This window comes from Zingiber officinale, chromosome 2A, assembly GCF_018446385.1.
Source record: "Zingiber officinale cultivar Zhangliang chromosome 2A, Zo_v1.1, whole genome shotgun sequence".
Lineage (NCBI taxonomy): Eukaryota > Viridiplantae > Streptophyta > Magnoliopsida > Zingiberales > Zingiberaceae > Zingiber > Zingiber officinale.
Genome location: NC_055988.1, coordinates 119,957,401 through 120,028,985, shown reverse-complemented (window position 1 = coordinate 120,028,985; position 71,585 = coordinate 119,957,401). Strand labels below are relative to the sequence as shown.

Below are 71,585 nucleotides of genomic sequence, written 5' to 3'. Positions count from 1 at the left end.
ATTTAAATTAACTAATAATTTACTATTATTCTAGTACAGTAACATGCAATAATATTTATATTTTCATATCATAAAATAAAATATTATAAAATTTCTACTAAAATAATAATAATAATCACATTCAAGTTCAAAAATATTCCCTTCATTCACAAGATGACCAAGGACAACAAAATAATTAAAAATGTAGTGATATATGAGTTTCATACTAACTAGATTAGTGTTTAATTTTACCGATATGATCACTAATTTGTTTATTAGGCTGGAAGAAATAGTGAAAATAAAAGAAAAAATGAATAAATTTATCTTGATTACGTAGATAGTTGGAAGGAATTTAATTTCAACCAATTCCTCTGTTCTAATTCCCTGCGAATTGCACGAGAACAAATGGAAATGAGGTATAAGCGTACAAGGAAAGGAATCAAGTTTCTAAGGTAAACATAAGGTTTTACCCTGGTTCAGGTCGTCCGGGACGAACGCAATGTCGAGGAGGACGACGCCAGGGTCGATTGGGAGGTAGACGCGCTCCCACTCGGCGAGGGGGAATTCTTTGAACCTGGAAATAATATTGGAAATAAAGAACATTTTTAATTGTTATAACAACATTGAAAGTAAAGATATTCTTGCTGGAGCACCCGCCCATTTGCTGATTTTTATAAAAGGGTAGTTCATTTAATGATTTGTTAAAAGTGGGTGTCATTTTCTTTTATTATCTGTAGCATATTTTATGACTGTTTATTTGTTGTCATAGTACTCGAAGAATTGTTGTTACCAAGTCTGTTTTTGTATATTGTTGTCACTGTGAATAGCATTTTTTTATATATAATTTAGATATCTCACTTCTCGAATTGAATAATCCGGAGGCGACCAGTCCTAACAAAAAATTCCCATCAGCTATAAGGTAAATTGTAAAGTGCTAATATTGTGACTAGGTCTACTTCACACGGAAGGAAATGTCCAGCATTTTGTTACCGTAAATAGTTGATATTTATTGTAGTTGCTGTTTCCCCCTGACCCCTAGTTTTACTGGAATATATGAGCAGGAAGCATTAAAGTTTTGACTGCCAACGGCGACCAAATGACAGCAGTATTCATGAGGATCTATGCAGAGTCTGCTAGTGTCCTCAGCCCTCCCAACATAAACATTAACTTCCACTTTATAGCTGACAGAGGTAACTGGAGACTATAAAACAATCTCAACTTGTTTAGATACCTTAATTAGTAAGTTCACTTCTTGAGTAGCTAATACTGATTCATGGTTGAGACTTGAGATGATGAACCTCTTGTTTGTTTCTGGGAAGGACAAGTGGCAGACAAGCCTGAAGAATCATTGAGGGAAGCAAAGGTCCATCTTCTTGAAAGAGAGGAAGCCAGTTCATATAAGGATCCTACTGTTCAATGTACGCATATAAATTGAAAGAAATTGATCATGAATGGAGTTTGAATCATTCTGGGAAAAAGATGGACTTTGTTAAGGAGATGCGTGATTTAGACGTGCTAAATATGTCTGAGATTATTAAGCATTTAAAGCCCAAAATTTAAGTTTATTGGTCCCAACTTCCAACATTCACATGCTACTCTGTAACTTCATTACAACGCCAACTACAATTGCTGGTGCCACCGAGTGAAGATCACCGACCACCTGTCGCCGTTGGATTCCAATTTTATTCCACAGTTGATCGAATTTATGGACGATGCGAGAATCGAGGGCTCAAATTGAACGAGTATCGAGATGGATTAGGCGATCTTTGAGGCATTTACAGCGGGGAAAACTTGGCGGTTAATAAGGCTTCTCGCCGATGTAGTTGCCCGGCGGGTCGTATTCGCACACCGCGAAGACCCCTCGCCGGGCGGAGCAGTCGACCATGGCGCAGCCCAGGCGGCGGGTGCTCCGCCACACGATCTGCGTGTAGTGGCCGCACTCGCGGCCGGAGCAGGAGTTGGAGCCGTAGTGGTACCAGCGCCGCTCGCGTACCCAGGCGGCCGCCGCCTGCGCCGGGCGCCACCGCGCTCCGCTCCCCCAGAAGATGTTCTCCCCGTACGGCCCGCTCGAGTGCACCAGCGCGCAGTCCCGCCGCCGCGCCCCCGCGTACGCCGCCGCGTACCGCGCCAGCCGCGCGTCCCACGACAGCGGCGGCAGCCCAACCGCCGCCCTCGCCGCGTTCTGCGAACGCAGGAACTGCGTCGCTGCCGCCGGTCGCGGACGCCGCCTGGCACCGACCTGGACCTGGCCGCAACAGAGCAGGAACCCCACGACGAGGAGCAGGGAAAAGGGAACCTTGGAGTTCACCATGACCGAGGTGAGTGAGCTAACGCCCCGTACCTATTTGTTAAAATGCCTCACTATGTAGTGGGAGTAGATATAGATTGAGTGGTGGTTTGGTGGCACCCATGTTCAGTGATGGAAGCCTTAGATCCTAAAATCCAACTAGGATTGACAAAAAAAAAAATAAAAACACCATCTTTTCTAAAAAATAATCTCTTGGAATACCATTTAATCATGTCATGTTCTGGGGGAGGTTTGATGGATAGTAGAAGATTGATGAAATCAAAGTTAGGAGGATGGTGAGAGAGATAATTTGATGCAATCTTTCACTAGGTATAACATGGCAGAAGGAATATTTATTGGCTATTTGGGACCAATGCGAGGTCATGATCACATGTAGTTTATAAGCAATTTAGAGATGTTACACCAGGACTATGTTGGTGGGCCACAAGCAAGCTTTGACAGAGTCTGAGCTTCATGAAAATCACAAACTTTGAAGAGTGAAGGTCATTTGTGCATGCGGCTTTAGCAATAATGAACCCACTGAGTAGCCAAACTGGGCTTCTACGTTCTCAAAAGCTTTCATGCCACTTCACCACTATCTCATTCTCTCCTTGTAATTATTTGAAACAGTTGAAGTCCAACTGGGTTTATTACCACAATAGAACTGCAATGCTATACAATGACTTGGAGTATTGGCTCTGTTTCTGTGGTACTTGAGCTAAAGTGCAGGATTATAATGGTTGTAGTGCCTCGTGCACTAGGTGGGTTTCTGAGCTGCTACCCTGCAGTTGTTCTTGTTTGACTGGAACATGCAAGTAGGTAATGAGATACATGGCCGATGTTTGTTTCAACTCTATTGTACACAACCAAAAACATGGGCAGGTTCTCGCATACGAATTTCAGACACGAACAATAACTCTGATTTCAGTACTTAAATATAACCTAGTCTCCCATCCACATGATTGGTGTGTAATTTTCATGTAAATGATTGCCAGTTCGTTTTTCTTTGGAGATGCAACAATGTGTTGTATTTGCATGGTTTACCAGAAATGGAATGTGCCGTAATGATGGGATTACTGGATGTAAGATAATCATTTTCTAGTGCAGTGTGGTACACTACAAAAAAAAATGTTAAATCAAATAGATGATTACTCGGTACATTTCATAGAAAGACCAATCCTTGACACACTTCCAGGTTGAAGTTAATAGACAAAGGGGAGAGGAGCTGAACATGTTCAATGAGCAAGATATCAGAACAGTAAGCTTTCATACGTTGTTATCTAAATCCTTTTAACTTTCAAACCTAATTTATGAATTTTACACTGGATGTTGATCTGTGGTTTTTTCAGAGATAATCCATCTAAAAGTGAGCAACACCCAAAAAAGGAGGTACATCAAATAATATGATCTCGGGTGAGTTCCATAAAAAAAGAAATGCCTAGATGTCTGAATCCAAAGTGCTTAGATAAACAACACCAAAGTGTACCTGTCTCAGTCACGGACTGTTCAAGACAGGAAATGAATATTGTGTTTGTGCATGCAATGATTCATATAATTCCCTATGTACATTGTTTGTATTCAACTATTCATCAATGAACTCCTTTTCTAGATCTGTCAGTAGAGTGGCATGTAGAAGTAAAAGGTCCCTCTAATGAATGTGGGATGATCATGTAGGCCATTAGCCAACTGGTTTTAGTCCTCGTGGTGCACATTCATTGCTTCTATATGTATATATACGAGTGAGTAGGCTCAACATCGCACCAACCATAAATTCAATGAAAGTTAATCTTACCCGAAAAGAACTTGACCTATCAGCAAGTTTGAACTGTCTTTCAAGTGCTACAGGTTGAGACATCAATGAAGAAACTTTATTTGGGAAAGATAGAACTCTCTGTAGGTTCAGAATTTGAGTGCTTCCATTTCAGCATATTTCTCTTAATTACCTTATTAATTTTTAAAGATACTTCTACTCATCTATAATTTGAAGCAAGACAATCCAAACCAGAACACTTTCATGCACTTGGAGTTGGTTTCACATTGAACCACCACCTACCTTTTTATAATTGCCCTACCCACTATGATCCATAAATGGGTTTCACAACAGAGGTGTCATTAAATCTCCTCTACAAATCTTAAACCATCTTACTGAAACTCCTTCAAATCTAAAACCATCTTACTGAAAAACAAACCTATGTTAGCAACTGTCATACCATGGATGAGGGTAATGAGCTGAAGAGAAAGTTGAAGATAGTGGCGGGGGAAAGCGAGGATGGTTTGGATTTTGTGCAGCTACAGAGGAGAAGAGGAAGGCCTAAGAAGATAATTAAGGAAGATTTAGATGGGAAGAATGAAATGATGGAGAAGGTAGAGAGACCTGAGTTTGAAGGGGTTCCTTCAGGCGAAATGGAGGTAACTCACGTGCAAGAAGGCAACCATGCTAAGGAAAAGCGGCACCGGCGCAAGAGCATTCCACGGAGGTCACCGAGTTGAACATATGTGGAACTTCAAATACATTCCGGTTTCAGTTTCAGACTTGTCCTTTGCTTTTGTGTTATGTTCTTAAAGCAATTTTGTTTCTTCGTACCTGTTACAAGAATTAATGCTACAGTGAGGAATTAATGCTATGGTTGTTAATTTTACTCATAACTTTGGTTTTTTGCACACTTATTGTCCTGCTGATAACATCTAGATTCATATCATTTGTACTCTCTATCATCCCCACGAGATGACCAGTTGATTAGAAATGACAGATTTACTATAATAGGATAAAGATCATTTTTCGATAGACGGTCGATTATAAATTAACTTCATAATTAACTTCATAATTTACCTCCTTTTAAATCACCTGAGAATGAGCTATGAGAGTCTGGATTTACTTTTGTTATAATTTATACCCTCTATAGCCCTGAGATTGTAGACTAGGAAATGGTTTTGCTAATTCAGCGGATTGATCTCACAGTTATTCATATAATCATATCTGCCCGGTGAACAAAAATTAATATCTCAAATTCATGATTTCCTAGTTCATTTCCTCAGACTGAATGACAAATTGATAATTGTTGAATGAATTGTACATGTTTTTAAGCATAAACAACTTCAGATTATTAGCTAAGTGGGTGCTGATGCATTGCTATTGGCCAATTCTATCAGGATCAAAATTTAGCCTGATTTTTTTCTGGTCGGACAGGCCAACCCAATCTGGCATTCTACGATATGATGCTAAGCATAATTATAAAACTCAAACTGGACCACCAGTGGGATCGAGAAAAAGCAAAACCAAAATGCCTTTATGACTTCACTTAATTCAGTGTGTAGACAAAAAAAGGTTAAAAACCCCAGTCCAGCCTTCCATGCGGCTAATCTTTGCATGTAGAGGAAATAAGAATTAGAAAGAAAATAATAGCGGTCAGTTGATGCAGAGCACAGTACAGGGCCGCGCTGATGTTAATTATTATGTTATAGTTTGAACCATCATAAATACTACAGAATATAACATAAAGACTAAAATCTATCAAACAGAACCACACAAATATGAATTACGTTCTTAACATGTAATGCAAATTTTGCTCCATTCAAGTTTTCCTCATTCCTAAGTGAAAAATAAGCAACTAGAAAGGCTCTCTCTACTACCTTAATATGGCACATTCTTGGGGAGATTTCTAATGACGTTACTCTTCATTCCAATCTTTGAGCGCATGGATTCTATCCCACGCCGGTTTATCTCCCGCATAACTTTCATCCTAACAACTGGCTCCTTTGATTGTACAGTTGCCAAGCCCATGCTTCGATACCTGCAACGATGCCTCTTGTTAGGTTGTTTCTTATAGAAACACCTCTTTCCATCAATAAGGAAACAGAATAAAACTTTGAAAATAAAGAATGCCAAGATAACAAATTGCCTTAGTGGATATGGTGAATTGAAAGACTATTCATTTCAAGAATTCAATTCCAGATAGGAATAATCAATTGTCAGCTAGATATACTAAAGAAACAAAGTAAAAAAAACAAAGAGGAATTAATAAGACAGGAATCCTTTAAAATAAACAGAATAGACAGCAGTATACTTGAATATAATTGAAATTTGAAAATAGAAAATAATTATCAGATCCCCAATTTAAAAAGTATGGACCTAGATACGGAGTAGTGGTCAAATGTCCAACTGAGAAGAAATAATAAGAATGAGAGTAGAAATATGAATGATAGTATATAACAGTCAATGCCTTGAAGAACTAAAATCAGCACAAATGCAAGAAGCTAAGCATATACCAATCCAATTGCTCAGGAGATTAAGACTTGAAATATGGGACGATATTTCCCAAATGAGAAAAAAATAATATAATAATTCAAATCTTATTTTTATTAGTGGAATAAAAATGTTGGATATAGTGATAGACTTCATAAAGTATAATGGCAAGATAAGATTCAAAAGGCATGTGAATTCAAAATGTCCAAATGTCTGCTCACTCGCCAATCAGTCATAACTAATGGATCTTTATGTTAGAGTGTATACTAAAAGCCTAGCTTTTGGTATAAATATTTATCTAGAAATAAGAATCACATTGGTCAAATGTCTACATTTATGATAAATGTAGTTGTTCAATTAATTTATATTGCAGATAACATGGTGTGTGGTGTCACACGCAGAAGATCATGTTATCGGTTTCCTTATAAATTATAAACAGTAGCTCACGACTAAAATGGAAAGGAACAAATCATTGAAAGGTCGTAGTGTAATTATGTATTAGTTTATCTTAACTATATAATTACACTAGTACACTTGGAGTGTATTGAGTAGGACCATTAGAGGTCGTTTCTTTTATACTGACTTTATAAAGAAACAAAGACCTCAGTTATTATGGAAGTGTGCGCTCTTAATCCTAATATAATAACAAGCACATATATTTGATATTTATTTCTTTAATTTATCAATGGGTGAGATTTAGTTCGATGAATCAATAAGCCCGATAAGTTGGGAAATGATATCACTTATAGTGTGTGTTGTTGATTATAGAAGGAAGCGTGTCCTAGTGATCTAGGTTGAGAATGTCCCCAAGAGATAAGGATTGTCATGTAAACCCTGCAGGTGGACGTAGTCTAACATGACGATGAAGTTGAGTGGTACTACTCTTGGAGCTAGATATTAATTAAGTGAGTTGTCAGTAACTTACTTAATTAGTGGACATTTGTTATCTTAAACACAGGGAGACTAACACACTCATAATAAGAAGGAGCCCAAAATGTAATTTGGGATTGGTGCGGTAGTTCAATAATAGTTCTTTAGTGGAATTAATTATTATTGATGAAATTAAATTGTGTGTTCGGGGCGAACACGGGATGCTTAATTTCATCGGGAGACCAAAACCAATTCCTCCTCTCGGTCCCTATCGTAGCCTCTAGTATATAGAGATTTATACCCACCGCATACCCACCTTCTTACCCATCCAATGGGGCCGGCCAAGCTAGCTTGGAACCCAAGCTAGGGCCGGCCAAGTCCAAGTGGATGAGCCATGTAGGTGGCCGGCCAAAGCTTGGGTCCCAAGCTTAGGTGGCCGGCCACTAGAATATTAAAAAGGATTTTTATTAAAATTATTTCTTATGTGGATATTATGATTTTAAAAGAGAGTTTAAAAAATTAAAAATTTCCTTTTATAACTTTCTACAAAAGATTAAGAAAAGAGATTATAAGAAAAGAGATTAATCTCTTTCCTTATTTGTAGATTAAAAGGATGGTTTTAATTTTTGGTAAAAACTCTCCTTATTTGTAAATCATCTACATGTTTAAAAGAGAGTTTAAAATTTGAAATCTTTCCTTATTTGTTGATTAAAGGAGGATTTTAAATTTTAAGAAAACTTTCAATTTTAATCGTGTTCATGTTTTAAAAGAGAATTTAAAATTAAATATTCTCTTTTATAAGTTTCTACAAAAGATCAAGAAAAGATTTGATATCTTTCCTTATTTGTAGATTAAAAGAGATTTTAATTTTTAGAGATAACTTTCTTTTTATCCACATGTTTAAAAGAAATATTTTAATTTATAAAAATTCCTTTTTATTAACCACCATGAAGGGAAAAATTATTTGAGAAATTTTTATGAATTTCCGAAAGCAAATTAGGAAGTTTTAATTCTTGTGTGAATTAAAATTTCCTTGATTTGTGGAATGGTGTGGCCGGCTATTGTGTTTGTAAAAAGGAAATTATTTTTAATTAAATAAAATTTTCTTTTTCATGACAAAATAATTAAGGAAGTTTTTAATTAAATTTCCTTATTTGCCAAGACCAAGGATTATAAAAGAGGGGGTAGAGGTGCCTTCATGGGTGATCAACTCTATTATTCTTCTCCTCTCTTTTCCTCCTTGGTGGCCGGCCCTAGCTTCTTCCTCTTCTCTTCTTCTTATGGCCGGCGGCAACCTCTCTTGGAGCTCTTGATGGTGGCCGGTTCTAGCTAGGAGAAGAAGGAGAGAAAGGTGATTTTGTTTCTTGCATCCCTTGGAGCTTGGTGGTGGTGGCCGGACCTCTACTTCTCTTGGAGAATTGTGGTGGCCAAAACTTGTAAGGAAGAAGAAGGTGCTTGGTGGTTCTCATCTCGGAAGATCGTTGTCCACACAACGTCCGAGGTTAGAAGAGGAATACGGTAGAAGATCAAGAGGTCTTTTAGAAGGTATAACTAGTAATTTTTCCTTTCCGCATCATGCTAGTTATTTATGGAAATAATACCAAATACAAGAGGCTTACGATTCTAAAATTTCGAATATGTTTTTCGATGTTGTGTTCTTTTGTTTTTTCTTTTCCTTGTGATTTGATTGTTCTTTTCGATTAACCTAAAGTTATTTTAGGAAATTAAATATTACCTTTCTATAAAAGGTTTTGTCTAGTCGGTGGTGGTTGCTCCCATATCCAAGAAGGCCATGTGCCTCGCCACGTCACTACTGGGAACCAATTATGGAAATTAATATTTAATGGAATTAATAACTTAAGGTGATTTGGGTCGAACGTGTTAAGTTCCGCAGGAGACCCAAGTCAAAACCTAAAAGAACGAATAGATTAAGTTTTGGATCAAACGTGTTAAGTTCCGGAGGCGATCCAAAATTTAATTTAAAAGAACACATGGTAGCTAGGAAAAGGTTCAGACCTTTGTACAAAATTTTTGTACAGTGGAACCTCTAGGTTTTCCGAGTAGCAACCAACAATTGGTATCAGAGCTAGGGATTTGCCTCGTGTATTTGGTATTAGTTTAATTACGCACCATACATAATTTAGGCGGGATAATAGTAGGATGTCTAACTTTGTGGACGCAGGATCCAACTATTATGGCTTATAGTTATTATGTGTGATTGGACCCTTGGATACGTCAAAGGCATTTTATCTGTGTGCGTGATTGTATTATAAAATACAGCAGAGGCGTATTTAGTTTTATTAAATTTTATTTTTGATCTAGATACATATACATTCCTTTTATGGAATATAGGATCAAAATTGTAAAATTTATTTATGTCATGGATCGAATCTTGCAAAGCGTGGAACACCAGAGACGCAGCTGAACAAGGAGCAAGATGGATCGACAGCAAGACCCGGTGGCAAATATGGCAGCAACTTGGGATGACAACACACGGAGGATAACTATAGATAAAAGCCATAATAGTTGAAAATTAGATTTTCTATTTATTGCTTTTATATTGTCCTGTGCGTGTTAGTTTACAAGTTTAGTAGGCTAGCGTAGTTAAAATTCCTCATTAATAAATAACTAAGTGGGAGAGGATTTTAAGTAAATCCACGGTCTCCATTCTTGGTTTGTAAGTGATGCAAACAAGCTTGCGTTGGCTCGAGTGCCTTCCTCCATAACGGATGAGCTTGTTTGCGGATCACTGTAATGGACTTCCATTTTGGATGACTATAGGAAGTTAATAAGAGCGTCTTCCCCAACGGAAGGGCATAATCTTATTAATGGACTTAGTGTCAGTAATGGTATACACTTAGACACATCTAATAGTATCCTCCCATCGAGTCACCGCTATTATTTGTGTGACCAAATGAAACCAACTATTAACTTGTCGTAAAACTAGGTTGACAAGATAATAAAATTAAAGGGTTAAAACCCCTCTTACAAATGATTGATTTTGTATACGTCCACACTAACGTGGCATACAAAATTAACGGTGTTTGAGATAATTTTATTTGTCATAAAGTTACGTTGACAAGATAGTTAATGGGTAAAACCCTCCTCTTACAAATGTTGATTTTGTATACGTCCACACTAACGTGGCATACAAAATTCATGGGATTTTTAAGGAGTTGGTAAATTTAAATAGTATTGTAAGAGGAATCAATATTATTTTAAATTTAGACGTCTTGACCAACTATTTGATTAAAGATAGACCAACTATTATTTTTATTCGTCATAAAGTAAGGTTGACGAGATAATAAAATTAAATGATAAAATTTCCTCTTTGAATTTGTATATGTCCACACTAACGTGACATACAAAATTCATGGGTTTTAAGGAGTTGGTCTTAACCAAATATTTTTGTGATTCTTAGGAAGAGTCAATCCCTAGGTGATATACTTTAGGATAGACTTAGTGGTCCCAATTATAATTGATTGGAAATAGATTTGGACATTAAGGTAGACTGTCCTCTTAGAACTAAGAACAATATAGGTGTATTTTATTCATTAGTTGATACACGTTTAGTGGAGTTATCTACCGGTACCTGGTGTGTAGATATGAGAGCCACCGATCATGTCTGCAATTCATTGCAGGGGTTCCAGGAAACCCGACAACTAAATGAAAATAAAAACACCGTCTACATGGGCACTACTGCAAAAGTAGCAGTTATTGCAGTGGGAGAGGTTTATTCTTCAATAGGGATAAAATTTGGATATTGAGAAATTTGATTTTAGTTTCTAAACTATTATAGATATATTATGTCTATTTTGATAACAAAGTTGTTATCAAGAAAAATAGGGAAGTTATCTATTCTGGTATGTTGGTTGACAATTTATAATCCAATAACTCCCATGATGCAACAAATGGAAATTAATAACACATCTTCTAACTTAAGAGAAAGCAACCTTCGAAAATAAACCAATTATATTTTTGACATCTAAGGCTAGGTTATATTAACTTAAGTAGGATTCATTGGTAGCTGATGAACTTTTGGGTTCATTAGTAGTGGAAATCTTTCCAACCTACGAGTCTTACTTGGAAGGAAAATAACCAAGAAGCTTTTAAGTCCAAGGGGTATGGAGTCAAAGATATGTTGAAATCGGTTCATTCTGATTTGTGTGATCCTATGACTATACAGACAAGAGATAGTATTGAATATTTTGTCTATAGACAACTATTCAAGATACAAATAAATTTACTTAATGTACCGCAAGACTAAGTACTTTGATTAGTTCAAAGAGTACAAGGTTGATGCGGAGAAATGTTAAAGTAAAAAGTCACTATGGAAGATCGTAGTGGCAAGTACCTCTTGAGAGATTTTAGGAGTCACTTATCAGAAGTTGGATTTCAATCCCAACTAACTGCATCTGGTACACCCCAACAGAATGGTGTAGTAGAAAGAAGGTAAAGGACTCTTATGGAATAATTAGATAGATGATGAGTTATTCAGAAAATTACCAAATTTGTTTTAAGGATAAACTCGAAAACGAAAGTGAACATAGTACCTTCCAAGTTAGAACTCTCTACTCATATAGAATTCTTGAATAGGTGAAAACCTATTTTGAAGCATATTCGGATTCGTGTAAACACATATGTTAAAGAGAGACAATAATAAGTTGGATAGAGTTCACTTGTTTGTAAGTTATCCTAGATAAACAAAAGAAGGTTTATAGTCTTAAAATCGAAGGTCATTATTAGCATCAATGACCGATTTTAGAAAAGGACTATATAAGGAACCACGTGCTCATAAGTAAATTTGTTCTTAAGGAAATAATAAAAGATATGTCTAATCTAGTACCAACAGTATAAGATGAGATACCACAAGGAAATCGCAACACGTATCACAAATGATACACAATTACGAAAGTGTCTTGTCATAGTGGGAGGGTTGTTAAACAACTAAAAATTCATGTTTTGGGAGAGTTTTGGACTCGATCCCTGAAGGACATGAACCCGATCTCCCGTACATATGATGAAGCACTCAAGATAAAGATACAGATTCTTGGCAAAGAGTAATGAATAATGAATTAGAATATATGTATTCTAATAAAATCTGAAGCTTGTAGAACCACCAAATGGTGTAAAAGCCTTTGGGTGTAAAAGGTCATAATAGGAAAGAAGGATGAGCTGAAGGTAGAAACCTTCGAGAGGCTTGATGAAAAGGAAACTTTTTCACCGGTAGTCACGCTAAAATCTATCCGATTCTTTTATCTATTCGCAAGTGGATGTCAAGACAACATTCCTTAATGGAAGTCTCAAGAAAGCATCCATATAAAGCAACCGGAAGGGTTCATTGTGTGTAAAGCTCAATCAGTCTATGGACTGAGGCAAAGCTTCAAGGTCTTGGAACATCCGGTTTATCAAAGTAATCCAGACCTATGGATTTATTTAGTAACCGGATAAGTCTTGTGTATACAAAAGGCGTGATGGAAACGTGGTGGTATTTCTTGTACTATACGTAGATAACATTTTTGGTAGTTGGAAACAATATCAAAGTGTTGTCAGAAGTAAGGGTATGGTTGTCCAAACAATTCGATATGAAGGACTTGAGAGAATGTATATATTCTTGAGATCAAAGTAATAAGGGATCGCAAGAAAAGAATATTTTACTTATCCCAAGTTTCATACATCGAAAAAAAACCTTACTCGTTTTAAGCATACAAAACTCCAAGAAAGGTTTCTTACCTTTTCAGGATAGAGTAACTTTATCTAAAGATATGTCTCTGTAGACATCAAAGGAGATAAAGGAAATAAAGGCAGTCCTTTATGCTTCGGCTGACAGAAGCCTAATGTATGCTATGCACGAGATCGAAAGGCATAGTTAGCAGATAACAAAGTAACTCTAGACAAGGACAGTGGACTGCAGTAAAGCATATATTTAAGTACCTTAGAGGTACTGGAGATTATATGTTAGCTTACAAGGCAGTTAATTTGGTCCTTGTGAGTTGTATGGATTTTGACTTCCAATCGGATAGGGACAATAATAAGTCAACCTCGGGGTTTTGTGTTTACTTTAGGAGGTAAAGTCATAACTATGGAAGAGTGATAAGCATAGGTGTTTTTCTGGACTCCACCATAGAAGCTTAGTATATGGCAAGCCTCTGAGGTAGTCATAAAAGCTGAATGACTCAATAACCTCAAGATAGACTTAGAAATGATTTCTGGTTTGTCCAAAGATTATTACAATTTATTGTAATAATGTTGGTGCAGTAGCAAACTCGAAAAAACCATAAGTCTATAAGGCAAGTAAACACAATAGAGCGCAAGTACCACCCAATACGAGAAATCGTATAAACGAGGAGAAGTTGTTGCCGCCTAGATTGCATCAGGTGATGACCTATAGATCCTTTCACTAAGGTCCTTAAGGCAAGAGCTTTTGATGGGCATGTTGAAGGGTTGGGAATCAGATGTATGGCAGCACAGTCTTTTAGTATAAGTGGGAGATTGTTAGAGTGTATACTAAAAGCCTAGCTTTTGGTATAAACATTTATCTAGAAATAAGAATCACATTGGTCAAATGTCTACATTTATGATAAATGTAGTTGTTCAATTAATTTATATTGTAGATAACATGGTGTGTGGTGTCACACACAGAAGATCATGTTATCGGTTTCCTTATAAATTATAAACAGTAGCTCACGACTAAAATGGAAAGGAACAAACCATTGGAAGGTCGTAGTGTAATTATGTATTAGTTTATCTTAACTATATAATTACACTAGTACACTTAGAGTGTATTGAGTAGGACCATTAGAGGTCGTTTCTTTTATACTGACTTTATAAAGAAACAAAGACCTCAGTTATTATGGAAGTGTGCGCTCTTAATCCTAATATAATAACAAGCACATATATTTGATATTTATTTCTTTAATTTATCAATGGGTGAGATTTAGTTCGATGAATCAATAAGCCCGATAAGTTGGGAAATGATATCACTTATAGTGTGTGTTGTTGATTATAGAAGGAAACTGTGTCATAGTCATCTAGGTTGAGAATGTCCTCACGAGGAGCTCATAAGGATTGTCTTGTTAAACCTGTTGGACATAGTCCGACGTTACGATGAAGTTGAGTGGTACTACTTGGAGCTAGATATTAATTAAGTGAGTTGTCAGAACTTACTTAATTAGTGGACATTGTTATCTTAAACACGGGAGACTAACACTCATAATAAGAAGGAGCCCAAATGTAATTTGGGATTGGTGGGATTGATAATAGTTCTTTAGTGGAATTAATTATTGATGAAATTAAGTTGTGTGTCCGGGGTGAACACGATCTGGAGACCAAAACCAATTCCTCCTCTCGGTCCCTATCGTAGCCTCTAGATATAGAGATTTATACCCACCGCATACCCACCTTCTTACCCATCCAATGGGGCCGGCCAAGCTAGCTTGAAACCAAGCTAGGCCAAGTCCAATGGATGAGATGGTGGCCAAAGTGGGTCCCAAGCTTGGGTGGCCTACCACTAGAATATTAAAAAGGATTTTATTAAAATTATTTCTTATGTGGATATTATGATTTTAAAAGAGAGTTTAAAATTAAAAATTTCCTTTTATAACTTTCTACAAAAGATTAAGAAAAGAGATTAATCTCTTTCCTTATTTGTAGATTAAAAGGATGGTTTTAATTTTGGTAAAAACTTTTGTAAATCATCTACATGTTTAAAGAGAGTTTAAAATTTGAAATCTTTCCTTATTTGTTGATTAAAGGAGGATTTTAAATTTTAAGAAAACTTTCAATTTTAATCATGTTCATGATTTAAAAGAGAGTTTAAAATTAAATATTCTCTTTTATAAGTTTCTACAAAAGATTAAGAAAAGATTTGATATCTTTCCTTATTTGTAGATTAAAAGAGATTTTAATTTTTAGAGATAACTTTCTTTTTATCCACATGTTTAAAAGAAATATTTTAATTTATAAAAATTCCTTTTTATTAACCACCATGAAGGGAAAAATTATTTGAGAAATTTTTATAAATTTCCGAAAGCAAATTAGGAAGTTTTAATTCTTGTGTGAATTAAAATTTCCTTGATTTGTGGAATGGTGTGGCCGGCCATTGTATTTGTAAAAAGGAAATTATTTTTAATTAAATAAAATTTTCTTTTTCATGACAAAATAATTAAGGAAGTTTTTAATTAAATTTCCTTATTTGCCAAGACCAAGGATTATAAAAGAGGGGGTAGAGGTGCCTTCATGGGTGATCAACTCTATTATTCTTCTCCTCTCTTTTCCTCCTTGGTGGCCGGCCCTAGCTTCTTCCTCTTCTCTTCTTCTTATGGCCGGCGGCAACCTCTCTTGGAGCTCTTGATGGTGGTCGGTTCTAGCTAGGAGAAGAAGGAGAGAAAGGTGATTTTGTTTCTTGCATCCCTTGGAGCTTGGTGGTGGTGGCGGACCTCTACTTCTCTTGGAGAATTGTGGTGGCCGAAACTTAGAAGGAAGAAGAAGGTGCTTGGTGGTTCTCATCTCGGAAGATCGTTGTCCACACAACGTCCGAGGTTAGAAGAGGAATACGGTAGAAGATCAAGAGGTCTTTTAGAAGGTATAACTAGTAATTTTTCCTTTCCGCATCATGCTAGTTATTTATGGAAATAATACCAAATACAAGAGGCTTACGATTCTAGAATTTCGAATATGTTTTTCGATGTTGTGTTCTTTTGTTTTTTCTTTTCCTTGTGATTTGATTGTTCTTTTCGGTTAACCTAAAGTTATTTTAGGAAATTAAATATTACCTTTCTATAAAAGGTTTTGTCTAGTCAGTGGTGGTTGCTCCCATATCCAAGAAGGCCATGTGCCTCGCCACGTCAGTACTGGGAACCAATTATGGAAATTAATATTTAATGGAATTAATAACTTAAGGTGATTTGGGTCGAACGTGTTAAGTTCCGCAGGAGACCCAAGTCAAAACCTAAAAGAACGAATAGATTAAGTTTTGGATCAAACGTGTTAAGTTCCGCAGGCGATCCAAAATTTAATTTAAAAGAACACATGGTAGCTAGGAAAAGGTTCAGACCTTTGTACAAAATTTTTGTACAGTGGAACCTCTAGGTTTTCCGAGTAGCAACCAACACTTTATAGTTCCAATAAACAATTGATTCTAGCATGATATGTATTCACATCCAGAGACGAAAGGGGGAGAGACACTATACATTAGTCACCATCTAGTCTATGTTCAGTAAAAAAAAAAATGTTTCTCCTTGTATAGCTCCTTGGCTTTTAAAAAAAAAATGTACTAGAATTAATTCAACAAAAAATGATCCAAATAAACCATAAAGTCTAAGCCATTGAATGACTAACAACCAGGCAAAAAAAAAGGGAAAAAAAAAACATTTTGAGTCAAACTAAAAAGGTTAAAAGGCATCAATTGGTTAAAGCTTCTGCTTTTAGTATGTTTACAATTATACAAAAAAAAACTCAGAACCGTCAAACGGCAACTTGAATAAGATCAGATTTAATTATTCAATAACCATTCAGCAGGTTTCCAAAGCTTCGTCACTTGACAAAGCCTTAACTAACAGATCTTTCATTCTTTTTTAAAGCATTGTCAGATGCAGAGATAAGCACCATGATGTCTTTTTATATTAGATCTCATAGATTGTTGGCATACCAACACAATGAACAACAAAAGAATCCAAGTATGTTGCACATAGCAAAGGTATCCAATCATCTTAAAGCATGTCAGAGTCAAAGATGAGTGCCATGATACCTTATTAGACATCATGCTGTTAACATATCAAATATCCAAGGGACCACAAAAATCCAAGCATGTACATAGCATGAAATCCTAAGATAATAATATCCATCAAATAACTTCAAAACATCAAGAGAAACAATGCCATCAAGAAGGAGATCAAGAAACTTGGCAGAGAAAACTTTTTTGTAGAGGAATGTCAATCCAAGCAACCAAAATTTTTCCAAATGCATCCAAAATTGAAGGTGTCAGTACCTTGTTGCTAAAGAAAGAGCCAATGCAATTTCACGTGTAGGAGATGGCTGTGGTTTTTGGCGATAGTAACGAAGAAATTCTCGAGATCCCAAAGTTCGAATAAGCACGCCAGTCTCTGTTTTTTGTTTTATGATGAGCTCAACGCCTCCACTTCCTAGTTCAACACTATTATCCATGTCTTCAACTGACATCAATTGCTTACCATCCGCATCCGCATAACTAGGAAAAAGGATACAACATTCAAATGTCGAAAATAAATCTCAGTCGGAGCAAATTCAGATTGATAGAATGTAAAACAACATTAATATACAAATGAATTATAATTTGTCTAAAAAAACAAACGGTGTAGTGGAGACAAGAATACTAAATGGATGTGCATGGTTAATAGAAAAGCAAAGCAAAAACGTTGTTATGCAAAAGAAATTAAATGTAGCAAGATGATAAAGTCAGAGAAAATAGATTAAATATAGTACAAGCATATTCAAAGAGTATCAACAGATTATTATACTATTTGAATGGAACAGTGAATTCATAAGAGATAGAGGAAGACCCATGAAAACTTTAGTTGATGTAAAAATTATTTATTAGACATGTGTATTGCTGTCAAACATTCACCTATACAGAGTTCAATTGAAGGATAAAATTCATGCAACTGAACAAATTAAAGCTAACCCGGCTCATTGTTGTCAGTTTAATTTAAGACCAAAGTGAACAAACATAGAGAAGATTTTTTTTCACAATAATCAAAATGTTCAAGTGATAAAGGAAATACTCAAATAGTCACTTATCTCATAACGCTACTATGTTCAAAATATTTTTTCTAGGTAATCATCCTTCATGTTTTGCCTTTTCTGGTAGCAAGCTCAACAATGAGCTCAACATAATTTCTATATCAGTCCTTGCTTTAGCTTCTGATAAATTTGATTTCAGAATACAACAAAAGAGTGGGTTACAACTCCCTAATAGTCCAGTTGATGCATCAATTTATTCATTTAGCAGATTCAGGGAGTCACTTATAGAAGGCGCAGATGAATGTCAAAGGAAACAACCTAAAATGTAAAAAAGATTGCATGGTCTTGTGTAAATATAATTTGAAATCAGGACTCATGGGCTCTAGATTGATTTGTAAATGGGGTCAAAAATTAAATTAGAGACATAGAAAATAATTTTAGAGCATATGGATTTGCAATCATTTTAAAATATAGCTGACCACAAATAGTTGGGACAAATTATGGTTTGATGATGTTGTTGATGATTAAAAAACAAGCCAAAATCATTAAGACAGCCCAGGAGATAAACCTGCTGCTATAATCATAGAAATCTTCCAAATCCACATCCTCATCATCACCACCATCTCCATAACGCAATTTGCAATGACCTTTAGAAATTATATGCTTCCTTACAGCTTCCAAGCTTTGGAAGGGAAGACATCTGTCACTGCAGTACAAGCATGTAAAATCCCTCTTTACCTGCCAGAAGAGAGAATGATTTTCCAGTGGAAGAAATTTTGGAAGTAGGATATTGAACATACGAAAAGCAAATGAAATTTCCACCTTGAGACCAACATATGTAAGAAGGCCCTCGGGATCCTTCAAATATTCAATATCAGGAATGAAAAAACCATGCTTCTTGTGCATATGAACCATACAGTTTTCTATGCTGTCATACTTTTGATCACAAATAAAGCAACAAGAAGCATCCAATTCTTCATCAATGACATCAACTTGCTCATCATCAGAAGCACCATTGCCTTCCCCAACATGCAAATATGACAAAGATTCAGAAGCAACGTCCATGTCATTAGGATTGGCTTCCTCCCATTCATCCTCACTCTCATCTGTTTCAACATCCTCATTTTCTCCAATAACTTGAGCCTTACTAGTTATCTTATTTGATGTTCGCAGGGTATATGGTTTTATTGTAGTGATGCCTGCAACTGAAGAGCCTGCCTCCTCTGATGTTTTCATAGTATGAGCTCGTGATTTAAGATGCTGAGCTCGTGCCTTTGAACTTCTATACTCCTTGCCACAAAGAGCACATCCATAGAGCATTGGTGTTGCACTCAACTTGCTATTCTCTTCAGCAAGAGCTGACTGTCTAGCTTGGAATAACTCTTCTGTTACTCCTGGGACTCCTGCAACCTGAGACATATGGCACCAAATTTATTTTAACATTTTTTCACGTGTAAGGACGTTTTAATAAAACTTTATTAAAAAAAAATACTATGGTTAATACGACTGTCAAAGAATAGAGCTGAAACTCTATTAGCAAGGACACTTTCTGCTGATTTAGAGTTTATCCTTTAGTTATACCACTCGAATCTTTGTACACAAATCATATGATTAAATTTGAAAGCCCAAAACCAAAGATATCAAATATTATTATAATAATACTTCAAGCTACCATATTCTCTGACGACTTTAACAAAAACCTGGAAGGTCATGCGAAAGATAAGCACATTAGGATTTTTTTTTTACATGTTCTACACTTCGACCATGGGACAAGTAAAGAAAAGCAAAAGCTCAAGGTATTCATTCAAAGTGAAGATTAGCAAATAGCCAATTTATGGGATCACAGCTAACATAATCCAAGCATCCGTTAACGTGCCAGTGACTTATGCCACTGAGATAATTCACTGGTCATGTTTGGAATGTCGTATCCCCAAAAAATATTCATGGTAGACACTCCACAAGAAAGTCACCTACGAGACTTATCTTTCAAAACGACAACAAACATGAGAGCTTTGTTTCCACGATGAGGGGAAGACAAAAGAATATCAAATTTGAGGCATCGCACAACACAGAATAAGGAAAGTACCACAAAACCGTTTTGTTCTGGACCACACGCCCTATTCATGTGAAAGAATTCGATAAAACTGAGAACGCCAAAGATCAAGGATCGGAATCTTAACGAAGCCCCATAACATTCCGGAAGACTACTAATCCACAACCCCAATCATTCAAAAAAAAAAAAAAAACCCCAATCATTCAAACCAATAAACATAAACAAGAAAGGAAAACTCCGTCCGATATATGTAAGTAAGAAAAAAAAAATCGATCAACTCGAGGATCCGGATCGTCGGAAGCCGAACCCTAGGAGTAAGTAAAATCCATCACCTTTCTCTTCAAATTGTAGCGGTGCCATTCGGACCGGTAGTGATCCTTCTGCTGCGCCTCGTCGTCGAACTCTTTGTTGCAAGAGTTGCAAGTAAGCGTCAGCATCCCTCCCTCTCTCTCCACCTCCGCTGAGCTCTGTCGAATCGTAGTCGGCGGCGAAGCAACGCGTTTCATTAAATAATCTGTTTGGATAAAAGGCCCATTATGGGGCCCAATATCGAGTGGCCTAGACCATAATAAAACTGTTGTACAAAATTGGTTGAATTACAGATCAATTTGAATAACGTGCCAATAATTCAAGATCTATAATCGAAAGTGCGATTCACTGATACTTGGAGATCAATCGCTTTAGCTTTCGGGAATTGAAAGATCGAGCAAAAGAATTCAATGATCACTAATAGCTCGCAATAAGATACGAATTACGATCGCATGCACGTATGTAGATTAGATAGATATCGAATGGCGTCTACATAATCGACGAGCACTCAATTGTGCAAGCGGTCGACGAGGGCCTGAACGACGGCACACAGATTCTTGACCACTTCGTTCATCTCCGCCACCTTGGTTTTTTCCGGGAACAGCGCGTGCTTGCAGCCTTCCTCGCAGGTCTCCACGTCGGCCACGGCCGCGGCCACGAAGCGCTTTACGTCCGGGTACTTGTTCGACTCCATGGCGCCCGTCGAGTCGTCCAGCTGCTCCACCGCGTCGATGTAACTCTCCGCGCAGTCGTTGAGGCACTGCTGCCACGTCGAGTCGTTGACGGCGGCCTCCAGGGTATTGTCGATGTAGGTCGAGGTGCTGGAGGCCGTCGAGGCGGCGGCGCGGATCGCGAGCTCGGCGATGTGGTGGGCGTCGGCGCTGTGGCTCTCGGGCATCAAGGAGAGGTGATCCACGCACAACTTGGGGAAGAGCGTGTGCGCGCAGGTCTCCTGAAGGGTGCTCGGAGACGGAGGATCTTCCGCCAAGGCGAGGGACGCCACGGCGACGTGGAGGAGGAGCAGGACAAGGTTGGTGAGGACGGCCATGGCTTATTCTTGTTCGTTGCAACCTTCTTCTTGTTCTTGAGATTAAAGAGAGAGAGAGAGAAGAGAGAACAATTCAACAAATGTTCTTTTATCGGTGTGAGATTTTGAGTTTCTGATTATTTTCGGAGATCAATGGGAGATTGTGGTGCATTGGGGAACGAAATTGTTGGGAGACCACAAAAGACTAGTTCTATAAGATTATTTTGGAAGTTTTTTTTAAAAAAAAAAACTATTTTGGAGAACAAGCTTAAATCATTGAAACCGGTGTATTTAATTACTCATCTAATTAATGGCGCATTTCCAAAATAATTGTAGCTGATGGTGTCACCTCCCGATGACTCGGGCTCCTCTCCCTTCCTATCTCTCGAGTCACAGTTGTGTCTGTGGTCCAGCCGGCTGAGACCGAGGTCCTACGAGTCAACATGCGTTTGTGGGCGCTGGCATGGCCGTTGTGATCTCTCCGACGGTTAAGTTAGGTTTAAGCTGAACTTAAAGCCTCACAGGTGGGCGCAAGGGAGAAGAGGGATGAGCCAAATGCTCTACGTAGGAGAAGAAAATCATACTTTTAACTTACCATCTACGCAGAGGATAGGGAGGCCTATATGCATAGGTGATGGTCAAATCCAACTCCTCCCAGTCAGTCCATCTAACACATTCTACTTGGTTCACTTGACTCTTTGGATCGGCCCACCTGATTCCTCCGACTCGGTCCATCCGACGTCTTACGATCGGCCACAAAACTCCTCTGACTTGGTTCACCAGATGCCTTAAGATCGACTCACCAAACTTCGCTGACTCGATTAACTCGACTCCTCGGACTTACACCCTCTGACTCCTCGGGATCGGCCCACTAGACTCCTCTGACTTGATCCACCTCAAGATCAACCCATTGGACTCCTTCAACTCAATACAACTCGACTCCTCGGACTTAGACCCTCCGGCTCCTCAAGATTGGTCCACCAAACTCCTCCAACTCAATCAACCCGACTCATTGGACTCAGACACTACAACTCCTTTGGATCGACTCCCCCAAACTTCATCTTCAACTCGGCCTCGTCTTCTTATCCATCCTGGGTGCAGGCTCACAACCTAAATGGTTTCATTCATAGAACCTTTTCTCTCGTGGATGTGGAGAACGGGTCAGGTATCGAGAGAACATGTGTAATAGAAGCATACATTTCAGAACATGTGGTGAACAACCGTGCATGTCCTGGAGAGACTTGCATATTCACAACCTTCTAAAGAGCTGCTCACACCCGCAAGGACAAGTACGCGTGCACATACATTGAAACTCTACTACTGCTCCATTGTTTTGCATCTACCTCTAACCTTCCATGCTAATTTGAACGTCATAGTAGTCATGTCGAGTCCAACCTTGACACTCATTCTAATCTCTTGTTAAGTGTTTGTAACAACTTTATGACCCCTTTTGTCATCGTGTCATCTATAACCTTCTTGATGATAGTTACTTTTCGCTGACTCACCCGAGAGCGATCTCAAACAAGAATACCATCGTTGAGCCTTATATAGCCGATTGATGGTAATATTCACGTGGCCTGACACGCTAGCCACGCAAATTGCCATACACGCTGCATAATCCACTACACGAACGGAGAGCCAGGAGTCGGCTGGTCGAGTGGAAAGAGGTTGGGCACTAGAGGGGACAACGACGAAGTCAGCATGGTCGGGCTATTGGCCAGGTGTTACACTTGAGTTTAACCATCTCTAAAGGGCTAGTTTTGCACAACATTGTACGGTGACTGCAATTGTAAAGAATTGTCTAAGGTTAAGGTCGAAGAGAACCAGTTCGGTAAGGGAGTCTCCCCTAGAGGGAGCTCTTGTACACGAGCATTGATGGGGCAAGACCCCAAGGAGGTGACGAATCTTTGGCTCGGTGTTCATCCAACACACATCACAATGGAAGTGGCAAATGCTTGAACATGAATGAGAAGGAAATAACTACTTTTTTCATTCAACAAGCAATCGATACAATAGAAGCAAAGTCTACAGATCGAATTCCAGAGTCAAAAATTTTCAACAGCCTCTTACAATATGATGTTATCAGTACTCTTTTGTTTCTCAATCTGCAGCAGGTGAAATTGTGAGAAAAAAAAAGGCATCACCCTCCACAGAGTAGCCACGATGGAATTGCAATAAGCAGCGATCGATGGCAAGAATCTTTTTTGCAAATTTAAATGTGAGGTCGGTCGGCCAGCAGAATTTCCTTCCATGCTTCATAGAACATCCAAGTGATCCCTGATGCAGGCATCACCTTCAAGCAGCTGGCGCCCCAACCTCTGTACAAGCCCAGCAAGCCCTCCTCGTGAACAACCTCAGACAATGCAGCCGCCATGTGAGGTGGGCATTTTCCTCTCAGGGATCCGACCATTAGCCGCTTTCTTGCAACTTCTAGTGGAAAGCTGATTGTGCTTGCCACAAAACCTGACAATAAAAATTGGTTGCGGTCAGCTAAATGATTCGAGCAATGCAAACTAATAGATGCGGCTATAATCTCATTAAGTTACTTATGTGGCTGCACTTGAATACATACCAGAAAGAGCGCCTACCATCAGCAGCTCTGCACGGTTCAATGACTTCTTCTGCTTGGCTTTGCAGTAATGAGTTTTCATGGTATCATACATGAAGTAGTAGCATGTACTGTATGGAAGCATGCCGATTAATGTTGGCGATAAACCAGCATACAGACCGCCAATCCCATCATTCTTATATATCTTAGTAAGAGCGAGAGTGATGCTGGGGTAAACTTCTCGATTCACAGTCAAACGATCCTGTAATTGTTGGACAGAAAGTAAGATAAGCAAATGTATCCATGTTAAAAAGAGTACATCAAAGCAACAGATTAAAAGCATTAACTGAAACAGAACGCTGTAAAACCATCAAAAGAAGTCTTTTTTTTTTTATGAGAAAGGAATCGTGCACGATAAGTATTAGGGATTGAGAACAGAAACACAGCAGCTGACAACTTTCCTTAGAGCCATATCTTGTCCTTTTTTGCACAAGGTAAGTATAAAGCCATATCTTGTTGAAGAAACAAACTGATTGAACAATATAATTCGTAACCTAGACATTGATTCAGAAACTATAATTCTGCAATTAATGTAAACCCAAACAAGCGGATTTCTCGTCTATCTGAAACTCAGCTATCAGGCACAGCAAGTTATCATCATCACAAGGAAGATAATCAGTATATAAGTAGGTTTAATAGCAGGGTTGGAATCACTTTCTCAACATCAAAAAAGCCATCAATCCATACAAATTTTCAGAGCCATAAAAAGTTATATCTACAAAATTGTGTATAATTAAATGAAAACATTCACTCTTTAGTGTGTACAAAAACACAAAGACATCTGGGCATGGTAATAATCCAACATGGAGTTCTTAAAGAACTGCAAATCTAAGTGAATAACATAAGAGTAGGAAAAGAAGTCGTCGTCAATGGCTTAACTGGGCTTCTGACACAGGAAAACTTTTCTAATATTTTTAAAACAGCAAATGATGGATCAGCATTGGTTTTTGCATCATGATCTAATATACCTTTAGAACCTCAAGAGGATGACAGATGATTGTGCTCACAATACCAGCAGCAGCTCCACCAACAGCAATTGGAGACATACACAGAAAGGACAAATCTAGATTCATTGGACCAATCTCTAACTTTGGGCTTCCATCCTCCTTCCATTTCTCTTGTACAGATGTCACAGAACGTTTTACACATTCAAATGTACCAAGCTCAATTGCTTGCGTAGGTATTATGCGAAGCATGTTAACAGTGTTTCCTGCCCAAAGCCCCCTCCAACCATTCTCTTCCATAATTTCTAGAAAGCTACCAGCAATATGTTTGGATCCAACTCCGACTACCATCCTCGTCCTGCAACAGTGCCATTGTTGTCCAATCCACTTCAGATGAAATTCATAACAAAATCAAGTAACCAGCATACTGAAACATGCACAAAAAAATCATGAAAAACAAAATCAACTTTCACCGACATAGCTTCCCATTTTGAAACTGCATATGCTCGCTATTCAATTAAATCAGATAGCAACAAAAAGAAGATACAAGACAGCAGCTTCTTGAGAAGTTACAATAAAAATAAATCATTAGACACAATGAAAACAATTTAGCTCATAATACATGAGGATCTAGACCAACTTTTAATAGTTTTGCAAAAAAACAAAAAAAAAAAAAAAGAGTGATACGGTGAAACGCGTAGAACAAGTAACCCCTGGGATGTATCTTACAGTAATATAGACACAATTCGAGAAGCATCAAGATTCAAAGGCAAAATATACAAATGATGAACAAAATGCCGCACAGAGTAGTTTTAGACATTTATACTCCTCCATCTTATACTACCATGCTGACTAAAATGTATAACATAATAGTAACTGATTCTACTAACAGTGGCAGTAACATATTGAAACTAGTCAACCTTATCAAGGGCCACAGTTAAATCTTTATGGAACTATACTTATCAGTTAATTACAAAATTTTACTTAGTATGATGTAATTACCCACATAGATAGATGGCACAATAAGTTTCATCAAAATGTGCAAATCTATATCCCATATTCCCATGCAAGAACCAACTTCCCCAAAATAACACGTAAATATGAAATGAGATCTATCACAGCTAAGTAAATGCGACTATTTGTTTATGATAAAAGTGCTAAAATAGAGTCAAACAAGAAGAACCAGACCTGATAGTCTCTAGAGGAGCAAGAACAGCTTTAGTCATAGCACCAGCTAATGCTCCGCTAACAAATTCGCCAACTTCTCTACGCCTAAAGAAGTTCTGGGACAAAACAAACGACCGAAATTACATCCGTTAAACCACAGCCTAAAGTGGAAAACGATTACGTGTATATTCAATTTTTCCAACAACAGAGAGTGTCGAAATAATAAAATATTTTTTCGAGAGTTCGACCAAAAATAAGGAGTGCCAATATAAGCATATGAACAGACAGCATCTATCTCTGGTTAGAGATCGTGTCAAAATAGATGTTAGAAAATAAGAACAAAAGTATATTATAACTTGAAAGAAGGTTTTTTTAACTGTGAGATGCATAAAAAGGTAATACTAAAACCCAAGCAAAAGGGGATTTGATCACTTTACCATGAAGAACAGTCATAATAAATGAAAAAGAACAAGGACAGTACGTTCTGAACGCAGAGCCAAATGGCAACAAAAAGTGCGATTTTCATGACTAATTGGAAATAAAAGGATATGAACTCGAAAAAAGTGCAACCTGGAGTGACAAAGAAAAGAGAAATATCAAAAAGACAAAACCTTGCGCTTAGGATCTGAAAACAGAACGAGATCCTTCATTACACCAGCCGATTGAGAATAAAAAAAGATCTTTAAATCGAAAGCAAGGCGACTTTGACCAGAAGAACAAGAGTAATCAAAGGGCAAGAACCAAAAACCATCGGATCAAAAAGGAAGAAAACAAAAACAAAAATAATCGGAGAAAAAAACAAACCTTGAACGCGACACCAATATCGGGGCCCTGGAAACCGAGCTCGACGGCCGCGGGGGCGACCTTGTCAACCCCTACCTCCTTCGGAACCGGCATCACATCGCCGCATGCATCGGCTAAACCCAGAACGACCACCTCCCGCTTCTTCCGTGACTCCGCCTCCAAATTCATCGCATCCGACGGCTCGGCCACCTCTCTCTTTATTTCCTCTTTTAAAGCTAGGGAATGTTTATTTTTTACCCCCATGATTTATCTGCTTTGTAAAAATCACCACGTTAAAATTTAATACCTAAATTTTGAACTCTGTTTTAACAATAAACTTAAATATTATGGTTAAAATGAAATTATCTCTTAAACCTGATAAAATTAACGTCGATGGCTGCCCAAAAAGGCACGGTCTTAGTTACATGCTTTTCAAGGAGGGAATTATCAAAATCCTTTAAATGAAATACCTTAATTTATTTACTTAAAATGCAAAACATGTTTTTATCCCATTACGTGGGGACTGGCCTTCATTCTTACCCGCTTTCAGACCTTCTTTTGATTAGACACAAGACTTAGTGCCCACGTTAGATTTTTCGTCTACCAGTGGTATCCAGTGAGGCTTGAAAAATGGTGAGATTTGTGCGATAGGAATACTCTTTTCCGAGAAAGCAATAATTGGGCCAAAGGAACCGCGTCAGAATCAATTATTATTTAAATGTTTTTATTTAAAAAACAATTATTTTAAAATTTTCCGCACCTGAGTTGGCGAGTTTAGATATTATCCCAACTTTCATAATACCAAAATCACTACTTGATCTCCTGAATATATTTAAACCCTCGGAATAGCGTAAATGAGATTAGTAAATTTTTTAAATTTATTAAAACTTAATAATAAAATATCCTTAATATATCTATATCCTCAATTCATTAATGTAAATTATGAACAATAAATTTTTTAATTAATAGAATAAAAATTTAGAAATATGCTTTCAATTTAATCTATTAAATTTAAATTTGAGGACATAAATATATCAAAAGGTTTCAAAAGTACATTGATGTTTCAATCTAAACTGATTGATAAACTTATATATTTCGGAATATAATAAATAATTTGAGTATTATGAGAGTTAAGTAACCTAATTCAGGTAAAAAACTAAACTTATGGTATTTTAATTAATTTTTTATCCTCTGGCTATTTAATGCGAGCATTTGTTTAATTAAAAAAATAATAACACTAATGACAGCCTTTTTTTTTTTTTTTACACTTTGCATTACCATCAAAAGGTGACCACTAAAATCTTTCTCTTGAGGATAAGAATCCATTGAAGGATCTAATACAAAGAACCTACATTAATTGCTATAAGAACACATTTATCAAAAATAGAGAAAAGAAATATTTGTTTCTTTCACAATAGCAACAAATAAAGATTAACTTTAAAAATGCCTACTTTTGCCAAATATAGTGGAGAGAATCTTGGGAAAAAAAGATGTAGATTCACGGGAAGGAAAACCCTAAGATGAAGATGTTAGAAACCGTGGCCAAAAAACTAGAGGAATGTTAAAGAAGAGAGTGTACTAGAAGCAAATAAGAAGATCACCTCAAGGAGAGAATGTGATAATTAAGGGGTCTTTTAAAAAAATGAGCATTTAGTCTAAACTAATTCAAAAGTAGAACCCTTAAAAGTAAGGTTGGCATTCGATATAATTGGATAAGAAATTATTTATGTTCGATCGATAATATCCCTTCTAAGAGATGGTCTTGCTAGTGTTATGCTGCAAATAACCAGCAAGCAGCTTTAAACTGCTGATAAGCATTGTCTGGAAGAAGCCACAGATTTAGAAGAGAAACAAATGCTCGAGAATGTAAGCGATACGGAATGTTACAAGTAGATCCAAAAATAATATAATAGTCAAAGTCAAGATAAGGTGATAGTCAAAGTCAATATAAAGTGGCTGCTAGAGCATCACTCTCATTGTCTCTAGGGTGTAGCACAGCTGGGGGCGCATGGTTTCGTGGTCGAAAGGTCCAGGGTTCGATCCTCGGGGTGTCATTGCCTGGGATTAGCGTCCCGGTAATGCGCTTTCAGCTGTGTACCTGCATTTACCTCCCTCCATATCCGTGGGACCGGCTCTAGGGGGACCGCTGATGTGGCGGTTCCACATTTTTTTTAAAGCATGACTCTCATCATGTCTTAACTCCTCACTCAGCGCCAATGCCTTCAGTATAAAGACGACCGACGTAAGAGCCGATCGGATTTGAAGGATCTAGTACTCTACTTGAAAACAATCGGCCGACACAAAGACCGGTCGAAATTATGACCAACACTACATAACTGTGTTATATAACCGACCGGTTAAAAGGTCAGCCGAGCGTATCTAAGTTTAGTATTTGCTCTCTCAATATATGGTCGAACAACCCAAGAGTCAGACAGGCTGAATGAACCTATCTCTCCGTTCAGTGCCAAGATATACAGATTAAACCCAAACGACCCCAGAGTTGATTGAGCATATGAGATACAACTCCCCATTGCTGCAGTATATTCACTTAGTATATAGCTGGACGAACTTATGGGCTTCAATGTACTACTTATATATTAGTCCTTCTTCATACGATCGATTAGTCATAAAGCTGGTCGTGTTTATAGAGCTCAACGTCCCTATCTCCTACACAAGTCAGTTGATTACAATATCGGTCAGAATAAACTCGTTCGATCTTAATGCACCGATTGACCATATGGAGTCCAACTCCCCACTTCTGCAATATTACTTTCAGTTTACAAACTCAGTCTTATAATACAACTCTCAATATAAAGATGACTGATCCGATAGACGGTTGAACTTATAATACAGGGCTCCCCGTCTAAGGGTAAAATCCCTTATCATATAGTTGGTCGAAAGCAGGGCCGATCGGATTTTTTTAGGAGACAACAGTGTCAGAGAATCACAACAACTCATCAAAGAATAACGATTATTTGTTAGAGAATATTCTTCTATTACAATATACTCATTCAGTGGAATCTTCCTCGAAGGTGATTCTACACCTTCCATTAGCTAACACGTTATGATAATATATTCTCCCAACCGTCTCATTAATGGCGTAAGTTATAAAAGATGGTTCGGACACTGTTAATGGAAGATTCCTCGAAGGGTGTCTGCACACCTTCCAAACTGTACAACTTCCATTACCCAACAGTTTCTGACAACTAATATTCCTTGTCACTTCATTATTATGGAGGTTATGAAAGGTGATATAAAAAGGGGAGGTCCTCTCCGTTGACGAGATATGCAATACATTCTAAACCAACTTTAAATCATGCACTCGCATTTTACTGTGGTCCTTCTCCATTTTTTCGCTTGGCCACCTTATTGACTTAAGCGTCGAAGGACCTGCGCCAGGGACCTCTTCTCTGGTCCTCACTTTAACATTTCGTTGGACCTCAATCGTGTGTGCAGAGAGGAAGAAGGCACTCGGAGCCCCTTTTCGCTCCAGTTTGTAACTTTTTCTCCAGTTCAAGGTCTTCTCCAAGTCAACAACAGCGTCACCTACCCAACGCGTCATCTCCATCGCTTTCACACATGATCAAATTTGGTATCGTCTATGGGAACTTTCATCTGAATCTAAAATGTAGAGATGGAAGAAGATGAACTATTCACCACTGTTACCCTGTCTTAGGAAGATTTCGAGTTGCTGGTAGCCACTCGAGCACAAAGGTTAATGCAACAACAACAAGCGACTGCCGTTGGTACATTGCCGCACGACTCGGCCGCGTCGGGGACGGGTCCTCACACTAAACGAGGAACTCGAGTAGAAAGCTCAACTGGGTTTCAGCCAATTCCTCCTCCACCAGTGGCTAGCTTCGTACAACCAGCCATACAACCAATAAACCTATTGCATGTGCTACCATCCGTGATAGCATATCACCGAGTACTATTCCGCACTCCTCTTGAGGAGATGGGTCGAGAAGAAAGGTTTCAAGTATCGTCTTCTAGAGATGCATCTGTGCGCGATTTGCGAAAGGGAAAGCCCCGATGGGCGACAACTCTCCTGGACAAATCAGCATGTCGTTCTCGTAAGAGATATTGGAGGATAAATTGTCCAATCATTTCTAGCCCTTGGCGATTGGAGAATATAGAGGGGTCACTAACCCAGAAGACCACCTCCTCAAGTTTGAAAATGTTGCTATCCTCCATCAGTATACAGATGGGGTAAAGTATCAAGTGTTCCTTACTACACTCTCAGGCTCGACACAAAAATGGTTTAATTAGTTTCTTGCTGAGTCCATCTGCTGCTTCAAGAATTTCCACAAGGCTTTCCTTCACAATTTCGCTAGCAGCCGCAGGTACCATAAGACTACATTAAGCTTATTTTCACTCAAGCAAGAGCCCAAGGAGACGCTCAGGACCTACATCAAAAAATTCAACTAGGTGACCATGGACGTCCCCTCAACCACCCCTGAGATTCAAGTGAGCATCTTTTCACAAGGACTCATAGACAACGAGTTCTTTCACTCCCTGATTAAGAAGCTGTACGAACGAAAAGACTCGGGGGGGGGGGGGGGGGCGGGGTCAATAACGTTCGTCGAAAAATTACAAGCAAATTAAAAATAAGTACGCTGTGGAAGAAAAGAAAACAATGCTATCAAACCAAGTTTTACTTGGCTCGGAGCCTTCGACGACTCCTACTCCAAGGCTCACACTCGTCGATTACTTTCGTTAGGCAATCACTATCAGTTCGCACAAAGTGTTACAATAATTGAGTACAAGAATTGGAAATAAAAGTTAACGACAAACAGAAAGGAAACAAAGTACAGTCTCTCGTTCCATGAACTTCAGAGTAACCTTTCGATGTTGTCGGAGCCTTTTCGGAGAAGCACGCAAGAGAGAAACTTGAAGTAGTTGTTTTGAAGCTCCTGGTCGAAGGCCTTTAAATAGGCCCATTCCGGGCGCCTGGAACCCCTCCAGATCCCTGGACCACGTGGCTCGGCCAGTCGACGTGTTTTACATCAGCTTGTGGATGAATTTTATGGTCCGGGAGCTTGGATCACAAGGCGCCCCAAGCACTTACTCGAGCGGGACTGGTCTGGCCGCCCGGACCCTTTTTTCAGTTCCCTTCCTATAAAAAAAAAGGGTTAGCCCTGGGCAACAAAAATATGTTCATTCTGCAAAACAAAGTTAGTACAACTCAGCAGATAGAAGTAGTAATTAGAACCTGTCTCCTCGCGATCAAGATCTAGTCAAGATCTCAATTTAGGTTTTCCAAATGGGCCTAAGTTGGATCGACGCCTACAGTTCCCTCAACGGGGAACGCATCCTCACTAGATCTCTCCTCCAGTTGCTTACCTTCATTTATCTGTTGGTTGCTACTCGGAAAACCTAATGGTTCCACTGTACAAAAATTTTGTACAAAGGTCTGAACCTTTTCCTAGCTACCATGTGTTCTTTTATATTAAACTTGGATCGTCTGCGGAACTTAACACGTTTGATCCAAAGTTTAATCTATTTGTTCTTTTAAGTTTAGACTTGGATCTCCTGCGGAACTTAACACATTTGATCCAAATCACATAGGTTATTAATTCCATTAAATATTAATTTCCAAAATTGGCTTCCAGGACTGCATGGCGAGGCACATGACCTTCTTGGATATGGGAACAACCACCACCGCCTAGACAAAGCCTTTTAAGGAAAGCTAATATTTAATTTCCTTAAATAACTTTAAGTCAACCGAAAAGAACAATCCAATCACAAGGAAAAGAAAAACAAAAGAACACAACATCGAAAACAAATTCGAAATACTAGAATCACATGGCTCTTGTATTTGGTATTTTACAAAGGAATAAAACTAGTATGATGCGGAAATTAAATACTAGTATACCTTTTCTTTTGCAAGCAAAAACCTCTAGGTCTTCTACCGTATTCCTCTTCTAACCTCGGACGTTGTGTGAGCAACGATCTTCCGAGATGAGAAACCACCAAAGCACCTTCTTCTCCTCCTTGCAAGGTTCGGCCAAAACAAGAGCACCTCCAAGGATGAAGAGAGAACACCACCAATGCTCCAAGGGATGCAAGCTTTCTCTCCTTCTTCTCCAAGCTAGAAATCGGCCACCACTTGATCTCCAAGAGGAGAGAAAGTTTCGGCCACAAGGATGGAGAGAAGAGAAAGAGAAGTGACGGCCACACCAAGGAAGAAAAGAGGGAGAAAATAATAGAGGTTGTTCATCTTGAAGGCTCCCGAAACCCCCTCTTTTATAATCTTTAGCTTTGGCAAATAAGTAAATTTAATTACAATAAAATTTTCTTAACTTTCCTTGACATGAATTAATTAAGAAAAATTAAATAAAATTTCCTAATTAATTATATCATGGTCGGCCACCTCATGGAGAGCAAACAAGGTAATTTTCAATTAACAATTAAAAATTCCTTATTTGTCTTCGGAAATTTTAAAAAATAAAATTTCCTTTTAAAATCCCTTCATGGTTGATAAAAAGAAATCTCTATAATTTTAATTTTTCAACATGTGAATAATTTACAAAGGAGAAAAATAAAATATCTTTCTAATCTACAAATAAGGAAATAGATTTAATCTCTTTCTTTAATCTTTTGTAAAACCTTATAAAAGAGATATTTTAATTTTAAATCTCTCCAATAAATTATATCTTTCACATAAGAAAAATTTAAAATTAAAATTCTTTTTTAATTTAATAGGGCCGACCACCTTAGCTTGGGTTCAAGCTAGGGCCGGCCACCCATGGACCAAGGCTTGGCCGGCCCTAGCTTGATCCACAAGCTAGCTTGGCCGGCCCCCTACACCATGGGTATGAAGGTGGGTATAGTACTCTATAAATAAGAGGCTATGATAGGGACCGAGAGGAGGAATTGGTTTTGGTCTCCCGATAAAATTAAGCATCCCGTGTTCGCCCCGAACACACAACTTAATTTTATCAATAATAATTCATTCAACTAGAGAACTATTATTGAACTACCGCACCAATCCCAAATTACATTTTTGGGCTCCTTCTTATTATAAGTGTGTTAGTCTCCCTGTGTTTAAGATGTCGAATGCCCACTAATTAAGTGAGTTACTGACAACTCATTTAATTAATATCTTAGTCCAAGAATAGTACCACTCAACCTTATCGTCATGTCGGACTAAGTCCACCTGCAGGGTTTAACATGACAATCCTTATGAGCTCTTCTTGGGGACATTATCAACCTAGATCACTAGGACACAATTTCCTTCTATAATCAACAACACATTATAAGTGATATCATTTCCCAACTTATCGGGCTTATTGATTTATCGAACTAAATCTCACCCATTGATAAATTAAAGAAATAAATATCAAATATATGTGCTTGTTATTATATTAGGATTAAGAGCACACACTTCCATAATAACTGAGGTCTTTGTTCCTTTATAAAGTCAGTATAAAAGAAACGACCTCTAATGGTCCTACTCAATACACTCTAAGTGTACTAGTGTAATTATATAGTTAAGATAAACTAATTCCTAATTACACTACGACCTTCCAATGGTTTGTTCCTTTCTATTTTGGTCGTGAGCTACTGTTTATAATTTATAAGGTACTGATAACATCATCTTCTGTATGTGACACCACATACTATATTATCTACAATATAAATTAATTGAACAACTACAAACAAATGTAGATAATTTGACCAAATATGATTCTTTATTCAAAATAAATATTTACAAAAGCTTAGGCTTTCAGTATACACTCTAACATTATCAACTGCACTCACTTGACTTGTCTTTGACCCACCAGGTCTTCCCGCCAGTTGTCAAGTCCACAGATTCAACTGGACTTCGGCTGGTTGTCAGGTCTCGCGGATCCAACCGGACTTCCCGCAGATATCGGGCCCTGCGGACCTATCTGGACTTCCCACCAGCTATCAGGTCCTGCAGACCTAGCTATATTTCAGCCTGGTGTCAGGTCCTTCAAACCAGTCAACTCCTGCACACTTGATAGAAAGGTTAGACAAACAACACATCTAACTTTAACATATTTGTCATACATCAAAATCAAATTATTAATGCAACTTGCACCAATAGAAGTCTCCAAGGGACTTCAATCATCTACTTGGTCGGGCGACCAAGTATATTAATGTAGAAGAAGTTCAATCTGCTCGGAAGGAGGCCCTCACACCCACTCCAGTGTCTGCCCTCGAGCACTGAGCTCCCCTTCCTCTTCCTCACAAGGGTCCCTAGGCAACACCCCAACCATAACAGCATGAGTCGCAGCTGCAAGTTGTCCAGCATGTGTGGAGCCTAAGCGAAAAAGATTCCCTGAACCCCCTAGATGGGCTCCATCAAAATTATGTACATATCACCGATGGAAGACACATGATACTCAAAATTATTATCATTACAATCTAGAGAAAAGTTAGGCAGCTAACCAAGGGTTCCACCGTCGTTCGCCATCTCCTAACCATCGACGCTCTCAACGGTCGAACAACCTACCCCGAAGAAATTACCAGGGCACCGAGAGGCGTCAAAGACCCCCGGTCGTGGCTCGGGTGCAGCAGGAGCATCCCTCAATACGACAAGAGAAAAGCTATAATAATGCCGCTAGGGGCTTATTGGGATGATCGTCAGAGGTCTTACTGGCAGAGAGTCCAATCAAATGAGGAAGTCGCACGCCCGTCGACTGAACATCCATAGCCAAGAGCAGACAGCAGACACAAGGGCTTGAGATTAGTTTCGAGTCCATGGATTTAAAGGAAGTAGAAGTGTCCCATGATGACGCTTTAATAATCAAGGCTGTTATAGCCAATTAAAATATATGTTGTACCTTTGTTGACACAGACAACTCAGTCAACATCATCTTCAAGGAGACGTTTGAACATCTGCAAATAGATAAGAGTGAGCTCTAGCACATGATAACACCACTGTATGGCTTCATGGGCAATGAGGTTTAGCCGCTCGGCCAGATTAAGTTGGTCATATCCTTTGAGGAGGAGCCCCTAATGAGGACGCATCAATCGACTTTTATTTGTGGTCGATGCACCTTCATCATACGTCATTTTGGGTAGGCTGGCCCTAAATGAATTTTAGACAATTGTTTAAACTTTCTGTCAGGAAATGAAATTCCACGTGGACGACCAAGTAGAGGAAGTTAAAGGGAACCAATTGGTAGCACGCAAGTGCTACATTGATATTATCAAGACTGAAGCTAACGTTGCCCGAAAAAGCCAGCGACTGGAAGTTAACACCATTCGGGAGGTACCTCGACTTTGATCTACAAAGAGAAAGAAGAAGTGTAAATTCGACCTACCCAATCGGAGGCTACTACTCAAATAGCAACCAACCTGTCCCCGGAGTTTAAAGCATATCTTATTGCGTGTTTAACACGCAGTAATGATGTCTTCGCCTGGGAGCCCAAGGAAATCACAAGCATATCACCAACGGTTATGGAACATGTAGTGCATGTCCGACCGGACTAGGGGTGTAAACGAATGAAGCCGGTTCGCGAGATTTTCGAGCCAACACAATAAATATTTGATTCGTATTCGAACTTATCGAATTCGAGCCGAACTCAAGCATGTTCAAATATTTTTTCGAGCCAAGCTCAAATTATTTAGTTTGATAGTTCACGAGCCGCTCGCGAGCTTTAATATTTAATATAATATAATTATATATTAAATAAATAAATTTTGAACCTTTCGAGTACTTATTTTTGAGCAATAGTTCAAATAGCCCATGAACATATTCAAATCTTTTGAGTCAAACTCAAACTCGAGCTCTAATTCAAGCCGAATTCGAGCCAAAAATTTTAAACTTTTCAAGTTTCAAATCGAGCTCAAACTTAAATATAACTAATTCAAACCGAATTCGAGCCTTAGATTTTTTTTCTTATTCGGCTCAATTCGATTCGTTTACACCCCTAGACCGGACGCTCGACTGATCAAGTAAAGAAAGTAGGATTACGATGCTGAACAAATACGATCATCTGTGCGGAAGTAAATAAGCTGCTGGAGGTTGACTACATTCGTGGAGTACAGTTCCCGAGCTGGCTGGCTAATGTGGTTCTTGGTATCTAAATCAGCAAGCAAGTGGCAAGTCTGCATTGACTTCCGGGATCTAAATAAAGCCTACCCCAAAGATTATTATCCCTTGCTGCACATCGATTAGGTGGTGGATTCTACTTCTGGTTGTGAATTAATTGTTGGAGTGTATACTAAAAGTCTAGCCTTTTGTAAACATTTATTTGTTGAAATAAAAGAATCACATTGGCCAATATCTACATTTATTTGTTAAATGTAATTGTTCAATTAATTTATATAGTAGACAACATGGTGTGTGGTGTCACACACAGAAGATCATGTTGTCGATATTTTATAAATTATAAACAGTTGCTCACGACTAAGATGGAAAGGAACAAACCATCGAAATAGTCGTAGTATAATTAGGTATTAGTTTATCTTGATTAATAAATTACACTGGTACACTCTAAGTGTATTGAGTAGGACCATTTTAGGTAAGTTCATTTTGTATTGACTTTATAAAAGAACTAGACCTTAGTTATTATGGAAGTGTGTGCTCTTAATCCTAATATAATAACAAGCACATATATTTAATATTTATTTATTTGACTTATCAAAGGGTGAGGTTTAGCTCGATAAATCAATATGCCCGATAAGTTGGGAAATGATATTATTTATAGTGTGTGTTGTTGATTATAGAAGGAATGTGTGTCCTAGTTATCTAGGTTGAGAATACCCCCAAGAGTAGCTCATAAGGATTGTCATGTTAAACCCTGCAGGTGGACTTAGTCTGACATGACAATGAAGTTGAGTGGTACTACTCTTGGAGCTAGATATTAATTAAGTGAGTTGTCAGTAACTTACTTAATTAGTGGATATTCGTTATCTTAAACACAGGGAGACTAACACACTCATAATAAGAAGGAGCCCATAATTTAATTTGTGATTGGCGCGGTAGTGCGATAATAACTCTCTAGTGGAATGAATTATTATCGATGAACTTGAGTTGTGTGTTCGGGGCGAGCACGGGATACTCAAGCTCATCGGAAGGCCAAAACTAATTTCTCCTATAGGTCCCTGTCGTAGCCTCATTATAGCCTCAAGTCCATCCAAATATAAGCCCATCTCGGTGTCCAAGAAGGGGGTCGGTCCAATGCTTGGTGACCAAGCAAGGGCCGGCCACATCCTCTTCTATAGGGGCCGACCCTATTGCTTGGTGACCAAGCTAGTAGGGGTCGACCACTATAATTTAAACAAGGAGGGGTGTTTTGAATTTTTAAAATCTTCTCTTTATAGAAAACTATAAGTTTTAAAAGAGAGGTTTTAATTTCAAAATTTTCCTTATTTGAATTAGGTCACATGTTTTAAAAGAAAGTTTAAAATATTTTAAAAATTCCCGTTTTTAACCATCCTCATGATTTAGAAAAAAAGGAAGATAAGTTTTAAAATTTAAATTTTCTATCACCATGTTAAAAAAGGAAATTTTATAAGAGAAGTTTTAAATTTTAAAACATGGTTTTAATTTTTAAAACTTTTCTTTTTTAACTCCTACTTTAGGAAAGAGAGTTTGTAAAATTTTATAAGAGTTTTTCTTCTTGTAAAATTTTATAAAAAAAAGTATTTCCTTCCTCTTATAGGGGTTGGCCACCCTTGCTTGATGCCCAAGCAATGTGGGCGGCCAAAACAAAAAATAAAATCATCATCCAACTAATTTGGTGATTGATTCAATCAAGAGGAAAGAAAAGGAAAATAAAAGGAAAAAGGAAAAACTCTTGGAAGATTTTATTTTTTATAAAAATTCTTCCCTTATTTGCCTTGGGCAAGTATTATAAAAGAAGGGATGAGGAGATTTCATGAGACACAATTCTTATTCTCTTGGAGGAGTCTCTCTTGGTGGTGGTCGGCCCTCTCTCTTCTCCTTTTCCCTTTGCTCTCTTCTCCTTGGTGGTGGTGGTGGCCGGATTTTAGAGGAAGAGGAAGGAAGCTTTTGGGTGGTGTTCATCTTGGAGGATCGTCGCCCACACGACGTCCAAGGCGAGGCGAGGAATACGGCAGAAGATCTCGAGGTCATTAGCATACAAAAAGAAATTATAATTAACAATTATTTTTCGCATCATGCTAGTTATTTCTTTTTGTAAGAATTCCAAACACAAGAGGCATTAGATCTAGTTTTTCGAATTAGTTTTTTGAGTTTGTGTTTTCTTCTTTTTCGAATTTGTGATTCGATTGTTCTTTCTGGTTAACCTAGAGTTATTTAAGGAAATTAAATATTAGCTTTCCTTAAAAGGCTTTGTCTAGGCGATGATGGTTGCTCCCATATCCAAGAAAGTCATGTGTCTCACCATGCAGTCCTGGAAGCCAATTTTGGAAATTAATATTTAATGGAATTAATAACATAGGTGGATTTGAATCAATAGTGTTAAGTTCCGCTTGCGATTCAAATCTAAATCATTAAGAACAGATAAGTTAAATTTGGAATCAATGATGTTAAGTTCCGTCTGTGATTTCTAATTTAACTTCTAAAGAACACAATAGGTTATTTAAGGAAAGGTTCAACACTTGTACAAAAAAATTTTATACAGTGGAACCGATACGTTTTCCTAAGACTAACCAACACTAATATGCATGTTAAATGCCTACTAAGGTGAGGTGTGACCGACAGAGACTCCAATCGAGCAAGAAAGTCGCATGTCCGCCGATTGAACATCCACGCAGTCTGCTGCAGCCAGGAGCAGACACACGGGCTCGAGATTAGTTTCGAGCCCAAGGATTTAAAAGGAGTAGAAGTGTCCCGTGATGACACTTTAATAATCAAGGCTGTTATAGCCAATTATAATATATTGTACCTTTGTTGACACAGACAGCTCAGTCAACATCATCTTCAAGGAGATGTTTGAGTAGCTGCAGATAGATAAGAGCGAACTCTAGCCCATGATAACACCACTGTATGACTTCATAGGCAATGAGGTTCAGCCGCTCGGCTGGATTAAATTGATCATATCCTTAAGGGAGGAGCGCCTAATGAGGACGCGTCGATCGACTTTTATTTGTAGTCGATGCACCTTCAACATACATCATTTTAGGTAGGCTAACTTTAAAAGAATTCTGGACAGTTGTTTAAACTTTCTGTCAGAAAATGAAATTCCCCATGGGCGACCAAGTAGGGGAAGTTAAAGGGAACCAATTGGTAGCATGCAAGTACTACATTGATATTATCAAGATTGAAGCTAACGCTGGTCGAAAAAGCCAGCGGCTAGAAGTTAACACCATTCAGGAGACACCCCCGACTTTGATCTACAAAAAGAGAAAGAAGAAGTGCAAATTCGGCCGGGCCAATCGGAGGCTACTACTCAAATAGCAACCGACCTGTCCTCGGAGTTTAAAGCAGATCTTGTTGCGTGTTTAACACGTAGTAATGATGTCTTCACCTGGGAGCCCAAGGAAATCACAGGCATATCACCAACGGTTATGGAGCATGTGTTGCATGTTCGACCGGACCAGGGGTGTAAACAAATCGAGCCGATTCACTAGCTTTTTGAGTCGGGACGATAAATATTTGATTCATGTTCAAACTTATCGAATTCGAGCCAAACTCGAACATGTTCGAACATTTTTTCGAGTTGAGCTCAATTTATTTAGTTCGATAGTTCGCGAATCGCTTGCAAGTTTTGGTATTTTATTAATATAATATAATTATATATTTAAAAAATAAATTTCGAGCCTTTCGAGTACTTATTTTTTAGTAATAATTTGAATAGCTCATAAACATGTTCGAATCTTTTGAGCCGAACTCGAACCCGAGCTCTAATTCGAGCCGAATCCGAACAAAAAATTTAAAAATTTTCAAACTTCAAATAGAGCTCGAACTTGAATATAACTAATTCGAACCGAATTTGAGCCTTAGATTTTTTCTTCATATTTAGCTCGATTCGATTCGTTTACACTCCTAGACCGGACGCTCGACCAATCAAGTAAAGAAAGCAAGATTTCAATGTCGAATAAAATAAGATCATCTGTGCGGAAGTAAATTAGTTGCTGGAGGCTGGCTACATCCGTGACGTACAGTTCCTAAGCTAGCTGGCTAATATGGTCCTGGTATCTAAACCAGGAAACAAGTGGTGAGTCTGCATTGACTTCCGGGATCTAAATAAAGCCTACCCCAAAGATTATTATCCCTTGCCGTGCATCAAGCAGATGGTGGATTTTACCTCTTGTTGTGAATTAATATGCATGTTGAATGTCTACCAAGGCCATCATCAGGCCTTGCTGGTCAAAGACAATAAGGACAAGGTTAGTTTTATCACTGTTGAAGGGACCTATTGCTATAATGTTATGTCATTCAAACTAAAAAATATAGGAGCTATGTACCAACGACTTATCAATAAGGTGTTCCAAAAGTAAATCGAGTGAAATATAGAAGTCTATGTGGATGACATTTTAATCAAATTACTACGGACGGCTAGTTTATGTGGTGATATAGATGAGACTTGCCACACACTATGGGAGTACCAGCTCAAGTTTTATCCCAGCAAATGCTTATTCGGAGCTAAGAGTGAGAAGTTCCTGGGCAATATAGTTACAAAGCGAGGGATTGAAACTAACCCGAGTAAAGTGCAAGCTCTACAATACATGCTCCCCGGGCAACCTAAGGGAGGCACAACGATCGATCGGGCAGATCACGGCATTATCTCGCTTCATATCAAGATCAGTCGAACAAAGTTTACCATTCTTCAAGATACTCCGTCAAGCTACTAAATTTCAATGAGATGACGAATGCGACAAGGCATTCGAAGAATTGAAAAAGTATATGTCCGCCCTATCGATGCTCGCTAAACCAATAGTAGGTGAACCTTTATGGGTATACTTATTCGCTATTGAGAGTGCAGTCGGGTCGATGTTAGTAAAGCAAGAGGGAAAAGAGCAACAACCTACATATTTCTTAAGTTATTTATTAAAGGGTGCCGAGTGTCGTTATACCATACTCGTTAAACCAATAGTAGGTGAACTTTTATGGTTATACTTATCTACTACTAAGAGTGTTGTTAGATCAGTGTTAGTAAGGCAAGAGGGAAAAGAACAACAACCTATATCTTTCTTAAGTTATTTATTAAAAGATGTCGACTCTCATTACACCACACTCGAGAAGTTGGCTTATGGACTAGTTTTAGCTACTCAAAGGTTATATCCTTATTTTCTCTCTCATCCAATCACCGTATAAACCAATAGCACCTTGGGCTAAGTGCTCATCAACCCGGAAGTTTCAGGGCGGTTGATCAAATGGACCCCATGTTGGTGTTGGAAGCACCAGTTAATCAAACTTATGTTTTCATATCTGGAAAGTTTCAAAGTTAAACCGTGTTGGAATCTAAGGAGTTTGACTGTGTGCAAGAAAGTCCTAAGTGATCTTAGGTAAAGTGAAGTCCTAGTTAAGACTAGGTAAAAGAAATCCTAGTGGCGCTAGGTAGGTATAAAATCTTAGTTGTGACTAGGTAATGAAGTCCTGGTCCGGGGGGCTGGGCAAAGTTTTAGCGGGTCGAGGACGTTGGCCGAAATCCTAAGGTGCGAGGACACTAGATTAAAGTCCTAAGGGGTCGTGGACACCAGGAGGAAAATTAGACGGGTCGAGGATCTGACGTCCAGCGAAAAGTCATGATGTCTTGGATGCTGAGCAAAAGTCCAGATGGTCTGGAGGACCGGTCGGCAGAAGGTAATCTCTCCTTAGAGGAGTAGGTGAGGACGCATTCCCTGAAGAGGGAACAGTAGGCGTCGGTCCGACCTAGAGTTTTAAGGATCGGAAAGTTCAACAACTATCAAATAAGTTGTTATTTTTATTTCCATATTTGCTTATGTGCTAACACTCATACAGGAAAGAAGATACTGGAAAGGGGTCGTCCAGGTGCCTAGATCGGGTTTAGGCGCCCGGAGGTGCTCAAGCGCCCGAGTCAGGGCCTTCAACGGAGCACCGGATAGGCGCTCGGACGTTCCAAGTGCCCGGACCAGCAAAATTCATCATGGAGCTGAGTTGGAGCGTGTTGACTCGCCGATCCACATCAGCGGTCCAGGCGCTCGGAGGGGGTCCGGACACCCAGACATGGATAAACGTCTCGGATGAAGTTTCGATGAGAACTCATCACGTCAGCACACTCCAAGCGCCTAGGAGGGGATCCAAGCGCCCGAATAGGGCTATAAAAGGAGGCTTCTGTTGGATCCCATGGTTGTTTTGGTATGATCAACCAAGTTAAGTTAGGTCTTGTTTTGATTTGATCCTTGTGTCTAAGTGTGCAGGAGCTTAAGAGCACAAGAAGTCGAGCGGAAGACGCAGCTAGCGAGAAGGATGACACGGGAAGGGAGCTGACGAGCTTGGCGCATCCGAGGGATGAGGAACTGCAGAAGAGTACACCGATAGACGAGAAGAACGTACACGACGTTTGAGGGATGAGAAGCCAGAGTGGAAGCCTACTTAAGGAGAAGGCTGGAAATTAGGTTCGGGTGAGCCCTATTTCGGTTGGCCACAATCACCCAGATCATTGGAGCAGCAAAAGAGCGAAAGAAGCTGATGAAAACTAGTGGAGGCGCTCTCAACAGGAGTTGAAGGTGCCTCCAAGGCGCCTGCGTGCCTCTATCGCCTTCAGGCGGAAGACACCCTCCGTAAGCATGGAAGGCACATTCAACCAGGAAAACTGACTGTTACCAAGGAATAAAACTCTATCCCTTTGCGCCTCGTTGGAGGCGCTCTCCAAGCCCTTTGGAGGTGCCCTCAAGCTACGGATAGGATTTCTAAGAGCTATAAAAAGACCCCTAGAGATAGGAAATAGTATAACTACTTCTGTAATCACTTTCCTAGTTATTTTTGAGCTTTTAGTGTGTGTAAGAGGTTTCTCCGCCTTCAGAGAAAGAGATTCTTAGTGAGCTTTTCAACCGCCTTCAATTAACAATCAACTAGGTTGTAACCAAGTAAATAGTGACATTTTACTTATTTCTTTAATTTGTTAATTTTGTTTTTAATTGTGTTTCTAGTATAAGTCCAAGGATCAAGAAGATGTTTTATTTTTCTATTTCAGACAATTTACCCCCTCTTGTCAGCTTCGCTACTCCAACATCTTCAACCAGCACCTTGAGCACATCAATTCAAACAACTTCCACTCTTGCACGCTGCTCTGAAAAGGTCCTTACAACGCCTGAATGCTACTCTGACGACAACTACATACGCACGAATCTTTAATTTCAAAGTCGTCAGTAACTTTAATTTTCATTCTTATAATTTGTTATAAGTTCTTGTACTAAATTTGTGTAAACCTTATTTCGAACTATAGTGGATTGTCCATCGAAAGCACTTAACGAGTGCGGGTCTTAGACTAGGAGTCGTCACAGGTTACGAACTAAATAAAAAACTTGGTAGTGTTAGCATTTGTCTTTTTTCTTTTAATCTTTCTTTCTGCTATGTATTCTTTAATCGACAGTGTTTTTTGAAAAACATGAAAAACTATGAGTGCTATTCACCTCTGTAGCGCAACAATCCTAGACCATAGAGCTTAGTGAATATAATATACAATGTCAATCCCGAGCGGCCATTAAGGCTCAGGCTTTAGCTGATTTTATAACGAAAATCCAAAGTCCAGAGCCGGAAGAAATCTGGAAGATATATATAGACGGATCATCCACTCGGTAAGGCAGTGGAGTGAGAATTCTAATGATATCGCCCAGGGAGGATAAAATATAGTTGTTCGTTCGGCTAAATTACTGGGCTATAAATAATAAAACAGAATATGAAGCATTGATAGCTGGCCTATAGGCTGCAAGACATGTGGGGGCAGTCTTAATCTACTCAGGTTCTCAGTTAGCTGCTCAGCAATTATCGGATAATTTTGAGATTAATAATAAATTACTTAAGTTATATGCACAGACATTTGAGAAATTAAAGGTAGGATTTCAAGAGGTTATTTTATAAAAAAAATTCCCGATCAAAGGATCAGAAAGCAGACAACTTAGCCAAGTTGGCCTACTCTATAGTTTCATGGATGCTGAACAAGCCGTGGAACAAACGTTGTTGGTAGCCCATATTGAAAGACAAGCCGACCTAGAATTTCAAAGTGATTGGAGAATGCCTTTAATTTCTTTCGTTCAACAAGGAATATTACCAGACGACCAAAAACAAGACGTGTGATGAAGAAGAGAGTCGGTTGGTTCACCTTGATTGGGGATAATCTGTACAAAAGGGCTTTTCCCCACCCTTTACGTAAGTGCATTAAATCAGATGACGTGCAGTATATTTTACAAAAAGTCCATCAAGGTTCGTGCGGAAGTCATTCGGGCCCTCGATCACTCGCTCGAAAAATCTTGCGAACTGGGTATTTTTGACCCACTCTGCAAGCAGACTCCATCCGATTGGTATCAACTTGTTTATCATGTCAAAAGCATCGAAATATTTCTCACCACCCTATGGAGTTATTAAAGATCTCGATTGTCTTCTGTCCATTCAATTAATGAGGTATGGATATCGTGGGACTCTTTCCTATGACACTCGCTAAAAAAAAAATCTTACTGGTAGCTGTAGATTATTTTTCCAAATGGGTGGAAGCTGAACCACTAGCCAAAATAACCAAGTGAATAGTTATAAAGTTTCTCTGACAGAATATTATCTGCCGGTTCGGGATTCCATACAAGCTCATCTCTTGACAATGAAAGGCAGTTCCAAGGGCGAAAATACAAGAATGGTGTTCGAGTTATAACATCAAACATGCCTTTATATCTGTAGCTTATTCTTAGAGCAATGATCAAGCTGAAGTCACCAACAGGAAAATCATTAGAGAACTCAAAACTAAGCTTATATATCAGAGGAAGCTGGGTTGAGGAACTACCTAGTGTGCTATGAGCTTACCGTACCACCCCACAAGAAGTGACAAGTATAACCCCTTTTCACCTTGTTTATGGTGGTGAAGCAGATGTTCCGGTTGAAGTTGGACTGTAGTTCGATCGGAGGCATCTATACGACGAAGATAATGTCGACCGATGCCTTATAGAACTCGATCTAATAGAGGAGATCAGAGACAAGGTAGCAGCACGGCTGATGTCATATCGCCAAAGGATGAGGCAAAACTATAATAGAAACGCCGTTCCAAGATTTTTTCAAGCAGGTGACTTAGTCTGAAAGCAAATCAAACCGATTGGAAACGACAACAAGCTGGAACCACATTGGGGCGGGTAATATAAGATAGTGCAAAAGCTTGTCTCGAGCTCCTACTACCTTTAGGATGTAGATGGAAAAAACTTAGAGCGATCGTGAAGCAAAAATCATCTGTAGCCTAATAGAGCCTAAGAGTACGCTTGTAATGCATTAATGTAGCATGTTGAATATTTGCACTTAATGAAAATGCAGACGATTTTATCTCCAAAGCCCTATATTCCAAACTCACAAGCCGTTCAATTGAGTTATAAGCGAGCATACTTTCGCGTCATATCTCAGACGTCCGAGCCGTTCGACCGAGTTATAAGTGAGCATGCTCTCGCGTAATGTCCAGACTCCAAAGCCATCCAGACAGATTATAGGTGAATATGCTCTCGCACTATGTCCCAGACTCTCGGACCGTTTGACCAAGTTATAAGCGAGCATGCTCTTGCGCTATGTCTCGAACTCTCAAGCCGTCCGACCAGCACTACAAAAAAAACACCCATATAGAAGCGGTTTATTAGGAGCGGTTGTAACACCGCTCTTGGAAATCCAACAACAGAATCAATTTGAACTAAACCGTTTCTATTGTCTTACCTTTTCAGAACGGTTTTGCAACCACTCTTGTTGAATAGCTTTAGCACTAATTTGATTAAACCGCCGCTATAAACCACTCTTAATGATATAACTTTTAGAAGCAATATTGAAACTACTGATATTGGGTATCTTTAACAATGGTTCTATGTCAAACACTGCTACTAACCGTTTCTATTGCTCTAACTTCTAAGAACAATTATCAAACTATTCCTACTAAATACTTTTAATATCATGTTGTGTAAAGTCCCATTATAAAAGGCTTCTATTTCTCCATTGTTTTAGAATTAATTTTCAAAGTGCTCCTATTATATAGTTTTAGCATCAATTTGAATAAACCATCGCTGTAAACCGCTCTTAATGATATAAATATTAAAAATAATCTTGAAACTTCTGATATTGGGTAATTTTAGTAATGGTTCTATGTCAAATGTTGCTACTAATCATTTTTATTGCTCTAACTTCTAAGAACAATTATCAAAGCATTCATACTGAATACTTTTAATATCGTTTTGTGTAAACTGTTGCTATAAACCGCTATCAAATCATTCAAACTTTGGTCGGTAATATTTAATTTGTTTTTATAATCAAAGTTAAATTTAACAGGTAATATATAATTTTTTACTAACCAAATTTATTTTTTTTGGTAATATTTAATTTATTATTTATCAAAATTAGATTTGAACTGTAATATTTAATTTTTTTACTAGTGTAAGTTAGGTTTCACTAATAAATTAAAATATTTATTGGTTATACTTATTATTAATTTTTATATTTTTTTTAAAATTTGGACATAGCATTTTATGTTTAATTTTTTAAATAAAAATATATTTAATATTAAAATAGATTATTTCATTGTTTTCATATTCTCATTTATCCACTAATTATTATAAATATTTTTTTTATCTGGATGCTAAAAAAGAATTAATTACTAATTAAATATTTTTGACCAGATAAATTTAGTTAATAACTTATCAAAGTTAAAATTGATCAATATTATTTTTAAAAAATAACAATTAAAGTATATCAATCCGACGAACCCAACTTAACGGACCCAACTTAAATCAATAGCTCTATCCCGAGGAAATGGTGTAATGGATCACAAGACATTGAAATTATCTACATAGCAACAGTTTAGTGTCAAATATTGCTACTCACCGTTTTTATTGCTTAACTTCTAGGAATAATTTTCAAATCGCTAACAACATTTTATATAAAGTGCTGCTATAAACCATTCTCTCTTCTAATGGATAACAATTAGTGTGGCAATAAACCACTTATATTCTCTCCTCTAATGGGTAATGCCCCTAGGGCATAACACAGATGGTGGACGCATGACATCTCTAGTGTAATGGTCATGAGTCGATTACCAGGAACTGATGACATGTGGTCACCCACCATACGTTTAACACCTGTGTATCTACATTTATCTTCTTTCATATCCATGGGGTCGACACGAGAGACTCGCTAAGTTAACGGATCTATTTGTTTTCTAATGGATAAGAATTGATTTGTAAACTATACCTGTTTCAAATGACACTCGTCTAAATTATAGTAGTACATAAATAAATAATATAAAAAAACTTGTAAAAAATTAAAAAAGAAAAACGTGTAATTTTTTTTAAAAAATAGAAAAGCGTGTAGTAAATTAAAAATAAAAATCATGTAAATAATAAAAAAGGAAATATATTTAAAAATATAAAAGGGAAAACGTGTAAAAATTTAAAATAGGAAAAATGTGTAAAAAAAAAAGAAATAGCGTGTAAAAAATTAAAAAAGGAAAACCGTGTAAATAATAAAAAAGGGAATACGTGTAAAAAATATAAAAAAAATAAAAACATTTAAAAAATAAAAAAGGAAAAAAAATCAATGATTGACTGCATCGTACTATTGTCATTTATTCAGTATTATTGATAATGGAAGATTTGTAGAGCATATTTTGCTTAATTGGAAAGGGGATTACCGCCATGTGAAAGCTAATCGTGACAGTCGAATATCTAAATTTTTCACATCATCTAACACCTTTAGTTGTTCCACGCTGGGAATCCGAGTGACGACCCATTCAATAAAATCATGTGAAAACCCTACCCATCTAGCATCCATTGTTGCTGCTATTTTTTCCCCCCGTCGAATAGCTTCGATCTCTTGTGATGAGTTTGGCCACAGTGGGTGCGACGACGACTAAGAGTGGCCATAGCAAGGCCAAGGGGACGAAGGTTGTTTCTTGGTTGCAGAAGGTTGGCCTCCAGTTCCCGATGGGGTGCATCACTCACTACCTTGGGGTCGATCGATACTCTTAGCGCGTTGGTTCCGGTGCATCGGTCTCTCTCTATAGTCCTCGAGTACATAGATGCTGACGTAAGCTTCGTTGTTTTGTTCTTTCACTAGGGATCCCCTTCTCTAACTAAATTTATATTTCTTTATTGTTCAAGGTGTTAGAGTTGGCCAAAAATGACGCGCCATCCCAAAACACATTCAATTGCTCATGAAAAACAATAAGGAGTTTGGCAGGCTCCTAGCGTGTGCGACGATTTCCAATGATGGGGAGTGCCCAACATCCATCGGGCTTTACTGCCCAAGAAGCAAGGCGGAGGGAAGAGTAAACCAGAGATCAGATCACCCTCACAAGAATTCTAGGCTTTTTTTTGTTCATCTTCATGTTTTGATTGTAAAAGAATCTTTAGACTTGTAATTAAAAACATCTTTTAATTGTAGTATTCGCACGTATCTAATCTCAAATCATATTGATTTATTCATCATCAGGCACGATTAACATGATAATTTCGATTTACATAATTGATTAGGTAACTTAATCCATAAAATTATTTAGATCATTTTTAATCAATCAGTAGGTTGTACTTTTAAGCATAGTTTAAAACAAATCTAAAATTTCTAACATCAATTTTGAAATTACTCTTATTTTCATGAAATGTAAGAGCATGGGTTCAAGAGTGGTTTGTAGTGATCTTAAAGCATTTAATAATGCTCCTTTATCCATGACATTTAGAAGTGGTTTGAAATCACTCATATATTGTGAAAACTATTATTAAACCTTATGAGTTCTAGAGCAATTTGAACCGCTCCTATACCCATGACATTTAGAAGTGGTTTGAACCGCTCCTAAATTTCTAGCATCAATAGTGTTTGGAAATCGCTCTTATATTCATCGCGTGTAGGAGCAGTTTAAAATTGTTCTTACACCTAAAAGGTTGTAGAGCGGTTTAAACCGCTCCTGGATTTATACCTATAGAAGCGGTTTGAAACCGTTGTTATATGCACAACGTGTAAGACTGGTTTCAAACCGTACCTACATAGAATAATAGGAGCGGTTTTTCACCTTGTACCAACGGTTACAAAAACCGCTACTATAGGATATAGGGACGGCAACAAGAGGAGCGGTTTTACAACCATTGGTAAAAGTGTAGGAGCGCTTGAAAACCGCTTTTAAAAGTAAAAAAAACCGCTCTTATATGGGTATTTTTTTTGTAGTGCAGGTTATAAGCGAGCATGCTCTCGTGCCATGTCCCAGACTCCCGAGTCGTTCGACCGAGTTATAAGTGAGCATAGTCCTCCCCAGCTCCAATAGTAGCCTAGCCTAGAAGCCCACTTCTTTACATAGGCTGGCCACCTCGGCGATTGAGCTGGATGTAGAACGGAGTTCTAACTCCTCCACCCGTTCTTTCAAAATCTTATTGTCCCACGCTAACTCCACCACCAAGTGACTTAGGCTCAAACCAGTAGTAAAAAACTAAGAAGAATCAATGCCAAGGAATTTCACTCATTAACTAGAATAAAGTTGAGAACTTACTATGATGGCACCCTAGGCAAATTCATCCGTACGATTGAAAACAGAAGAATCTTTTGGTCATTTCCTTCCTCATGACCAAGTTTCAGCCAATGGTTCTCTTAGTTTCACCACCTCGAAGGACTACGGGGGGTTAGAACTTATCCCCTACTAGGGTGAGGCCAAAAGTAAGGCAAAACTGGCGATCAAATTCAGGAATCTCAGGCCTTGGAGAAGAGGTGCTGGGGGATGGCTTAGCCGGCCAGGACGGGCACACGGATTTTGACGGTGCCTCAATAGGCCTAGTCGACTTCGAAGGTATAGGCCTTGTTGATACATGACACAGTTTCCATAGGAGTTTTTCCCCGATCGAGGGCTATCAGAGTCGTGGACCTCCGTTCGACCCTCGCTCGATTGGCCAGAGTTGAAGCAGTTGATGGGTGCCTTTTACGCCTAAAGCTTAGCGGCACATCCGAGTCGGGAGACTCACGGGTTGTGCCCAGCACTTGGGGACGATCGAGCTATGAGGTTGCTCGCTCAGCTTCCCTCGTCGCCAAAATTGTCTTCCCCAATCGATTCATGGTAGCTTTATCCGACTTAGTAGTTGTCGAGTAGACAACCTTAGATATAGTTTCTGCTACAAGAGAAATAGAATATTTTAATTATACTTAACATAAAGAGAGAAGTGAAAGTTTCTTACCGAAGGAGCATTCCAACCCCATTAGTGTGGGGCTTAATCCAAAGATATACAACAAACCCTCTTTGAGTAATCAAATAATGTCGACCTTCAAGTTTGCTAGTTTTGTAGTAATTGTGCTAAAGGTTCGATCAGTGTTTCGGTCGCCTAGCTCGGGTGCAGGGGGAAGGGACGACTGCCACTCGGTCAGCCAAAATACGAGTGAGGAGTCTAATAAAGAAATATTTGTACCTCCACTTTATGTTTTGAGAGGGGATTTTGTCAAAAAAGTTAGTCTTTAATCGGGTGCAAAAACGAAAGAAGCTGTCAGTTATTTATTGAGGGTAGAAATAATGAAACACTTGGAAAGTTAAAAGAACTCCAAACAGATGGGCACTCCGCACAGGAGGCGGATAGAGTTGGGGACCAACTGTGAAAGAGGAAGCTGAAAATACTAGCTTACTTCAATAAAAAAGGGCAAAATGGGGAATCATAGGTCGGCTAACACTTGTTCCTTAAAAATAATTACATAACTAGCGAGAGAAAGATGAGGACGATCCTGGTCGATAGGTATGATTATGTGCATGGAGTCGGGGATCTCGTTAGTAAATTGAAGGTCGTTCAAATCTATCCCAATAAAGGTCGAAGTGAGAAAAAGTGTACCACACACCGGGGACGTCCATGGTGAAGCTCGAAAGGCACGGTCGAAGAAAAAGATTCACAAGAACTTGTGAAAACAGGGAATCAGTTAGCCTCGTGGGAGGAGAAAGAAGATGAACAGACAAAATCACTAGGGTTTTTAAATAAGTCCAACAAGCCCCTTCTCAACCGTAGCCGTTGGATCATGGGTTGAAAAAAGTCAGCTAATTACATGACCATCGGATTGGAAGAAAGGTGAACGTTCTCACGTATGGGAAATTGTGTGACACGTGTCAGAGGCGGGAAAGGCACATTTATGACAGACGCAATGGACAAACCAGTATTATGAAATGTCGTCGCTTGCACCAATAAAAGTTTCTCCCCTCGTTTTTTGCAACCAGTAGTTATTTAAAAGTCTATCAGCTTTAACTTCAGTTGGATCTCGGGGGCTTCATCCCTCCCCCCATCTAAGCACAACCCTTACCATATGTCCGATCGACTCAAAGCCAGTCGGACCTTCATAGTTTTGTTACTTGGCTAAGTACCTAGAATGGAGGTCCTTATTATATATCCGATCGGCTCAAAGTCGATCTGACCTTAGACGATTGTTGCCTAAGTACTTATGAACGTGCATGCTCTTCCGTGCGACCCAGTATATAAAGTAAGACTAAGATATCATTTGAATGCACAAAATATTTAAAACTGCCAGTGAAAATTGGTAGCAAGAAGCAACTAAATGTGGAACAAGGTTAAGCAAACAATAAAAACAGTATGATTACAAAAGTTTTCTTGGTTCATGAAGAGGGAAATTATATAGCAGATACGTTATGCAAGTTTGTGGAAGACGCCAAGAGGAAGCTCCTTCAAAATCCTCTAGCGGTCTAGAAATCGGATGGGAGGTTCAGATGTTAGGTAGCCCCCTTTACAAAGTTGTGTAATCGACCCTTCCACTCCAATATGAAACCCTTTGTTAACAGAATTGACGATGGGGATATTAAAATCCTATGATTGAAGAAGGGTCATCTTCCTTGTCTCGAAACACTTGTCCACCCCTGCCTAGTAGCTTGTCAACTCCGCCCGGGAGGCTATTAGCTTGGAGATAAGTCCCGCCAGCTCGGACTCAAAGGCAATTAGTGCAAACTTGGTGACCTCTAATTCCGCTCGCAAGGACTCCAGCCCAACCCTTTGAGTGCTTATACTTTGTTGTTGCTCGGATGTTAGATGAGTTTTAGCCATGCTCGGTTTCTTTGGCCTCCATTTCCAAGGCATGAGAGTAGTCAATTCCTCTAACTGGGCGGAGAGTCTCTGGACTTTAGCGATCTTTCAATCCAGATCAGCCACCACTTTGATTCGCATGGCTATCTCAGATCAGAAATTATCTTCAGTTATTTTTAGAGTAGCCTCTGGTTTATTTGCTCTCTCCGCCTCAACCTTCGCTGATGCCTAAGTTTCTTAGAGTTGTCATTCTAACTCGCTCAATCAATCAAGAGGAGCCTGACTTTTGACTTGCTTGTGGGGATTGGGTGGATGCATAGACAGAATCTGCCTTTGATAAGTGCTTCTTTAGGGCCTCTGATAAGTGCTTCTTTAGGGCCTCTGATAAGTGCTTCTTTAGGGCCTCATTCTCCCGGGTCCATTATGCCGCAGATCGAGATAGGTGCATCACAACTTCCCAAAGCTAAAGAAGAAACATCATTAGCAATATTCTAAATAAAAGAAGGTAAGGAAAGGAAGGTTAGAAGGCTAAGTCTACCGTGGTTAAATCGTAAGAATACTCATCCACCATCTCTGCTAGTGTGTGTTCGTCCGCTCGGCACATGGCTAGTTCTCAGGCCTCGGTTAAGGGGCCCTTTAATAATATTCTACCACAGACCGGTGGGGGAGCCAATGGAGAAGATATTAACTTGGCAAACGGTATGTCATAAACAGTCGAAAATTTGTAGAGTCGTTTCAGCTCACTGGAGGAAGCTTCGATGGACTGAGCGATGGGAGGGGCAAATGGTGAACGTGAAGCAAGAGTCAGAGAATCTCCCAGATGAGTTAGCGCCTTTTGCGTCTCCTCTTTAAGGGCGCTTCGCGTCCGAAGGATGGAGTCTTCGGGTGCCAGGAGAAGAGCAGAGGGTAACTCCGCTTCTGTTGTAGGCGCCACACAGGAATCAGCCGCCCGACTACTGGAAGTCTCGCCTGAAGGACCAGCTAACTATTGTTCTCGTTTGGCTAGAAGCATCTGCTCTTACCAAATCTGCTCGACCTCTTCCAGTTGAAGAGGCTTAATAGCTAAGGTCACATAAAAAGCATCCACTACATAAAATAAAGTAGAACTTAGTTAGTAATAACATAATAGATAAGGTGTTAATGCTTCCTAAAAGAGCAAGGAAGGGACGTCCAGACGAGGCTCAGTCTGAACAAATATAGTAGGCCTTCATGCAACAATTTTGGAGGTTTGAGCTTCAAGTCGGCTAGCTTCTCGAAGCAAAAACAAAGGCCTAATAATGTTTATAGTTTTCTAAATCAAAAATGGGAGGCACACAGGCATCTGAATAAAAAAAAAATGGGATTTCCATCACTGATTGGAGGAGGTAAGTCCTTAAAAATACTACCTTGGGACATAATTGAAATAAGAAGATCCTGATTCAAACTTCTTAGGATGAAAGAAGTAATGGAAAGGGAAGGGGAGGAGGGGTCAAGGGGATGTCATATAGCCGAAATAAGATTGTCATGCCGCACATTGAGCGGAAGGCGCTTGGTGCAAGTTGTTGTAGTGGAATGCTAAAATAATGACTTATTTCAGATAAGAAGGTGGGGATAGGAAAGAGTAAACCAGTAGAAAGTTGATCTTTAAAGAAAGTCATGAAACCATGAGGAGGACAATGAGGATGATCTTGGGCAGTCGGAATGCGAATACAAATGCTTTTAGGGACTTCTAAGGACAGACGAATTGTTTCCAAGTCGCAAGTGTCAAAATCCGAGAGAATGAAAGTAAACCAAAGAACAAATGATTTTTGGGCCATGGATGAATGGAGGAAAAACATAAGAAGGTCGAAGAAAGAACTTACTAATACAGGTCGTAAGAAGGAAGGACTCGTCAACAAAGATCGCCGGAAGAAGGGGTTGAAGGAGACGAAGTACAGATAATGTTCTTCATGACCCTTAGGGTTTATATATAAAAGGCATAAGTAATTCTTCATTCTCACCCATCCGACCAAAATAACTTAATCATCAGTAACGGTTGGATCAAAAAGGATAGAGCATCAATGGTCCATACGAAAAGGCGTGCGTCGCCTGTCGTTTCAAAGAATGAGATAGATTTGAAACGAGATAGTGAGACATGTGACGCTTATCCATAAATAAATATTTATGATGGACGAGACAATCCAAATCATCTCTCTAAAAAGCATATCACTAGTGTTTTACTTAATGTATCAGACGTCTGACACACATCTTTTCAATAAAAAATAAAGTTGATTGCTGCATTAATGGGCAAGCTTGAGCACAACCAGCCGGATGAGCCTATGAGAAGGGCAATAAGATGGAAATTAGACAGAGGTCTAGTCAGTTGGCTATGAACTTCCTTCGACTAGACTTGAAGGGGAGGCTAGTGATACAGGATATTACAAATGGGCCAGGAGATGACATAGTAGTCAAAGTCAAAGTGAGATGGCGGTCAAAGTCTATATAAGGTGGTTGTTAAAGCGTCGCTCTCATCAGGTCCTAACTTCTCACTCAGCGCCAAGGCATTCAATATAAGGATGGCCGGCTTAAGAGCCGATCAAATTTGAAGGATCTAGTGCTCCGCTTATAGACAATCGGCCGACAAAAAGAAATTACGACCCACACTACATTACTATGTTATATAGCCGACCGCTAAAAGGCGGGCTAAGCATATCTAAGCTTAGTATTTGCTCTCTCAATGTATAGTCGAATGGCCCAAGAGTCAGCAAGCTTAATGAACCTATATCTCTGTTCAATACCAAGATATATAGACTAAACTCAAACAACCCCAAAGTCGATCAAGCATATGAGATACAACTCCCCATTGCTACATCATATTCTCTTAATATATAGTTGGATGAGCCTATGGGCATCCGTGTACTACTTATATGTCAGTCCTCCTTCATACAATTGATTAATCATAAAGCTAGTCGGATTTACAGGGCTCAACGACCCTATCTCCTACACAAGCTAGTCGATTACAATGTCAGTCAAAATAAACTCGTTCGATCGAGCATATGGAGTCCAATCCTCCACTTCTGCAATATTACTTTCAGCTTACATACTCAGTCTTATAATACAACTCTCAATATAAAGATAATTGACCTCATGGACAGTCGGACTTATAATACAGTACTCCCCGTTCTGTAAGAGATCATACAGCTGGCCGAAAGCAGAATCGGTCAGGTTTCTTTTCGGAGACAGCAATGTCAGAGAATAATGATTATTTGTCATAGAATATTGTTTTGTTACAATATACTCATTCAGTGGAACCTTTCTCGAAGATAACTCTACACCTTCTATCAACTAACACATTATGACTGCATATTTTCTCAACCGCCTTATTAATAGCGTAAATTATAAAAGATGGTTAAGCCACTATTAATGGAAGATTCAGAGGATGACTGCACACCTTCCAAACTGTACAACTTCCATTATTCAACATTTTCTAACGGCCAATATTCTTTATCATCTCATTATTACGAAAATTATAAGAGGTGATATAAAAAAAGCTCTTTTGGCGAGATACGCAATACATTCAAAACCAACTTTAAATCATGCACTCATATTTTACTGTGAATTTTCTCCATTTTTTCAATCGGCCACCTTACTGACTTGTGCGTCAGAAAGTCCGCGTCAAGAACTTCTTCCTTGGTTCTCACTCCAACGATTTATTAGATCTTTCTTTCGTGTGTGCAGAAAGGAAGAAGGCACTCAGAGCCCTTTTTGGCTCCAGTTTGTAACCTTTTTCTCCTGTTCGAGATCTTCTGCAAGTCAACCTTTGCATTGTCACCAACCCAGCGCCTCTATCTCCACCGCATTCAGAGACAAGATCAGTAAGCATTGATTTGGTCATTGAAAAGAAGAGGAAGAAAATCTCGCTAGATTAAGATTGCTTGAATCTGAACATGTAATGACAGTAACTGCAAATCTTGTTCCTACTGGCAACAACGCAAAGGAACTGTAATCAGAACGATTCCGGAGAGGAATTTCACAAGCCTACTTAATTGTCTAAGCATTCAAGCGATCAAGATGGTAGGACGCTGCAAGCTAAGGCGCAGAGGAGGAGCTTTTGGTAGCGGCGCCAACGGAGTTCCAGATGCTGCGGATGCTGCCGATGACGTGCGGAAGGACGGAGTCGGCGCCGCGGAGGAGTGCGCCGGAGGCGAGTCCTATCGCGAAGGACTGGCCGATGTCGGGCTTGGAGTCGAGCTTGGCGTCGAGGATGGCGAGGCGAGCGTTGGCGTTGTCGACCTTGCGGAGGGAGTCGGCGGTGAGGCGGTCACTCTTTCTGCCGCGTGAGGAGGGGAGGGCGCTGTAGAGGAGGGCCTGGAGATCGCCGACGGCCTGGAGAGCGGCCTCGCGGGAATTTAAGCCCTGAGACTCGTAGTGCGCGAGAATCTCCTCGGGGGAGAGCGAGCGCTTCCTTGGCTTGGGGATGCCCTTGTCTCCGGCGGCGTCGGCGGCAGATGACGCGGTAGGGATCGGAGGCTGCTCCATTACTGCGCCGCAAGTGCTCGGTCGCCGAAATGGATAAGAGATAGGGTTTTTCACCGTTGGGTAGTAAAAGGATTTGGGGGTTTTGAGAAGTGGCGACAGCTTGACGTAAGCTTGTTGATTTTACTAACCTCTCAATTCAAATTTTTGAGGAAAATAATAATGAAAATGGTAGTCGCAATTTATCGAATCGTCGTATGAATATTTTTTTAAAAAAAATTAAAAGAGTATCTCACTTTTCTTGCGTGTAAACTATTCTTGATAAAATCGAAATAAATAGTTTTTTTATATGTTAATCATTATTCCAAAGATTAGTAGCTGTCCGTAATTTATCTTCTCCGTGTCGATCTTGGAACAGGCTAGCGGGGGACGCTAGGGACGAACGTATTCGTCTTTTGCCATCTTGAATGTAGACTATTCTTATTTTCGGATGATTAACTATGTAATTTATAATAGATACGGAGCAGCGGCTTAGGTTTCTTTTAAACTATGTAACAGCTATATTTAGCAGTTTTAATATTGTTTTTAAGTACTTTTATTCAATTTAAAATAATTTTGATTAAATAATTTTTTTTTACTAAGTTAATAAGGAATATTTTTATATAATAGTGTTCATAATTTAAAATTTAAATTTCAAATTTTTATAATTTAATATTTAAAGTTTACTTATAATTGTAGGATTTCAAATAATTTTTGATAAAATTTTAATAATTTTAACTGAGTTAGTAAATAATATTTTAATATAATAATATTCAGAATTTACGATTTAAGTAAGATTTCTAACTTTATGATTCCAAATTTAACCATAATTATATTTTTCATAATTATTTTAAAATAATTTTGACTAATTTAAAAACTTTTGATAGAGTTTAAATAATTTTGGTCAAGTCGTTAAAAGCATTTTCATATAATAGTATTTTGTGTATAGTAATTTTGATTAAAATAAAATAATCAAATTTTTATATTACAAGTTACTACAATTAATCGTAGCTACTTCAAGTTATAACAGTTAATCGTAGCTACTGCCAACCATTAGAGCCAAAGTAGATAATATCTGACATCTCAATGTTCTTCTGATTGGAATAAGAAGAACCTCATCCATCATGATTCCAATGTTCTAACAGATGAGAGATTTTGTGGTTAATTAACTTAAATAAATCCAACTTCCATATTAAACCAAGTACAGTTCTTTCTGGCTCATGACAACAAATCTCAAATTACTTTACTGCATATTCATAATCATCTACATTAAAGCACTGGATCAATTAGAGACGGTTGCAATTATGATACATAGGACTGTACATGCAACACAAAATGATAAATAGCGAGGCCTACCCACTGAAACAGAGAGCAACTTCAGAAATCGCCCAAGTGCCGCCATGTTCATGGCATTTTATATCGAACTTACACTAGTGCTTATAGAGTGTCAGTTAGTCGACGGCCCTTGGTCTCCAACGGGAAGAACATAACTGCCAACCCTGTAAGGAATATAACGATCTCAAACAATGAAATTGCTGCAATCTGATAGCAGCCTTTCACCAATCCAACGGCTACCAGTGGGCAGATCATGGCCCCTATTCTGCTAATTGCGTTTGCGACTCCAACACCCGTTGTGCGTAGTGAGGTCGGGTATACCTGCATCGATAAAGATCAAAAGAATAGTTGAAATATGCCCACTTTTCATCTACAAGATGTTGTTCCATCTGCTAACTTAGTATAAGGAAAAGGAACATGAAATAGAACTGAAATAAGGAAGTTCACTGATGAAGATTTTGGAGCGATTATAGGTGAGCGCTATGTGGAGCGACTTTCCTCCAAAGTTTAGCAAAGTGTCCTCAAACAATAGCAACAGTGTATCTAGCTCTACTACAAGCCTGATCACCAAACTGGAAAGCCCGGTTTTAGCTGAAGTAATTGATATTAAGATCCCAAAAAACAAGCAATAAGAAAGAAATTGCAGCACACAATTCAATGATGAGAATTTCATTGATTGGAGGAAAATATGAAGTTGTCAAGAATGCAAATGCATAGAGGGATCCATTTCCTAACTAACGTTAGGCTTGAGCTTTTAGGATAAATCATTATCACTAATATGGTTAATCTGTGTAAGCTTTGGGGATAAATGATTGGCCAATTAACTTCTTATATGTTCGAATCCAACTGAGGTTAATATCTAATGATATATATGCTCACATTTAATCCAAAAGCCAATTTGTGTGTTGGAGCTGGGCCAGTCTAGTTCGTTTCGAGCACCCACACTTGATGGGGAGTGTCAAGAATGTAAATATATAAACCAGTGCCTCTCATAATACCTTGAACTTTTCAATAAAGAGATAGATAGTTCAATAAATAGCAAGAGATGGAGCAAGAAAAGGCCCGAGACAAATATCTGATTTAGTCATAGTGGCATCTTGTTTCAGGAAGGTCAAACCGAATAGAATTTTTTTCAGATGAGAGGTGAAATAATGATAACTCATAAGTGAGATTCTGAATAAATTATACTGACCTCTGGAGCATATACACAGAGGATACCGAAGCTTCCCATGATACAAGCACGGGCACCAAACAGTAAGCTCGTTGTTAATAATTCATTCTGATGCCAAAACAGAGGAATTAGCAGGAAACAATTTGTGAAGAGTAAGATCAACATAGAAGGCCTGCGGCCAATCCTGTCCACAATAGCAGCGGATAAAAGAAGTCCAGGAAGCTCTAAAAAGGATTTTCAGTGTTAACATTAGCAACGAACATTGTCAAATAAATGATTCTGATAGATCTGTGAATACATACCAGCAAAACTAGTTACAAATATATCTCTGTAGCTGTTATCCTTTGAAACACTCAAAAGTGGTGCATTCCAGTTACATTTTATAGTTAATTCAGAAGTCAGGAGAACAATTCCATAGTAAGCAAAAGCATTCCCGAAGTAAACAAACCACAGAAGAAGAGTAGTTCTGGCCAATTTGGGAGACAAAAGCTTATAAAACACACTGATCAATCCTACTTCCGTTTTAGTATCCTTGCTGATGGTCGATGTCTCACAGATCTGGTGTGTGATTAAAGGTGTGGTTTCAGAAGAATCATGATTTATGTCAAATTCACTTTTGGGATCAGAGGTAAATGTGCCATGAGGGAGCATCATCTTGTTCATTCTTGCCATTTTTTCTAACATACACACTGCATCAGCTTTACTTCTCATAGAGAGGTACCTTGGAGACTCGGGAGCAATATTATAGAACAGAAGCAACACAAATGCTGGTAAAGAACTGACTGCAAGTAACCATCTCCAGCCTAGGGTTGGCATTATAAACTGCACATATGTGCGAAAGGAATCAGTGCTGAAAAACGTAGCATTGTATTTAGATAAATAAATCAGGTATGAAATGGTTCTACAGAACCATAACCCACATATAACTCACTTGGTTTCCAACTTATTTATGAATTGATAGGGGGTACCATACTATACGTTGCTATAAAAAATGCACAGATGTTCTCCCTTGATTGAAATACAAAGACCAAACAGTTTAAATCAAAGAAATAAAATATCCATGATAAAATTTTGATTGCCATCAGAGACTCTAGGAGATAAGAACTCTAAGCTTCAAATTAACATGTTGAGAATTCTTTTAGATATCCTACATTTTTTTATGTATATGTAATGGTTGTTTCACATTGTTCATTTCCAGGCTTTTTAACCTAATATATGGTTTCAAATTTTTGTGCCATAAATTATCATAACTCAATTCATGTCTGGCAATTCAGCATTATGCATGGGTTTATATTACATCCACTAAATCAAGTATTTCCCTTCTTTTTGCACTCTATATTCGTCATAATTTGGAAATTGCATGGTAGAAGCTTAAATTTGCTTGCCAATAAGCCTGTTAGTCAAAGAAGAAGAAAAAAAATTCATACCCATGCAAGTGAAGCCTCCAAAATTGTGCCAACAGTCCAGGAAATTTGATATACAGCCATCCAAGTACCTCTATTTGGAGCTGGAATGAATTCTAGAAACCATGAAGCAAACACATGCGCACCACCCAAACCAATTCCCACAATAAACCGAGACGTTATCAAGCATATGTAATTGGGGGAAAATGAACTAAGAAAGCCAGCAACAGCAGTAACAAGTGAAGTGAAGAGGAAACCCTTCCTGAATTCAGATGATAATAATCAGATATGAATTTAATGGTCATCTTCTCCATAAATAAAAAAAGTGATAAACCACAGGCTTCAACTGTACTTGGAGAAGACAACATTGGCACCATCATCAACCATCCAAGGGTCACATGGAATTACTGTTGAAAAATTGATGTGAATGAGAAATTAAATCTAGATCGTTGGAACAAGATTGATAAATCTGATTCATATGGATCCATATGAGAAGGCATAAGTGCCCTTTTGGATGGCTCAATCTCAGCCATTGCTTTCAAAAGGAAGGCATCCAAATGAAGAGGCATTGTATCCCTTGGGAAGGGATGCGATCTAGATCATCCAATTCAAGTGGATGGATGAAATATGTTCTTCTACTCCTTCATTTGCTACAAATAAGATTTCTTACATTCTCATTTCATTCATTCTAGTTCAAAGCAAAGCAAGCATTGCATTCCATACTTGCATTAGGGGAGTTTGAGAAGCTTCTTCGGTCTGGAGGTCTTGCGATTTGCAGTACTACTATCATAAGATAAAGTCGTTGTATCTTGGAAGACGATTGTCGTATTCCATGAGTACCATGTGCGGGGAAAATTTATCTCAAAGAGATAGAGTCCAACTCTAGCCTCAACTTTGCCAAAGCGGAGTTATACCATCATTCTGCCCGTACTCAGATTGCACCACCACCAGATCTAACAATTTTAAGACGAATTTTTTCCGTGCAATCTTGATGGATTCATCATCAACAACTCTTATTCCATTGACACACGACGTGAAGAGGAAACTCTTCTTGAATTCAGATGATAATAATCAGATATGAATTTAATGGCCATCTTCTCCATAAATGAAAAAAGTGATAAACCACAGGCTTCAACTGTACTTGGAGAAGACAATATTGGCATCATCATCAACCATCCAAGGGTCACATGGAATTATTGTCGGAAAATTGATGTAAATGAGAAATTAAATCTAGATCGTTGGATCAAGATTGATAAATCTGATTCATCTATATGAGAAGGCATAAGTGCCCTTTTGGATGACTCAATTTCAACCATTGCTTTCAAAAGGAAGGCATCCAAATGAAGAGGCATTGTGTCACTAGGAAGGGATGCAATCTAGATCATCCAATTCAAGTTGGATGGATGAAATCTAATTAAAGCAAGAGGTTTTTCTACTCCTTCATTTGGTATAAATAAGATTTCTCACATTCTCATTTCATTCATTCAAATTCAAAGCAAAGTAAGCATTGCATTCCATATTTGCATTTGGGGAGTTTGAGAAGCTTCTTCGATTCGGAGGGCTTGCAATTTGCAGTATTGTTATCACAAGATAAAGTCGTTATATCTTAAGAGACGATTGTCGTATTTCGTGAGTATCGTGTGCGGGGCAAATTCATCTTAAAGAGATAGAGTCCAACTATAGCCTCGACTTCGCCAAAGCGGTGTTATACCATCATTTTGCCCGCACTCAGATTGCACCACTACCCGATCCAACAATTTTAAGACGAATTTTTTCCGTGCAATCTTGATGGATTAATCATCAACAAGTCCTATGCCACCGATGCATGACGAAAATTGAAGAAGTTTACAGGTACTGATTTCAAGAGGTGACAATAAAAGATGATATTTTACCTAACCACGTTGAACCTTGTGAGGTTCTCACATGAAGATGCCCCCTCTATATCTCAAGGCGAGACTGATAAAGGAAAGAGGGTGGCATATGATGCTTGAGGACATAATGACTTTTTATGTCGAAATTATGTCCTCAATGGCTTGGACAACATGTTATACAACGTGTATAGTTCAATGTCAACTACAAAGGAGTTATGAAAATCTCTCGAAAGGAACTATAAAACAGAAGATGTCGGATTGAAGAAAATCATCATCGGCAAATTCTTAGACTTCAAAATAATTGATTCCAAAATTGTGACGACTCAAGTCCAAGAATTGCAGTTGATCCTACATAATCTGCATACCGAGGGCATGACAATAAATGAGTCCTTTCAAGTTGTTGCGATAATCGAGGGAATTCAAAAATTATCTAAAGCACAAGCGAAAGGAGATGAGACTTGAGGATCTGATTGTAAGATTACAGATTGAAGAAGACAATCGCAAGCAATCAGAAGTAACAAAAATGCCTAAACATTGATAAGAAGAGAAAGTATCCCGGTAAAAGGTAGAGCCAAGGAAGGGCCAAGAAGTTGCAAAGAACATGCCACAACTGTGGCAAACCGAATCACAAAGCCAAAGACTGCTGACGTTCAACTCAAGCACACATGATATGGCAGTGTCAATAGACATCTTAGAATTAGACCTGATTGTCATTATATTTGAAGTCAACTTGGTAGACAATCCAAGGTAGTGTGGTGGATCGATACTGGTCCCACACAACACACTTGCTCTGAGAAAGCCTAGTTTTCAACTTATACCCTTATTATGGGAGAAAACTAATCATTGGTAAGTCTGTAACTTCCAACATTGTTTGTCTTGGCAAGATGGTACTGAAGATGACATCAGGCAAAGTAGTGGCACTAATTGATGTGTTTCATGTTCTCGACATCCGGAAGAATTTAGTGTGAAGATAGACTCTTGTCAAATATGGTTTCAGGCTAGTGCTTGAGTCAAATAAATATGTATTGATAAAAAATTATTAATTCATAGATAGAGGATTCATGAAAAACGATCTATTCAAAATGAATGTAATGGTTGTACACCGTGACTTTAATGACAATAAAATTATAATTTTTCTTGTTTGATTGAGTGCTCTAATTTATGGCATGTTAGACTTGGACACATAAATTATAATATTTTATGACGACTTGTGAATTTAACCTTATTGCCAACATTTAATGTTGATTCAACATATAAATATGGAATATATGTTGAAGCTAAAATGGTAAAGTTATCTTTTCATTAAGTGGAAAGACCCCTCTAGAGTTAATTCATAGTGACATATGTGATTTAAAATTCGTGCAACTAAAGGAGGCAAAAAGTACTTTGTTACTTTTATTGATGATTGTACTAAATATTGTTATGTGTATTTATTGAAAGGCAAAGATGAAGCCTTAGAAGCATTCAAAAATTATAAAAATGAAATTGAGAATCAAATTGTTCAATGAATTAAAAGAATTCAAATTGATAGAGGAGGAGAATATGATGGCCCATTTGATGAATTTTGTGCAGAATATGATATTATTCATCAAACGACAGCTCCTTACTCTCCTAAATCAAATGGGATTGCCGAGAGTAAGAACCAAACTCTTAAAAAAATGATGAATGCTATATTAATAAGTTTGGGCTTACCCTAGAAGTTAGGGGGAGCCATTTTATCGGTAAATCATATTCTAACTAAAATCTCTCATAAAAAGTAAGATAAAAACTCCTTATTAGTTATAAGTCTTCTTATAAATATATGAAAGTGGAGGTGTTTGGCTAAGGTGGAAGTGCCTAAGCCAAAGCAAACCAAAATAGGACCAAAGACAATCGATTGCATTTTTATTGGATATGTCAATAATAATAGTGCATATCAATTTTTGGTGCACAAATTAGCAGTTCTTGATGTATATAGCAGTTCTTGATGTACATGTTGGAACAACAATTGAATCAAGGATGTTGTATTTTTTGAAGATATATTTCCTTGCAAAGATAGGAAAGAAGAAAGTTCAAATAAAAGAACTTATGAAACTGTGAATAAAGAAAATCTTGGAAATAATGAAGAATCAAGACACAGTAAGAGCGTCAAAATAATAAATCATTTGGTCAGGATTTCATGACTTATATGTTAAAAAATGAACCAAGGACAATAAGCGAAGTCTTATCAAGTCCCGATGCTCCCTTTTGAAAAAAAGTCATCAATAGTGAAATAAATTCATCATACAAAATCATACTTGGCAATTGATGGATATTCCACCTGGAATCAAGCCTTTAGGATATAAATGGATCCTAAAGAAGAAATATAAGACTGATGGAACTATTGATAAGTACAAGGCAAGACTAGTGGCAAAGAGATTCAAACAAAAGGAAGGTCTTGACTTCTTTGATACATATTCACCAATAACAAAGATTATACCCATTCGAGTACTCATTGTCAAATGGATGCGAAAACAATATTTCTAAATGATGAATTAGAGGAAGAAATATATATGGAGCAACTTGAAGGGTTTGCGGCTCCAAAATAAAAAAAAATAAGGTGTGAAGACTCGTGAAGTCACTATATTGACTAAAACAAGCACCAAAACAGTGGCAAAAGAAATTTGACAAAACTATGATGTCAAATGGATTTAAAATAAATGAGTGCAACAAATGCATATATATCAAAGGCACACTTGACTCGTTTATCATCATCTATCTATACGTAGATGATATGTTCATCATGGGTAGTAATCATGATAATAATCATAACTACTAAGAAGATGTTGACCAAGAACTTTGATATGAAAGATATGAGTATAGCAACGTTATACTCAGGATTAAGATCGATAAGACATTAGATGGAATTATCCTTTCACAGTCTCATTATACTGAGACAGCACTAGGGAAATTTAATGCATATGATCTTTCCCTTATTAAAACATCGATGGACTTAAGCTTACACTTGGCTAAGAACCATGGTGAACTTGTATCCCAATTGGAATATTCTAGGATAATTGACAATTTAATGTATATCGCTAACTGTACACATCCGGATATTGCCTATACAGTCAACAAATTAAGTAGATTTACAAGTAATTCAAATGATGACCATTGGAAGACATTAATAAGGTTTCTTAAATATTTAAGATACACTTTAGAATATGGATTACATTATATAAGATATCCAATGGTACTAGAAGGATATTGTATTGCAAATTGGATATCTGACGAAAAGACTCTAAATCAACTAGTGGATACATATATACCATTGGTGGTGGAGCGGTGTCATGGAAGTCCACGAAACAAACTTGCATAGTTCGATCAAGTATGAAATTTGAGTTTATAGCCTTAGATAAGCTGAATGGCTTAGTAACTTCTTAGAGGATATCCCATGTTGGGCAAAGTCAGTGTATGCCGTGATGATACATTGTGATAATCAATCGGCAATTGCAAGGGCTCAAAATAATATGTACAATAGTAAGTCATGACATATTCGTTGACAACACAATACTATTAGGCAGTTGATCTCTAATAGAATTATTTCTATCGATTATGTTAAATCAAAAGATAACTTAGTAGATCCGTTTACAAAAGATTTAAATAGAAATAAAATATATTTCACATCTAGAGGAATGAGATTAAAAATCTACAAATAAGAACATTCATAGTGGTAACCCAACCTTGTTGATTGGAAATCCCAAGATATTGGTTTAATGGGACAACGATGAAAGTTCGTGTGAGCACTTGGACTAGTTCCCCTCTCATTTCTAAGATGGAAAAGTGCTACCTACGATATGTAGTAAGGTTAAGTTATAAACTTTTAATAACTTCTATATTTGAAAAAGTAGAGTCTGGTAGGATACTCTTTATAGAAAGTCACCTATATAAGTATGAAAAAGTGTTGCTTTAATGAAATACTTATGAATCCAAAATATTGCTCATGGTCAAAAAGGACAAAACAATGAGAACTATAAAGAAGTGAGAAATGTCACTTAGTAGGTACCATTGTCTCGGGCTGAGTAGTTTAAGACATCGTGTTCACTAAGCAACCTAGTAAATCCGATGATACTCTACTACGAAGCCACAAGCTACCTCTTCTGATGCAATAATCTTTCAATTGAACTCTCCTTTGATGTAACATACATGTCATAAATTAATTTTCATTCATATGGGGGATTGTTAGAAAATTGATGTGAATGAGAAATTAAATCTACATCGTTGGATCAAGATTGATAAATCTGATTCATCCATATTAGAAGGCATAAGTGCCCTTTCGGATGACTCAATCTCAACCATTGATTTCAAAAGGAAGACATCCAAATTAAGAGGCATTGTGTCTTTTGGGAAGGGATGCGATCTAGATCATGCAATTCAAGTTGGATGGATGAGATCTAATTGAACCAACGGGTTCTTCTACTCCTTCATTTGGTATAAATAAGATCTCTCACATTCTCATTTGATTCATTCTAATTCAAAGCAAAGCAAACAAGTATTGTATTCCATACTTGCATTTGAAGAGTTCGAGAAGTTTCTTCGGTTCAGAGGTCTTGTGATTTCTAGTGCTGCTATAGCAAGATAAAGTCGTTCAGTCTTGGGAGACGATTGATGTATTCTGTGAGCACCATGTGCTGGGTAAATTCGTCTTAAAGAGATGGAATCCAACTCTAGCCTCGACTTTGCCAAAGTGGTGTTATACCGTCATTCTACTCGCACTCAGATTGCACCACCACCAAATCCAACAATTACTAACACAACAATATCCATAACTAAAAATCTATTAACACAGGTCGCTGCTGAATGAAACATTTTTCAAACTATTTAAAATTTATCATTTTGCTCTTATCAAACCTCCTTTTTTGTTTTAATATATCCCTGGGTCTAATTGAAGATTGACTCTTTTCAATTAAACATCTCGAACTTATCAAAGTTTTATTTTCACGCATGAAAATTATTTACTCATCCAATAGAGAAAAAGATCCTAAAGAGGTTGTTTTATGTAGTTAAAACCTTGCGATGAACTGGTTACTATTGTACTGGAAAAGGCATAAAATCAAACAGAAGAACGGCACACCTCCTGCCGTAATTATCCGAGACCACGCCCCCTGAATACGCTCCGACCAGCATCCCACCGAAGACGACACTGGTCAAGAGGCTCTCTTTATTCGGAGTGATGTTCCACTCCTCTTGAACCGACGAACCGACGAAAGAAAGCAGCATTATTTCCATTGCCTCGGCGACCCAACCCATCCCAGCGTAGACCAGGATGAGGGCTTGGAATTTTCCGAACCCAACGGACAAGAGCGCATCATCCAGCGTGTAAGTTGTTCTTGCCTCTTCCATCTCCAAATCGATCCCTATCGAAGAGTAAAGACAAGATTAACAATAAAAAGGCGAACTTTCTCTAAGCGAAAAACAAAATTAAAAAGCAAAGAATTAGCAATTCATCACCTGTTTGGTTTCTTGCAACCAGAATTCAGAAGGAAGAAAACGAGGAACAGCGACACCTTTGAATGGTCGCTGCCGCAAGGAAAGTGATAAAAACCCGTTGCTTGCGCCGTCGTCTTGCCGCCATAACAAGAATGGAGTTGCTTGCGTCCGGATATGGTGTTCTGACTTCGGAGGATCATCGATGCCCCATTGCAAATTGCAAATGGACCGGTCGGCCTAACTTTGAACCGATTCGGTTAGGAAATTGTTTAAGAAAAATCAGCATTTTACTAAAAACCGCAGATTCAATATTACGCATTACACATACTACTTTTAAACTATACTTCTCTCTGCTTTGAACGTTCATTTTTTAACCTTTTCATGTTTAAAAATTTCCCAATTCATTCAAAAATTCATTATTTTCACTTTAGATATAAAATTTGAATATTAATTTTAATTTGAAATGATTTAAAATTTTCTAGATCCATCAACTAATTACTAACAAAATTGATAATATCAAATAAATTTACACCAATCATAAGAACTCCTTGATAGTGTTAGTGAGTGAATATTATTGTCCTATATCTTATAATAAGTTTATGATAAATTTTATCAAGATTTTATAAGTTTAAAAATTATCACTCTTAATTTATACTATCAAATCTAAAAATATAGATACATTAAAAAGATTTATAAAAGTATATTAATTTTAATTTAAAGTGATAAGAATTCTCTCGATTTATTAATACATTAAAAAAGTTTGAATTGGAAAGAAGAAAAAGGATATAATAGAAAGGTACTACCTGTTTTTAAAAATTTGAAACTTGAATGCGTGAAATATATTAAATCTTCCTAATTTTAAACTTTTCTTTAAACATTTTTATGATTCAAACTTATCTTTAAAAGGCTTTAAAAATTATTATTTTTTTAAAAAAAATAAAATAATAACGTAGAAGCAAATATCTCGCATATACAACAATACTTTTAAACTATCTAAAATAATTCAATAATTTTAAACTTTCAAGAACTACTTACATGAAGGTCCAATATAAAATAGCACTTAACATTTAATTAGAACAAAAAAAATATGGATAGAGTTTGAATTTTTAATATGGATAAATATTCTTAACTTTTAGTGTGATAAAGATTTTAAAAATTATTGTGAAAATATTTTTTTATATGTATTTTTGTCTCTTGATAACTTGATTGGATCACCACCTTGATTGGAGAACAATTCGATTATTAGGAGGAATAATTGATTTTTAAATAAAAATTGTCCTTTTGCAGAAAGGGACTACCTGTCTTTCTCGTGGATTATTTTTTAACGTTATTTTTATTTATTTCATTATCTAATTTGACGATAAGAACGCGAAATTCCGTTGCTTGTCTGGGAAAACACGTCAACGGCTGGCTCATACTTTATCAAGTATTAATTATAAAAAAAAGCTACATTTTGATGTTGATTTTTAATGAATAACAACCCTTTTTGCCCCCATGAGAGGTTGTCTTGCGGTTTCACGGTATCGGTTGACTTTATTACGGAATAATCGATTAATTCTTAATGCATATGGTATGTTCTCAAAGCATAATTTCTTCTGTCATGGAGTTATTTGATGATGAATTATAAACTTCATAAAACATGTCTCCTCAAAATGATCTAATAGTTAACACATAAAATATTATTATCATGAGGTCTGAAATTCGAATTTTGATAAAATCGAGATAAAATATTTTCCTTATATATGTACTAGTCACTATTCCAAAGACTAATAACCGTCCGTGATTTACCTCTTCCGTATTGATCCTGGGACGTATCGACGGGGGCACTAGGGGCGAGCGTATTTACCTTTTATCACCATAAAACTTCATAAAACCTGAAGACGAACTATAAATGCTACTTAGGGTGAGTGTAATCTCTTTTACTTAAAAAAAGAGGTTATCTCAGTGCCTGGATAATAGTGTCATGGTCAGATCCCTCCAATAATAAATTAGATATTTGGAGTTCGATACTTACTGCGATATATTATGGGGGATTATTTAAAAATTTCTCTTTTTATTTTGAAAAGCGAGTACGCAGCAGAATTAAGATACAGAAACAAAAAACCATAACATAAGTACACAAGCAGTTTACTTGATTCAGAGTCTTAGGTAACTCATACTCCAAGACCTAGATCCTACGGATCTATCGATGGGTAATTCACTAATAACCGTTTTTGAAACCGTCGAAAGAGGGAATCGAATACAAAAAGAATATAAACAAGTGTAACATGCTACACTTTTCCTTTTGCTATAATTAAGTACAAAATTGAATTTCATTATCCAATACTTTCGAAGATGATCAACTTAGGCTCAGTGTTGGATGGATCCTCAGTAGTAGTCGGATGCAACAACGTCATAGTTGAGCAACAGCAGGAAGCTAGAGCAGTCGGAACATCAAACAGACACTAGAAGCTTGTAAAAGAGTTGATTATAAAGCCTTGGTCGAGTAACTCTTTTATAGAGTGTAGAAGGTGTTGGATCATAAAGATGCTAAAGGGGAGGGGGGGGCGTGAATAGCAATCGTCACTTTTTTAAAAGTTGAGAATACGTAGTAGATAAAAAGTTAAGGAGAAAGAAAAAGAAAAGCATGTGCTAACACAAGTAATTTTTTACTTGGTTCGGAGCCTTCGACAACTCCTATTCCAAGGCTCACACTCGTTGAGTGCTTTTATTAGGCAATCCACTAATAGTTTGAATAATGCAGTAATGAAGTAGAAGTGAACTAAAAAAGGTTATCGACAACAAAGAAAGTAAGAAGAACTTGATCGTTGGTTGTC

General features: G+C 37.9%; 6 protein-coding genes across 7 annotated transcripts; all 6 read right to left on the bottom strand.

Moving 5' to 3' along the window:
- Nucleotides 1-1,520: 1,520 nt before the first annotated feature.
- On the bottom strand, nucleotides 1,521-2,369 carry LOC122042105 (pathogenesis-related protein PR-1-like). Its single transcript, XM_042602051.1, has one exon. The coding sequence runs from the start codon at nucleotides 2,288-2,290 to the stop codon at nucleotides 1,778-1,780; it is 513 nt and encodes a 170-aa protein (XP_042457985.1). The 5' UTR covers nucleotides 2,291-2,369; the 3' UTR covers nucleotides 1,521-1,777.
- A 3,307-nt stretch (nucleotides 2,370-5,676) lies between these two features.
- Nucleotides 5,677-20,642, bottom strand: LOC122042103 (cytoplasmic 60S subunit biogenesis factor REI1 homolog 2-like). Its single transcript, XM_042602050.1, has 5 exons — nucleotides 20,484-20,642; nucleotides 18,921-19,508; nucleotides 18,667-18,836; nucleotides 17,368-17,586; nucleotides 5,677-6,057 (listed from the first exon to the last, which is right to left on the bottom strand). The coding sequence occupies exons 1-5, from the start codon at nucleotides 20,586-20,588 to the stop codon at nucleotides 5,898-5,900; spliced, it is 1,242 nt and encodes a 413-aa protein (XP_042457984.1). The 5' UTR covers nucleotides 20,589-20,642; the 3' UTR covers nucleotides 5,677-5,897.
- Nucleotides 20,643-20,968: 326 nt separating this feature from the next.
- LOC122043943 lies at nucleotides 20,969-21,508 on the bottom strand. Its single transcript, XM_042604500.1, has one exon. The coding sequence runs from the start codon at nucleotides 21,506-21,508 to the stop codon at nucleotides 20,969-20,971; it is 540 nt and encodes a 179-aa protein (XP_042460434.1).
- Nucleotides 21,509-23,442: 1,934 nt separating this feature from the next.
- On the bottom strand, nucleotides 23,443-27,219 carry LOC122042102 (probable mitochondrial adenine nucleotide transporter BTL1). Its single transcript, XM_042602049.1, has 5 exons — nucleotides 27,011-27,219; nucleotides 26,228-26,322; nucleotides 25,064-25,397; nucleotides 24,060-24,297; nucleotides 23,443-23,950 (listed from the first exon to the last, which is right to left on the bottom strand). The coding sequence occupies exons 1-5, from the start codon at nucleotides 27,176-27,178 to the stop codon at nucleotides 23,700-23,702; spliced, it is 1,086 nt and encodes a 361-aa protein (XP_042457983.1). The 5' UTR covers nucleotides 27,179-27,219; the 3' UTR covers nucleotides 23,443-23,699.
- Nucleotides 27,220-57,115: 29,896 nt separating this feature from the next.
- On the bottom strand, nucleotides 57,116-57,565 carry LOC122043942. Its single transcript, XM_042604499.1, has one exon. It carries the CDS (start codon nucleotides 57,563-57,565, stop codon nucleotides 57,116-57,118), a length of 450 nt encoding a protein of 149 aa, XP_042460433.1.
- A 1,197-nt stretch (nucleotides 57,566-58,762) lies between these two features.
- LOC122042101 (organic cation/carnitine transporter 7-like) lies at nucleotides 58,763-68,973 on the bottom strand. Of its 2 annotated transcripts, none has more exons than XM_042602047.1 (6): nucleotides 68,791-68,973; nucleotides 68,414-68,696; nucleotides 61,475-61,712; nucleotides 60,350-60,869; nucleotides 60,069-60,271; nucleotides 58,763-59,197 (listed from the first exon to the last, which is right to left on the bottom strand). In XM_042602047.1, the coding sequence occupies exons 2-6, from the start codon at nucleotides 68,680-68,682 to the stop codon at nucleotides 58,979-58,981; spliced, it is 1,449 nt and encodes a 482-aa protein (XP_042457981.1). In that variant the 5' UTR covers nucleotides 68,683-68,696; nucleotides 68,791-68,973; the 3' UTR covers nucleotides 58,763-58,978. The 2 variants fall into 2 exon arrangements, with proteins under 2 accessions (XP_042457981.1, XP_042457982.1); XM_042602048.1 differs by lacking the exon at nucleotides 68,791-68,973 and adding an exon at nucleotides 61,803-61,857 and having other exon boundaries at nucleotides 68,414-68,553.
- Nucleotides 68,974-71,585: the final 2,612 nt, after the last annotated feature.

What these genes read in the sequence shown, in the direction of transcription:
- LOC122042105 (XM_042602051.1), bottom strand. Translation starts at nt 2,290, where the DNA reads ATGGTGAACTCCAAGGTTCCCTTTTCCCTGCTCCTCGTCGTGGGGTTC.
- LOC122042103 (XM_042602050.1), bottom strand. Translation starts at nt 20,588, where the DNA reads ATGCTGACGCTTACTTGCAACTCTTGCAACAAAGAGTTCGACGACGAG. An exon ending in TTACATATGTTGGTCTCAAG is followed by an intron (nt 18,837 to 18,920) that starts GTGGAAATTTCA and finishes CTCTTCTGGCAG; the next exon opens with GTAAAGAGGGATTTTACATG. An exon ending in TTCTATGATTATAGCAGCAG is followed by an intron (nt 17,587 to 18,666) that starts GTTTATCTCCTG and finishes CCTTTTTCCTAG; the next exon opens with TTATGCGGATGCGGATGGTA.
- LOC122043943 (XM_042604500.1), bottom strand. Translation starts at nt 21,508, where the DNA reads ATGGCCGTCCTCACCAACCTTGTCCTGCTCCTCCTCCACGTCGCCGTG.
- LOC122042102 (XM_042602049.1), bottom strand. Translation starts at nt 27,178, where the DNA reads ATGAATTTGGAGGCGGAGTCACGGAAGAAGCGGGAGGTGGTCGTTCTG. An exon ending in ATATTGGTGTCGCGTTCAAG is followed by an intron (nt 26,323 to 27,010) that starts GTTTGTTTTTTT and finishes GTTTTGTCCCAG; the next exon opens with AACTTCTTTAGGCGTAGAGA. An exon ending in ATCCTCTTGAGGTTCTAAAG is followed by an intron (nt 24,298 to 25,063) that starts GTATATTAGATC and finishes CAACAATTACAG; the next exon opens with GATCGTTTGACTGTGAATCG.
- LOC122043942 (XM_042604499.1), bottom strand. Translation starts at nt 57,565, where the DNA reads ATGGAGCAGCCTCCGATCCCTACCGCGTCATCTGCCGCCGACGCCGCC.
- LOC122042101 (XM_042602047.1), bottom strand. Translation starts at nt 68,682, where the DNA reads ATGGAAGAGGCAAGAACAACTTACACGCTGGATGATGCGCTCTTGTCC. An exon ending in TCGGATAATTACGGCAGGAG is followed by an intron (nt 61,713 to 68,413) that starts GTGTGCCGTTCT and finishes ATCTGAATTCAG; the next exon opens with GAAGGGTTTCCTCTTCACTT. An exon ending in ATTTGTAACTAGTTTTGCTG is followed by an intron (nt 60,272 to 60,349) that starts GTATGTATTCAC and finishes AATCCTTTTTAG; the next exon opens with AGCTTCCTGGACTTCTTTTA.